The sequence below is a fragment of the Rhea americana genome, unplaced genomic scaffold (genome assembly GCF_003343005.1).
Source record: "Rhea americana isolate MKP2758 unplaced genomic scaffold, rheAme1 scaffold_2, whole genome shotgun sequence".
NCBI lineage: Eukaryota > Metazoa > Chordata > Aves > Rheiformes > Rheidae > Rhea > Rhea americana.
Window position 1 is genome coordinate 16,755,041 of NW_028186149.1, and position 53,293 is coordinate 16,808,333.

Here is a 53,293-nt window from a genome sequence, read left to right on the forward strand (position 1 = left end):
GGGGGGAGAAAAGAAAAGAGTGTGGACATAGTTTCTGCATCTATCACTCTTGCAAAAGTTGTCCAAGGAGTTTAGTAACATAATCATCCAGTCTAGCTAGATCAGATCATTCAGCATTACATCAGTCAGGACTAAGTGTCTGGCACCAATACAGTCATGTAAATACTTATTATCATTTTAGCCCAGCAACTGCCTTGTATTGGTTGTTTCAGGGGAACAGGAAAGACTCTATCAGTCTGCTAGCACCACTGGATAAATTAAGCCAGGCAGAACATATCCAGAGCGTAGCCAGGATACAAAATATACCATAGATTTTCTCATCAAAAGTGGCTAAGACCTTGGACTACACTCAGATTAAACTCCATTTAGAAAAGGAAAAAAGACCTTGCCATAACCTTCTTATCTGCACCAAAGGCAATCTTTACAGCACCAGTTTTGAAGAACAGGGAAGAGAACAACAAGCTCAGCTCTTATTTTTACATTTGCCTGAAACATGCTGTTTTTCAGTAACTGAGACATGAAGACCAAAAGAATAGAGAAACAGATTAAAACAATACTCACTTCTAACAATAGCTTCTTTACTGCTGAAAAGAACAAGTTTCCTGAGAAGTGGAGTCCCTAGGGCAACGATCAGTATTTAATTAGAATCAAGGGAAGACTGGCAACTGACCAGGCCTTTTCTATCAAAACTAATGAACAGGAATCAAGTTGATTGTTTGGGCTGAAAAGCAAGCCAAACTGCAATATGTTCTAATTACTTGGGTGACTTCATTGGTCAATATCCAACAAGCCAAGATCACCTGCTGTTTCCATAAATCTCTTAAAGTATCTTACAGACAAGCAAATATTTTTTTCTTTATTGCTTTTCTTCCTGCATTTTGATTTCTTTTTACCTCAGGCAATCCTAACAATAGCTATTAAGGGATATTTTTGTTTCAAGCAAATGTATTTTTAAATGTTTACTCTACATTTAGTCTTTTGCCACAGGAGAGCCTAGTGAATGAACAGAAAGGAGAAACATATTTTAAAGTTCCAAGAAACATCAGTGGGACTCTAGTACTTGTCTCCTGTCTCCGAAGAGTACACCAAGTTATGACCTTGTGTGTTTGCTTTTCTACAAGTTCAGTAGCTCGCAATCAGTACACTGATTGTGTACTGTGATTCCTGTGTGTTACAGGAATCAGTACACTGAGACATGGGTCTTAGCCCAGTGATTACAGGGACTCCAAGCAGTTTACAGGCATAAGACTTTACAGTGACGGGGAGCAGGCTGCAAAGTTTGATTTGGAAATGCAGGTGGGCAATCAATATAAACACTTGTAGGTACATCAGTYAACCTGTGTGACTGGTTATACTAGATAAACAGTTCTCACTAGGAGGTATGGTGAGCTGCCTGTGGAAACAGGGCTGCAGCAAGAGTATGGACCTAATTCCATGTTATCTGGCTGTGGCATATGAATAATCTTATCCCTCACTGGTACACCACTGTGATATTGTGAGTCACAATATCTCTGGTCACAACAGAGGTAAGATGCAGGGGATGGGAATGTATCATTCAAAAGTCTGTTGATTTTTCAGCTCTCCAAGCACACAGGCCTCAGGCCAGCCACAGGCTGGCTGTTGCCTTCCATCTCTTATTTCTTGAGGGTTTATCTATCTGCCAGCTTAAGCCAGCATCTTTTGTGGGCAGGGTCTTGCACCTCCAGCCCCCAAGCTTTGGTTCATTAGGCTTACTCTTAGGTGAAATACTAAAAGATGTATTACCGCAACTATTATAGAAGAAAAATAAAAAGAAAAGTTCCTCAGTTCTCTCCAGCAGAACTTTCCCTTCCAAGTCTTTCCGCTTCAGAAGTATCTGTGGGCTGGGGGAGGGGGTACCAAGGAGTGCATGACTATACCAAGATGGAAAAATATCTTTTCCCATTGATTTTCCTTTTTAGATACCACAGTGACTAATGGCTTTAATACATCAGCAGTATGAACCCTCCTATAAGACCTTCTCATACTTAAGAGCCTGTAAAGCAAAGCACCTTATGTGATAAATGGGGTCATATATTGTTACTTGAAATGCAGTGCCAGCATTAGCAAAGGTGTAGTGCTACTTTCCTAATGTCCCTTCAGCCTGTGCCTGTAACATCCTTCTCCTAGACCCTCTGGAAAGAAAAGTGCAGTGAGAAACATCCAGACCAGATACTGACAGTCAAACTGCATTTAAATTGCCTGTCAGTTTATCTAAAAGCCTCTCAATTGCTATAATCAGAAACTCTAATAAAATTACCAACAGTGGCGGTTTCTATTGCTAAGATAGCAAATTGAGCTCTTTGGTAATAATCTCTCTTTGCTGCAGCATGTTTGCGTAATAGAGGAATCAGTGAATGATGGATTCACTAGTCATCACCTCCAGCTCCTAAGCTACTTTTTATCTAGCTGATGTCAGAGCTCCCTGCTTCACAGCCTTATCCACTGAAATTCAACTTGATTACACTTAGTGATCATAATGAGCTCCAGTCAGGGAACAGCAGGTCAGAAAACAAATTCCTGTTATGTAAATACAGTCTGACAATTTATACTTTTGTACACAGATCATAAGCTGCAAAATTCTGTGTAGGATGGCATAGCAAAAGGCTTAGTCTCAGGAAAATGGCAGAAATCCATTTGCACTTCTTGATATTTACATGGTTTTTAACAAAGTATTTGGAAAGCTACTTTTGGGGTGAATAATTTTGTAGTTTTTCATGTGTTTTGCTTAACAACTTCCCCCCTTCATAATCTTGCCTTAATATCTGAATAGCTCTTAATATTTTTGCTATATTTCCTATCTTTTCCTTTTTTGTTTTCACGCCTTCTGTCTCTCAGAGTAATGTCCATTTTAAGCCATCGGTAGCACAATTTATTAGCATGAAAAGATGCTCACACACCCTGCCCTTGTTTCACGTTCACAGGCTGGCTGGAGCATCTCAGTGCTATGGCTTTATAGTATAGTCTCCAGGTCTGCAGATACTGGGCACAGCAGTGAGATCCTGAATGTTGATTACACAGATAAAAGTGCCCACAGAAAGCTATGGTTAACATTTAAGGATCCCATTCAGGATGAAAGCTCTATCTGATGAAGTGCCTTGCAGACTCATATACAGACAGTTCATAACGCAAAGAATCTACAGTCTAACATATACAATCACATCAGCACTTCTAGCCAGATACGCAGTAAGAAGACAAACAAATATAGTCATAACTGTACTACTTCTTTTGTATACTGATTTTTATTAAAATAGAACCAAAGACAAAGAGTCTAGAGGAAGGGAGTAAAAAGACGGAAGAGAGTCTTATTTTGTTACCTCTTTGCTAGAAATACGGTCATATTTGAGGGATAGTTGTGAAAACAGATAAGGCAATAATTGCACTCATTATATTGGAATGTTTCCTGCTTGCATGAAGAGGTAGATAGCTGAAATGAAAAGGTGCTGGGGTGGAGGGAAAGGGGTGACAGGTGCCTGCATGTCCGGCATTACTTAATTTACTTTGAGTCCTGTTGGTAACAGAATCATGAGTGTTCAGACAATATGGCAGACTACAGCTTATTGTGACAGTAGTACAGAACATGAGTACAGGGCTCCAACAAGGACCACCCCTCCCACATGACAGCTTTCTCAGTCTCACAGATGACTGTGCCAGAAAAACTATGCAAGACCACTACATGGATAGATAGGTCTTTCCCTGCTTCTGCTAAGTCTCACAGTTCTCCTTGCCTGTACTCCTGCTCTAAAACCAGCAGTTACATCCAATAATGCACAAACCAAGCAGAGCTTCTCAGTTCTGCTGCTGCCACAGGGAGATGAGAGCCTGGACGGAAAAAGCAGAATAGTGCCAAGGTAAACCTAACTATTTGTCTATGATATATTCTAAGACAAATGGTAACCTGAAAACCAAGACCAAAAAATGAGGAAAACAACACATTTAAACACTGCTGAAGTGTAAAACTCAGTGGAGAGGAATGGTACTGAAGGAAAACAGAAAATTTTTAAAGCTAGATTAATGTACACTGAAAAGCTCTTTATGCCATCTGGTATATAAGAGCAATAAAAGATCAATATGGAAGAGTGAATAAGTTCAAAAAGTAATCAAGAAAAAGAAACTGGCATATAAAGAAAAGACAGCATCTGGTACAGAGAATGAATGAAAATCACATTTATCTCATATTCAAGGAATAAGAAATGACAGACTGAAAGCCTCTACTGATAACACACTGTCCTGGAAACAGGCTACGTCAGAATGTCTTAAAGCTTCTGCAGACAAAGTTGATAAAATCACATGATAGTTCTAGCCTCCATCTGGTAGGTGAAAGAGCATTTCCCTGTTCCAGGGCTAACCAGTGATCATTGCACCATGTAAGCCTGCAGCCTCCTGTCACAATGAGGTCTAYCAGGAAAAGCAAAACTAGCATAGCAGTACAAACGTGCAAATGCTCACCAGTGACTGAAACCGTAGCCTGGTGTCCTACAATAATCTGTCATTCTGAAAATATTTGGCATCATTTTTTCCCCCAGTAAGAGGGAGAATGGCTGCGTACCTCAGTTCTGGACTGCAGAACAGGGAGTTTCAGCTCTCCTGAGTCCGCTCAGCTAATGCAGAAAACATGTTTGCAGCCTTGCTAATGGTCCTTGAGTGCAGGCTGAAGTGGGGGCGAGAGAATAGGAGAGGAGGTGCTGCATTTGTATCTGCTGGCCTATATTTGAAGCCTAATTCAAAGCTTGGTCAGCGTGGAGTATGGGTTTCAAAAGGATGGTATCTCAAAGCAGGAGGACACAACGAAGCTCAAGGAGACTAACGATGTTCTGGGGTTTGTCCGTTATCTCCTACATATCTTTGGTGGTCTGGTGATTTTCTGCAAACAATTCCACACAAGGATCTTGCTTCCGATATGGCCATTTGTTATATATGGGGTGCTGCTCCCAAACATTGCATGTATTTGAAAGAATTAACAAAGATAAAGTCAAATTTGTCAGAAATGAAAAAGATATAAAACCAACACCCTCCCCTCTGAGTCTCCTATTTAAATCTGGAGCAAGTTCCCTGACTGCCCCCAGAAGTTGCATAAATTAGTCTTTTCTTGACCAATTTTCCTTTTTGCTATATTGCAGAAGGCCTAACACACACAGCCCTGCACAACTTGGCCTTCCCATTAGTTTGTGATTCACCACAAATCCAGGCCGTATTTGTGCCTGTATGTGACAATTTGCTCACTCATCCATGATACTGTAACATGACTGCTGAAACACTACCTATAGGGTATACAGTGTCATGAATTAATCTCACATGATCTGTTTGCTTTACCAGCTGTGTATGAAATTCTCATCCACTGTCTACAAAGTCACTGATGTAACATCCTCTGAAATTTCCTTTGTATTCAGATTCAGCTTTTAGCTTAGGTTATCTCACTCAAGTTTATTACAAAACTTTAGCTTTGGATTTTTTTTACCTTGAACAATACCACTTTCTGCTGCTGCTTTACTCCCACTGAAATAAATGACACTTCACCACATCTCTACATTATCATATTCAGAAACTGAGATATACTTCTAAAATGCATTTTGATGTTGATAAAGTCCAAAGTCCTACTGCACTTGCTGTTTATTAAACAGTATGACACAGCAACATGTAACATCTGATGAGAAAGACAGATGTCAGAAGCAGAAAGATGTGAAGACATAACAAAGACATAAAGCAAATATACTGAAGGCCAGTGAGGATGGAGAGGGAAGTTTTAGTACTATTTTCTTTTGTGTTGACATGTATGTGACTCAGAAGTTCTCATTTCACTGAAATCACAACCCTAGCGAAGTGAGTAGCTGTTCAGAAATCAAACCACTCACTTGAGACTAAGCATGCCACACAGAGCCAAACCCTGTGGGATCTACTACCACCATGCTAGACTAGCGAGATTTGTAGGAGCTAGCTCTTCCTCTGGGCCTGTGGAGATGACACTTTCCCCCAACTATTAGAAGTGTTTAGTTTCAGGGTTATAGCAATATATGGATAGAAGCAAGTTTTGTAATCCTCTTTTTCAAAATAAATTACAGCCATTAAAGAGATTTTTTAAAAACCCTTACACAGAGACTATTGGTTTCCCGAAGAACAATTCTATTTTAATAATTTAAAAATGCAAAATACAGCCTTTTACTTTAAGTATGCAGGGAAGACAGGTCACCAGGCAGTAAATTAAAAGTGCTAATACATAGTGTCCAGTGTGAGAGGTGCACCTCTTAAACTGACAAAGAACTGCAGATCAAACATCTTGTAATTACGTGTTCTTCTAAGCAAAATGTCAATTGACTGTGTGAAACATATACACTATAAGAAGGCAACTTTCCCATAGAATAATATTTACCTAAGATGATAGAATTCTGTCACATAATCAGCTAATATTAACTCCTTACTCATTTTGTTTCTTTCTTAAAGACTCCTAAAGTGGGAATGCTCTTATTTCCTAAAACAGGAAAGCCCTCACCCTTCATCGACAATATACAGTTTGTTTAGAGTCTTTCTATTCCCCCTCTCCTGCACTTGGGTTACTGTCTTTGAGTGTGACTTTCTAGAACAAATGTATCACAAACAATGATATCCTCTCTTTCTCTCTGGAAGACTATATGCTCCAAAACCACATGCTTATAATGTTTTCTCTAATTGCTCAGAAAAATAGGATAATAATCTTAAAAAAGATCTATCACTTAGTCTTGCCAGCAATACAAAGTATTGACTAAGTACTAAAGTATTGATAAGGATCTTGTTTTATTCCTGATGTTTCCTACCAGGATTAGTTTCACGCCTTCTGTCTCAAACAAGAGCCAAAATGACTGTTCTTGTTTTCCGAAATGGGCACTTCACTCTCATTGCATTAGACTTACTTTCACAGTTTTGAATAGAGTATCTTCAAGCTGTCAGTTACCATCGTGTAAATAGAGGTTGCCAAGGAAGGTACAGTAGCTGCTTCTTTAAGCAACAGTAGCAAAAGAGGATGAAACAGCAGACTAATAGCAACAGCTCTCATCTAGCGCAGTAATTCGAGAGTGCAGAAATGCCATCTACTACAATGCTGGTATTTTAAGATAGAAAACTCAGCAAATCTACTTGAAATTAATACATACGTTACTGAATATAAGCAGGCATTTTCCCTGTCTCTGAAATTCACACTCCTTTCTCATTTTGTAATGATTTTATAGCTCCTCTGTTTTTCTTTTACAATTACAGGAATCTTTACTCTGTTTTTTAAGAGTATTTCTCTACCTCAGAGCCATCCTAGGAATCCTCTACCCAAGATCCTTACATTTAGAACCACATTAAAAATTGTAAGCAATGCCACAAATTCTCTGTGGTTGGAAGGAGTACAATAACAGACCAAGAGCAGAAGACATGGAAGGATATCTAAAATGGCCTGGCTATGAACACAGCCACTCTCCCCATATGCATCATGAATTTCATACTTCACAGTAAAATGTAGTATGAATAGCTGAAAACTGGAATAGAAGAAACTCAGTTCAAGACTACGATAAGCAAAGGACTGGATGCCACTGTCCTCTTCAAAAAAAAAAAAAAGAAAAAAAAATAGTTGGAGCCTAGGCACTAGCCAGTTGTATCATTTACAGCCAGAGTGATCCTCACACCTGCTAAGATCATGATACCCTTTCAGGCAACTGGGAACAAATCGTCTTTGAAGCCAGCCTTAACAACTAGCTGTCTTATCGTGGAGTTGTCTGGGACAGTGTTCCTCAAGCACTGGTGACAGGTTTCATAAATGACACATTGGACTTACTAGAATTCTTTAAGGACTTTCCTTCAGATGCCCAGAGCAAGCTGCAGTATTGAGCAGGGACCTAAGTACAAAATCTCTGTGCTGGCAGTGGACTCAAGCTTCAAGATGAGGTAAATATATGGAGTTTAGTGTCAAAAGCAAACCTGTTGTAGCTACACGTTGCCATGGCAAGTCTGAGACTCAGAGTGCTGAGGAACAATGAGGCTTAAGGCACAAGTCATGTTATGGCTGCCACCTTCTCTCACACCAGTTTCTGCCCTGACAGGGCCATATATATTTCTGAGGTGCTCACAGTTCCCTCTCCCAGACCATCAGATCAAGGCTGGAAATCCTACAGAGTTTTCCCAGCCATCCTCACAACGGCGTAGAATGACAAAGAGGCAAGGAACAGTGCATTTTAGTAGTTCCACTGGAAAATCCCTGGTGGCCGAAAACAAGAGTAGATCCCATCACAACCCAAGGCATGCACTGGAGATCACAGAGTAGGCAGAGAGCTGTAAAGTTTTCCTTTGTGAAAGTCTCTGAAAGCCATGATTGAAGTCATGATAGATCCCCCTTCATTCGACTTTCCACTTGTCTAACAGAGGACCAGGCAGACTCTGGCTCCAACTGCAGACATGTTCATAATGAACCTCAGGGTGAGGGGGTGGTATCTTGCTTAATCTGCCCAGTGTCTGAAAGGCAGCTGGAGGGTGATGAAAGATGCTGGGGTACAGCAGGAAAGTCAGGTGCATTAGCCTCAAGTCCGCTGTCAGAGGCACACCTGCCGAAAATACTCCTGCTTGTGGTTCATCCAGGCTGCCTGAAGGAAGGTACTGCAGGGCATTGAAGGGGCTCAGCGGGCTGAAGCTCTGTTCCCCTCCCCTCAATCCTTTGCCCTTCTGCCTGCAAGATGCTCCTGAGCATCCCCAAGGCCCAGGTAATGCGGAGGATCATGGATAGATTTTGTCAAGTCAAAGCAGACTCAGCTTCTCTGTTCTTAAAATGTAATACACTCTGCCTTCTGCACGGTAAGGCTCAAAAATACCAAAATTAGACTTGGGAAAAGTATAAAAAGCTCTCTGCCAACATAATGTGCAAATGGACTGTCACACTCACTGTGGTCTTGGACAGCAACAAGACTAGAAGGCAACAGCAAATAGCAAAGAAAATTGCAGCTGAAAAATAGCAGCATTATTCTCTTTTAATACATACTGTTAAAATGAAAATTTTTAAAAGCTGAAGAGATGTGAGCCCAGATGCTATCGCCGTATGTCTTATGCAGTTCATGATTATGAACAAACAGCAGAATACATATAAGTAAATCTAAAATGGTAAGGATATGAGCCCAGCTGGTGTCCCCATATGCCTTATGAATTCCACTTTTAGGAACACAGCAGCATATAGCATTAGTGATGCTTCTTAAGCATCTCATTTATATAGAATGGAGTTGTTTCACTGAAGTACATACAGAAAAGATCCATGAGGAGATCATAAGAACAGCTGCATTCAAAGCCACTAAAATGCTACCTTCTACCTACTGGGAAGCACTCTGAGCCAGAATATTTTCCAGATGAGTGATGATGCTTGGCTTGTCAGAGAACCCTCTTTGGGTTCTTTTCTGAAGAGCAACCACCAAAGCCATTTTAGTGAGAAAATGCCAACTTATTTTTGTTTTGGCAAATTTTTCCTACTGAAAGCTTTTTCAGGTTCAGAATGGAACTGCGAATGCCCACACTCCAGGGCAGCGAGAGTTGATTTCTAGCCTCTTCTCCAAATCAAGTAATGCACAATCTGGGGCACAACTGGCCCACATCCTGGCAGGGAGTCAATCACCAACAAACTGTGGATTCTTCTGCAATACAGCTCTTCCTCTCTTCCTTTTCAGTTGCACCAGAATCACCTCTAGGGGAAAGTGGTTAACTGTGGGGATTCCTGACTGTGAAAAGTCATCATCAAATGCAATTGAATTCTAAAATCATCATTTCACTATATGTAGACTATCAACCAATATGCAACTAGAGCAGATATCTAAAAAAATACAGTACATATGAATGAAAAATTATTTTATTTAAAAATACATTATACAGCAGAGTATATCTCTTTTTGTTTTCTCACTGCTGGTTCACAGAGATAACATGATAAATTTAACCCAAATATTTGACTGGGAAAGATCCTGAGAGAGAGAGAGACCAGTTACAAGCTGATTATATACAGTACACTGAAAAAGAGTAATCTCTTTTAACATAAAAGAATCTGTTGGTAATCTTATAAATCAGATATAAAAAACGCAGGTTTGCTACCATGCAAAAATGAGTGAAGATTTCATTTAAATCTGCACACAGAGGAATCATTAGTATCTTGGACACTAAACAACTAGACTAAAGGAAGAATAAGTGTGCCTAACACGATGAAACAAATTTTAGGCCTACTACAATTTTGTAAACACAGCTGATAGTCTAATAAAGGTGGATTTTCAATCATCTAAGTAACCTTCTTTTAGCTAAGGGCTCTATTCTAAGACTTTCTTCCAAACTGATGTATTTCTTTATTCTCTAATTCTCAGCTTAGTACAATGCGTTTGTAAGATATGCTCTACTGCACTCAAAGGAGACTTGGCCTCACTTTTTGCTTCCCAGGCAGTAGTTAGGTAGTGGTAAGCAAGTATTTTAGTGAAAGCAGAGATTAAAATAAAAAGTATATATTCCCTGGATGACTAYGTGGGAATGCATTAAAATTCAACATATAAAATATATACCTGATTCTACAGTCATGTGTTTCAAACAACTTCTACCAATGATTAATGCAAAGGGAATACAGTATATTAGGAAAAACTTAAGGCCTAAAATATTATGGATGTTTCAACATATCACTGAACATTACTACTTCTGATGTGTTTATAGTGGTAGTGTTGCACCCACTGCTGCCAAAGGAAAACTTTCCAGCAGATGCTACAAGTATCTTCAGTATCTACAATATTCAAATCCATTTGGCTCTCAATTTTTATAGGACAACTTCGCTATGAATAGACAGCAAGGCTGTCTTTGGAAGGGGAGACTCGATTTGATTATTCACAGTGATAAATGAGATACCAATGCCTCATGCTGAAAAAAATCAATTCCTGTCAACACTGCACAGACTGACAGAGAATATTCTTTCTGCAAGAATATGGCCCTGAAATACAGAGATAGAAAGCTTCCTAGAGATTAATTCCACCTCTTTTGGTTGCTTTATGCAGACATTTTGTTTTTTGCATGAGTGTTCCGAGGTGAAAAYGAAGAGTGGAAACACATATGTATTCTTCTCACTGAGCCAGTGAGAAATAACTCGTATATTCTCAGATCTTAGCACCCATTCTCCCAGCATCTTATTGGGGTGTACAATAAACATGTGAGAAGATGATGCAGGCTTCCTCGAATGATTTAGATGTTTTATGATTAGCACTACTTCCCGTCAGATATGCTGGGTTGAGAATGGAGCCCTTAACCTACCATGGGATATCATCAGTAATAAAGAATATCAATGATCAAAATTTCTATATTATTTTCATCTCTTTTAACCTAGATACATATATATCATCAAAGACATTCAAGAACTACCAAACAACAATTCAACTACAATTATGTCAGGAAAATATTCAAATAAATAAACCTTTAATTATGATACAATACTTATTACAGTAAAAATTGGCATTTTTTCTCTTCAAAAGCAGAAGCACCAGTCTTACATATAACATACAGTTTGAATGATATCTTACATGGAATACAGTGTAATACAATGTGCAAACAGCATTTTCATACAGAACATAAATCTTTTTCTAGTTTTTATACACTGAAACTGCCTCAAATGGAAACATGTTCATGCTGAATTAAAAATGTAGATTTTAAAAATCAAATTCAAATCAAAGTATGAAGTACTGCTGGAAAAGGTACATGAACCATTAAAACCAATGAGAAGCCAAAATAAAGGGTATTTTAGGATAAATGTAATTAGTGCTCAGTTCATCCCATTCCTCCAAAACGTAAACAGTTTAATATTTTTGTTGGAAAGCAAAGTGCCATTTTAATATTTAAGAATTCTTCAAAATGTTGGTATCATTTTAACCATGTAAAAATCAAGTCAGAAATAGGAGTTTTAAAAATTTCTTATTTTTGATAAACTGCAATTATCATGAGTGGGCTGTGAAAAGAGATGAAGTCCAATGGAGTGAATAAACATCAGCATCAACATCATGTGACTTCTGCAAAGGCCGTGATGTGGTTCTACAAGTTAAAGGAAAAATAAACAAATAAAACCCCAGAAACCAGTTAGATATCAATCGCCATTGTGAAAACTGTTGCATTTTCTGCTTTAGGAACAGCTTTTCACCTGGAGAGTTTTGCATTAAATAAAATTGTTCTTCATTGCAGTGCTCTCCACTCACTCCCACAGCAAATCTTTGATAAATGCTGAAAGACTATATATGTAAATACACTGAACAAAGCAATTAGGTAGATGGTTCTACAATATCTTAACTTTGTTATTTAATAAAAATACATTTAAGGGGAATAATCAAATTAGTTTCATCTTATTTATAATTTAATGCAAAACTCTTAAAAATGAAAAATACAGTTTCTGACAGATTCTACTACGCTATTTCAGTGTTAATACAATTTTGATGCTGCATTTTTTAAAGATTAATTGTTCCCCATGTGCTAGATACATAGAATCAAGAAGTGAAATGCTACAACAAAATGGCATTCACAGTTGAAAAGAAGCCATATTCAAAACTTCTTCCTCAGAAGCATTGCAATGTCCTCTTTATGTCCAGTGTTATTTTCCCAGTTCCTTCAACATGAGGATTCTAACAAATGTGAAGATGTGTCTCAGGGTATGACTAATTCTACTTGTGCCTCTATACAGTAGAAGTGCAATATGTCAAAGTCTTCCTACTTTTCCATGCTCTAGCCTAAGCAACTGCCTCTGCAAACATTATGCCAGAGGAAACTTAGTTGTACAGATATCTGCAGAATCCAGCGGACTGGATTCTGCAAGCAACTGTATGTCTCCTTTATGTGCAGAGTATTCTTTACTGCTATCATTTTTTTTAAAACATACAATTCGTAAAATGAATAAAAGGAGTCGTGATGTAAAGCCACATGTTTCTCCCTCAGCACAAAAATGTATAGAGAGAAATAGTATCATATAAAGCACTTCGTATTTCTCATCACTTCACTTTCTCTCTGGAAGCAGATCAAAGTCATGAGAAGAGGGCAAGCAGGTATAAGCTGAAGAGGAGGAGAGAATTTAGGCAACTCATGGCAAGTAGGACAATTCCAACTTTTTGCTTCAAGGAAGGTTGTTCTCAGTCTTCAAAATTCCCTTATGCTCCGCAGAAAGAGCTGGCCTGACTTCTACTGCTGCTTAGAGCAGTGCTCACCAGGCATTTTTCAATGCTCTCCCTCCGCTGTTGACCCTGCTTCTAGCAGCCTTCAGGGTGGAGGACTGCTTTATGATTCAAATTCTGGAAATTAAAACTTCACAGAGGGGCAGGCAATTTTTACTACATTCTGCTTAGTTTTCTTTTGCTTTTTTCTTTTCTTTTTTTTTTTTTTAACTCTATGTAGGAAAACAATGAAAACTACTGCACAACTTTAGCTTTCTTAGTTCTTAAACTGTTTGGACACTTGTGCATCAGTCTGCAGGGAAAGGAGGAGAAGGCAGACTAGAATCTTTGATTTCTACATTACAGGAAGGGATTAGGGCACCCTGAATCGGTGCAAGCGAGAACTGCCTCTTATTCCCCCTCTCCAAACAATGCTGGTAGCCTTGCTCCTTTTCTCACTGTGTCATATCTCTACTGTGCCCAGGAGGAAAAGTTTTTTCTTTTTTTTCTTTTCTTTTTTTTCCACCAAAGTATGCATTTTAGGTCTAGCAATGTTCCTGCTGTATCTTCTGACAGTTTTGAAAACCTGAAATTTCCATAAGCATGTACGAATATTTTTCTCCAAAACAGAATTAACATATTTTAAATAAATGACAGTGATTACACCATAGCAAATAACTATTCAAAAGGATAAAAAAAGTGTGCAAGTTTCTGCAAAAAAGTTTACAGTTTAAAAACATTAGCAAATGTCAGTGATTCTAAGTTTTGATTCCACAGAAGAAAAGTAAAATTCAATTTTCTAATTAGAAAACAAAACATAAACATTTCAAGGCACTTTAATTGGTTGGTCATCTACCTTCAGTAGGGGATAGAGGATACACTGAATTATCTCACTGAATCTGGAGCTGCTATTGTGAAATTTTCACCACAGTACTTCTTTATAATCATTTGCTATTTATATATGTTATATATTTATATTTAATATTTACAACTACTTGCTAATGGTAAGAACTACTAATATCGATTCATGCAGGGTTTTTTCATAGGTCATCTTCTAAGGCAAAATTACCAATAAGCCTTGTTGAGACTTCTTTTACAGAAAAAAAAGCATCCTTCTGATATAACTGCATTTCAAACTCCTTTAATATGCCCTTTTACTTCTGCTTAGATTTACTGTGACAAATTTCAGTGTGAAATATTAACCACAAACAGCAAAGATTCATGCAGACGTAGGAGACAAGCAAAAAACATGCACAAGACCCCAGCTCCTAAAACTTTGCGGAAAATGATTTCACCTACAGCAGTCAGAAGAATTAGAATATGCTGAGGATCTGCTCAGCTTTATCAGTTTTACAGATACGGACCTCAGATTCTGTATTATTCATTCCAAACTAACAGTATGAAGTTGGTGTCAGCACAATGTAAACAAAGCATGCTTCATAACCATGCTCTCACACCACTAACAGAAAGCAAATGGCTAACGGCTAAGCCTTGAGTGCAGGTTTCTGGGGCAAAATTATCCATATCTTTATATCTCAATTTAAGATTGTAACTAATTCATGTTTATAAGCTGTTACATAATGTGAAAGCATTGAAGAAGTCCATGTCAGCTTTTTGTGGTTTGTAGTTTTCATTATACAAATTTAATAGTTTAAACCAGAAATTTTTTGTTCTACTCTCATTAATAAAGCTACAAATACTCAGAAATAATCATAAACCTATAAAGTTTTTTCCATTCTTGAGAACACAAATCTTACAATTGTCTGTACTCCTTCAGACAGCGGAGTTTGTTAAAAGGAAAAATATCACTACAGCAACCGAGAAAAAAAAATAACTGTTTTAGTTACCATAACATCTTTCTGGCCAACAAGTAAGTATATTTTATGATTTTCTGGATGAATCACATTTTTAGAGAAAAGATTAAGTTCAGGTGAAATTCACCCATTTTAAAAATTTGCAGACCTGCACAGAACGCTGCTAGCACACTACATCTGCCTTTGCTTTAACTCTATACAAACACACAAGTGCGCTGTTGCGCAGATACGTTTATTGCCTTATGCGAAGATGTTCAAAACGGTTCATTCCTGTTATCCAGGAGAAGAACCCAATGATGCGTGCTTTGAAGGAGTTTCGTTGTAAAGGTTCGTCTTGATTATTACTAATACCTTGATCCTGTGACACCTATAGCATGTATATTTGAGGAGGTCACACTGAATTTATTGTTCCATTTCCACTTTACATGTCATTTTATTTGAAAATTAGATGTGATCACAGCTGGCATTCAAATAAAAATACTTCCTGAACCATCCCCTTGAAGCAGATTTAAGCAGAAGAGCAGGACACAAGCGCAAATTCAAATACTTGACTTTGGAACAAGACTGCTTATGGTCTTTCATGAGCTGCCTCACCTGGGTATGCGTTTCTGTGTGTGAAAGAGTGTTGTATTATAGGCCTTGTAACATGCTATGTTATCAAGAGAACACCACTATGACAACAGGAATCTGAAAAACGGATCATAAGCTAATGTGAGCACATGCAATCTAGTCAAACCCTCATGGAGATACATATTCATGTACTAAAACATTGCCTATGAGGTTACCCAAGTACTCTTCCGGACTTCAAACACAACAGTATTTGCACTTCTCTCAGTTAAAATAGTTCTAAGCAACAGAAATAAAGACACAGCCCCACTCATCCATTTGCACGTAGCATGATGAGCTAAAACATTTTTGCCTTTAGCCTGCAAACTCAGTGACAAGTGATCACTCTCACCAGAGAGGTCAAGGGACCAAACAGGACTCCCTGTGCTGCTGTATGTGTACACAAGAGCACACACCAATGAAAGATTCCCCAATACTAAAAAGCTCAAACCAAGGAAAAAGCAGTAACTCCAAGAATTGAAAATAAAAACACTCTTTTCGACACTTTCAAGAAGCTATCCTACGTGTCTTGTAAATAACCAAGACAGAGTAGCACACTTGAACAACAGAAGAGGAAAAGCTTCTCCATTCTTAAAATCCTATCAGAAATACAAGAGGGATCTATGCTATTACATATACTGAGCATTATCAGAATATCACAGTTCTTTCTAAGGTTTTGTCTCCACTATCACCTTTGGCACATATGCATTAGGACAGGAACTATAGTCAAACTTGACAAGATTTCTGAGGCAGGGACAATTAACTCTGGTAATAACCAGTAATCGGTATGCTAGGAAACAAGAATGTCATATACTCTGAGAAGAATGCCAAATCCTTATTACCATTAACACTTAGGAATGACTGTTTCAAAAGAAAACATGACTGGGCAATCTATGAAGGCAAAGACCCTAAACTATCTGTTTCTAGCTCAGTCATGCTGGAGAGTCAGGTAGAGTATAAGAAGGCTCAATGAAACAGAGGACAGTGACTGTGTTTGGGTACACGGGCATTGTCGACAGAAGTAACGCCATGAAGGATTTCCAAGCAGAGATTATGGGGACAGATTCAACTCAGCGGTCAGAGTACTTCAGAGAAATCACTGTGCAAATAAATAATATTGAGGAGATGCAGAAGGCACTGACGATCAGCGATAGTGCAGTAATCATCTCATCCCCTAGGAGACAAATCACAGTGCCTATCTTAACCCAACATTTCTTACCTCAGCATTTTATCTACCACCTGAATTAGCTTTATGTTATTTTTCCTAAAATGTTCCATATTTCCTTTGCATTTGATTTTTCAAAGCTAGAATACCGATAAGAAAAGGCTAATAGAATCAATAGCTACTATAAGACTTTTACTAGCCCTCTGTAAGCCCTGCCTGATTTCAGGTGACTTTGTGATGAAATAAATGGCCAGTCTCTCCCAAAACAGCAAACAGGAAGAATGGTTTGTGACTGCAATGGATGAAGCTGAACTTTAAATTCTATTCCAAGGGCCAACTGTAATATTCGTATTTTCCAAGAACTCTTGCAAGAAAAGAACAAAAGTCTTTAGTCTCGACGGTAGTGGGGAAAAGGCACTCCACTCCTCTGTAGGAGAGGGTCGCCCAACTGAAACAGGAATTGTCTTGTAAGAGATGAAGAAGGTCAGACAAAGGAGAAAGAAAGAAGTAGGTGGGTGAGTGATGAGTTTTTTTGGCTTTCATTATTTTCATTAATTCTGAGGATAAATGCAGTTAAGCTGAAAGCAGTAAGTCTGCATTGCTGAGCCAGCTCTGGCAAGGATTCTTCAAGGAGACACTCTGCAACTATAGCTTATTGAAGTGTACAAAAACTGGGTACCTGTGCAGAACAGCTTCATTATTTGCATGCATCACAATTAATTAAACAGAAGTGACCTGCCCTTGTCATTAACCAGCAGAGGCTCAGTTCAGAATATTCCAAGTACGTATATTCCTCTTTAAGTGCACTTCATATGTAGCAGCACAGAGAGCATGCCAAGCATGGCAAAAGCATTATTCTTCCAGCAGGCAAAAGCACTGGTATCAGAGGTATCAGAGCTGGAAAAAGAAGAATGAGGTGTTCCCAGGTCTGTGTGATGCATCACATGCTTGTTTATATATGGATGAAGTTTATAATAAAACTGTGATGCAAAATGAGTGAGCTCCTACCTGATGGGATTTTCTAATGAAATCATTCCTTATGACAGCATCTTTGAATTGCTTGCTCTGAGATATCCATGTGATTATTATTTTTAAATATAAATAATGGAGTTGTATTGTTTCATCCTAGTGCTGCCTTAGCCCATGATAACTTCAGTCAGTCAGGATCTGTGCTACTCTTAATGACTAATTTCTGTCAGTAAATAGTCTTTAATTGCACAGGAGCTTGCAGCTTGAGAATAAAGCAAAACAGATTTGAAATAAGCCAAATATGAATATATGAGAATTCAGAATGCAAAACTAGCAAAGCCTATTCACTATCTGGAATATAGTGAAAAGTAATTTGCACATAGCTAAAGTAGGCAAAAGGCAAGCTGCACACCAATTACCTAGCATGTCTCCTTTTCCAGAGAAGAACAGAGGATGTAAAGTAAGAAGAGAGTTAAGAAGCAAATCATTCTTGTGGTGTTAGTAAACTCAGACATATTTAAACCCTACTTCTGCATAAGTATTATTCCTAGTGCCCTTTATTTAGAAGAATCTGCCTCCTATACAAAAGCATTAGACTAAACATTTAAAAATTACAAAAGCTCACCATCTAAAGCACTCAGAAAAAATTAATTATTTGCTAATCTAAATTCAAATTTTCTAGGAGATGGAAATGGAAGAAAGTGTTCCCCAAAATAACTAATTCTCTCCATAGTCATCCTCCCATTTCATCCTCTCTGTCTGGAAAGAAGAAAGGCTTTGCAACAGAGAGAAAGAAGGATCCATAAGCTGAGATCATATCAAGTGTAACACCTTGCTGGTAGTTCTCTACTTAACTGAGAGATGTCTCATAACAGCAAAGAGCTACTCTCCATTGCAGTGTGAATGTGAGTTCAGAAGGAAAAGTCTTTCATATAGGAGTTCTGGGCAATTCACAAATGGTAGAGGACATCTCAGTCTTGCCTAGATCAAGTCTCAGAAAGATAATATCATTCCTCATGAACAATAGGGGCTCAAATTGGATAGATCCACCAAGATAAGATGAAGTCTTTATTCTCTGAAGAAATGAAAAATTTCAGCAGCCAAACTGCAATTCGGGCAAGCAGAATTTGCAGAAAATCTACATTTATGACCTATGATGACGGCACAAATGCCTTTTATCCTAGGACAGMCTACCACATAAATAAGAGGTGTTCTTAATAACATGGCATGTTCTACGCCAAGCAATATCTTGCTTTGTTTTGAGGTTTCACAGAGCTTACTGAATGGGTTATTTTAAAGATGCAAATTTATCATCTAACTGCCTGTTCAAGCAATTGAGATTGTGACCTCCTCAATACAAAATATCAGAAGTAACTTAGAAACATTTGGTTCAAAAAGGCTTGTTAGATCATTTTCAAAATAATTCTCCTTTCCCTTCCAAAGAAATGAATAGCAAATCTAGTACTAGTAGCAATTCTTAATAAAGGACAATTTCTATCAATTTTGAGTGACGAACATACACTGGGAAGTGGCTAAAAACATTTCTTCTTACATTTAATACAAAAATGAAGTAGTAGCAGTAATTTGGATTAAAAAGAATGCTGTTAAACATCATTTTGGTGCCTACACAATGTAGAATTGTTTACAATCTTCAAATATGGGCATAATTGAAGAAATTTTAACAAATAATGACAGATAAGTTCATTAGAAAAATTAGAATTTTAAAATTTGCCTGATAGCTCGAACTTTCCTCAAGGTGAAAACATTTAAAACACTCTCTTTATTTGGTTATGCTATTTATTTCAGTGCTTATTTGCTCACAGAATTGTTCTGACATAACCTTACCTAATGCTGACAGAGTACAACAACATCTTTGCAAAATCAGAACTTTTCATCACAGAAAACTAAAATTTTAAACATATTGCAATACTTACGCAAAATGTCTTGACATACTTAGGAGACTATTCCTAGTATGTTCTAATCCAAAATCACATTTGCTTTGGCAAACATCACAGCTTTTGTGCAGTTAATGTAAGGCCTATTTTATTATTTATTATTATCACATTCATTTAATTGTTTGGCCTGATGGTGCAGGCCCCACTATAGCAACATTGCTAGTGAAAATACACGATCTTCAGCCTTTCTATGTGGGGAGTTGCCCGGTACTGGGGCTGTAAAGGTGCCTGATGATAAAAGGCCCATAACTGATCCATAGGCGACTGCATTCCATCCTGAACACTACTGTCAGGACCTACCCCAAAAACAGGGTAAATAACACAAATAGGATAAATCCACTGCATAATCCCACACATGGCTGTGGGCTCAGAGTTAGATTTCATTTTTCTAAGCACTCCAGGCTCTGTGGACTCTAAGCCAATATGTCAAATTCACTGATGGAACTCAAGGAAAGAGGGCCTCAGATCTACTCAGCCCAGTTCCATGGACTTAGCAGTGACTGTTTTAAGGAGCAGCCAAACCAGTAAACTAGACTGATTGGTAGAGCTTGTTTCGGAAGAAACACAAAGAGTTTCCCAGCAGGAGTCTCTCTGAATTAATTCTTCCTTTCTTTCTTCTTCACTGCTACATCTCCTTTCTTTACATCTTATGACCTTGGCACTCTTGTCAAGGTAGTTTGGAATCACCTTTCCAGCAAAGCTACATTGTATTTCAAMATTTGAAAAAAACATTAGACATTACCTTTTCTAAAGGGCTTTCTACTCTGGGGATGCTCATCATTGGCATCTGGGCCAGATTATCCATATGAGAATGTTCATGCTCTGGCTGACGTCCTCTGAAGTTATTTACCACACAAACAACCTAAAAGGGTTTAGAAGATAAACAGAATAGCTGAAGAACAACTCTATTTTTGGAGTTTGGATCCTAACATTCTTAACTAAGCAGAACTGATACCACCTTTGGTCGCAGCTTACAGTAGAAACAGATACATGAAGTTCACATTTTACAGAAAAGCTCTAATTACAAGACAAAAGAATTTCAAGCAATTTATTGTTACATGCATCATCCTAGTACAAAAAATCCTCTTATCTAAAAGCAGATCTAGTACTGAAGCTAAGTAATACAATACCAATTGTAATAAAATACCAAATATAATGAGCAGATGTCCAGAGCACATGTAGAAAAATTTGACAATAATCTTAAATACCTACAAAGGACCAGTACAATCTAAACTGAGACTAATAATGAACTTCTCAAAAGGAGAGTGCAAAAGAGATTAAAAGAAGGTAAGGATGGTCCCCAGACAGGGAAATACAGTGCTAGAGAACTGCCAGAAGCAGGGCTATCATGGGGCATGGAGATGGCATAGCACTGAAAGTTCCCATCAGGGGAGGCCCTGGGAAGCATATGGCACAGCCAGGAGGAGCAGCATGAGCGGTCTATCAAGGCAGCCCTGAAGGCAATCACAGTCAGCACAGCCAGTGCTGCCTGTCTGGCCATAGATCTGCACAGGTAAAGCCTGGCAGCAGGACAGGACATTATGATACTACAGTTAAGCTGAGGCATGGTGCCTACCCCAGGGCAGAACCTAAACTCCAAGCCTGCTCAGGACAGCAGCAAGTATAGCAGTGACTCTCGCACAAGAGTTTAGGAAGGCGATACATGCCAAAACATGTCCTGGATAAGGTAGAGAACACTTATCTATCTAAATAGCACAGTTTAAATGATTATCACCCAGTGCCATCTGACAGCATCACAACCAAGTGATAATGGCTATTAATGAGATTGTGAGGGTACAGGATATCAGTATCAGACAATCACTTCTAATTAATCAGATTTTTTGCATATACTGGACYTTGAGCAGAAATTTTAATGGTTCATGCAAAGCACACAGAATCACAGAACAGTTGAGGTTGGAAGGGACCACTGGAGATCATCTAGTCCAACCCCYGTGCTCAAGTAGGGTCAGCTAGATCATGTTGCACAGGATTGCATCCAGGCAGGTTTTGAATATCTCCAGAGAAGGAGATGCCACAGCCTCTCCGGTAACTTGTTCCAGTGCTCTGTCACTCTCACAGTGAAGAAGTTCTTCCTTATATTCAGATAGAACTTCCTGTGTTTCAGTTCGTGCCCACTGCTTCTTGTCCTGTTGATGGGCACCACTGAGAAGAGTCTGGCCCCTCCCTTAACAGCCTCTCTTAAAGTACTTGTACACATTGATAAGATCCCCTGTCAGACTTCTCTTCTCCAGGCTAAACATGCCCAGCTCTCGCAGCCTTTCCTTATAGGGGAGATGCCCGAGCCCTCTGATCATCTTTGTAGCCCTACGCTGGGCTCATTCCAGTAGCTCCATGTCTCTCTTGTACTGGGGAGCCCAGAATTGGACACAGTACTCCAGATGCCACCTCATGATGGCTGAGTAGAAGGGGAGGATCGCCCTCCTCGACCTGCTGCCAACACYGTTCCTAATGCATCCCAGGATACCATCGGCCTTCTTGGCTATGAGGGCACATTGCTGGCTCACGACCAAGCACAAATTTATGTGGGTAATAACTGATAAGTTTGAAATATACATCCCTGAACTAAGTAAATATTTCCTGCAGCTGACAGGTAAGAACCCAAAAAATCCTAATTTTCAGTGCTTTGTAATTCTTTCTTTTCAATAGCTAGTTAGTCTATTGCAAATTTTCTTGAACAAAAAATTGTCATCAGTGTGATTTATTTTTTAGCTTGCTTCCTTAAAATATCTGTTCAAATGGAAATACTTCTGCAACCATTTTGTGAATTTAATGATGCTATTCACAAAATACACAGTTTTCCCAGGAATACCTAATGAATAACCAGTTTGTTAGTGTTTTCTGCTGATTCAGATGTTCAGCTGAGCAGCAAATTTGCCAACTCTATTTTATTCAAAAAACAAGTAAATTTGATGTTGTGCTAGTTAAAGGAGATTATGCAGTATATAGCACAAAATATAAGAAAAAATATGGGAACAGACATCTGTTCTATTCCCTTTTATAGTTCAAGGGGCACAAACAGAATGGGAAACTTCTTAAAAACAAACAATCAAATACAAATACAGGACACCTTGTGTGGAAGGGAATGTTGGAAATGCCAGCAGGTATATTTTAAGGAGACCCAGAACTGCCCACATATTTGCCAGAAGGGTGAAAACACCCACCTCAGACATTCCTGTGAGTGTTCTCAGGCAAGTAAAGTTCAATGAGATCCAAGAATCAAGTTCAAAAATGTTTTTATGGGGAAAAAAAATCAAAGGTGCATTTAGTACTAATACTAGGTGCCAGGCAGACAAACTTGCAAGCAGTAAACAGTTGTGACTTCTCTATGTTACAGTCTTGTACCGAAGTTATCAGCAAAGGTGATTAATAGATATAGGTGGTAGCTTGCTGACACAGACACTGCTCACTGTGAACTTTGACTAAAGATCTAATATCAGAACACAGTTCCAAAAAAGAAAAGGCCAAATGAGAATCTTTTACTTCAGAGTAACAAAATTTCAATTTAAATATAAATGAACATTTAAAGAAATTCAATAGGCCTTCTTGAAAGCTAGAAGAGAGATGCTACTTACTCTCTAATCAGTATAGGCACCATTATACCAAACTTTATAAACAAAATCTAGACTAGATGTTATTCTGAAAGATATACACCTGCTCAAATTAGCAAAAATTATTGAGTGAAATTCTACAGTCAGGGTTATAAGTCAAAAAAGATAAATATCAGTCATTTCTTGATTTGACATTTCTGAGTCTATGAAAATATAGCTAAGGAAACTGATATTAAAGAATAGAAACACCTCTTTCACATTTAATTGCCTGAAAACTCTAGTCTACCAGTACTTGTTACGAGAGACAAAATTATATAGTGATATTTTTCAAGAAATAGTGAAACAAATATACACTTACCAAAAACACAGCTATAGATATTCCAATTAGAAATCCTGCTATTACATCTGACCAGTGATTTCGGTATTCTGCTACTCTGTTGATTCCAGTAAGGAAAGCCAAGCACATTAAGCTCAGACACAGAACAGGTTTTGCAAGTCTTGTTCCTCTGGCTTTTACTGTCTTGGTGATATACATCTGAAAATTAGAAAAGAGGAAAGTATAAGACTGATCAATAATATCTCTCACTAATTGCTGAATAAAATCTCTGTAATTTGGGTTTGAACAGACTGTGCCTATTTGTTTTTTTGGGATGAAGAAACCAGAATGCTGAACCCTAGATGAAGTCTTCACACCCTTTACCTAAATATAGAAACTCTAGGTACATAGATCATATAGCAACTTCAAATCTTACATGAACCCAAACCCCTACCTCCCCCAAAGAAAAATTAGACAATCCTATTGTATTATTCTCAATGTATGTATTTGTTTACAGAAAGAGGTAAAGAAAGAGACTAAATTTTCACTGCCTAGTGTTGGCAATAACAGAAAAAGATGTTGACTTGGCAGGGACTAGATGAAGAGCTTGTTTTCATCAGCAAATGCCTTTCTTCTTCACACACTGAACAAGCTAATTGTAAGCAGACATTGTCAAAAAATAGTGAGAACTGAAAGAAATGTCAGCATACACTTTTACAAATAAAATTGAATAGTTTCAGCTAGTGCTGGACCAACACATCTCTATTTCATAGATGCTGACAGCATTTCGTACCTATCCTCCACAGCACACAGACCAATCTAGAAGCAGAGAAACTTCTATGCTGTCAATTCCAAGAAACCAAGATCTCCATCTCTGCCCAGCTTTCAGTCGAACTGTTCWTGTTGAATAGTACTGAATTCAAAGCACTATCTGGTAACAGAGCAGCTCTTCTGCCCAAAGGATAGGTTCACTAGTGATTACAGGGCTAATGCCACCACTTTCCAAGCTCTAAAGGGTTGACTGGAGAAATGAATTCCAAAGCTGAAGGCTTTGAATTTCCACTCTCCAGTGGCTATTTAAATCTTGGCATTAAGGCTGCTTGAAAGTTTCTGACTGAAATATTATACTTCAACTAACTAAATTTTGTCACTTTTTAGACCAATTTTAGAGCCTATCACTGCAATAATACACTGGAAGCCTCTCTGCAGGAAACAAAATCAAAAGCCCAAAATACATACTGCCACTTGTTTTTGATGGACTTCTAAAGAGACTTCTGTGGCTAAATTATCTGAAGTGTCCTTTTTTAAAAAAATGTATATGGCATCAAAGAATAGAAGCTTTTAATCAACTTTCTGCCCTGGAGACTATTTTGCCCTGAGTAATTATATTCATCCATTCTCTCTTATGGGCACAGCAGTGGTGAAAAATTCAAAGTCATAGGAAACCTACCCCTTGTAAATTTTTACAGCCTTTCTGTGCTCAAATTATGCCTAAAAATGCTTTTAAAAAAGCCCCAACCTACATTTTACGAATTATGTAATGATACCACAATTCAATGCTACTACCATTAGGAGTCAGAATCACTGCCATCACCATCATCTTCATCACAGACAAAGCAACCTGTGAGGTTTCTGACATGACTGTCTCAGATCATAATATAAAGAATAATCATAATGCTGGCACTAAGATTATAATTGAAAAGCTTCCAGAAAAAAAAGTGATGTTGCAAGCCTGACTCATGTGAAATATGTCCTAAGTCTAGTATAAACAAAATGATTCCAAAACATGTAAGAGAAGAATAAGAGTCATATGCCAAGTGCAGGGCAAAATGACTTCCCAGGTTACAATGCAAACTCTTCCTCGTCTTTTTCTTCCAGCTGCCTTTAGACCCACCCATACAAACACCTACATGCACAATCAAACAAACATATAACAGGTCCCAGAGTACCATTTTGGTTAGAGTGGAGTTAGTTGAGGGCTGGGCACATCAAGCAGGAGTAAGGTTACTTTTCTCAGCTGATTTCTTCAGTCTGGGGCTCAGGGATGCTGGGAGGAAGATGGCCTTTATGCTTGACTGTTTCAGTCCCTCCCCAAGCAGATGGTCAGCGAGGACTGACAAAGGGACAGAGTAAGTTCTTTAGTGGGTAGAACATACTAGTTTATGGAGTGACAAGTGAAAACGGTAGGGAAGCAGTGTGCAGGCACTCTGCCAGTGCTCCAAGTATAAATTATCTCATGTTTTGCTTTGTTACTATGCAAGTAAAGGTAGCTATATATGTTACACCTCAGGAATGCACAACTTGCTCTATTCATCACAGCTACAAGAAAAGAGACACTGAAAGATCAAAGACCTAAAGAAATACAGTAATGCACTACATTCTGTAGCCAGGTTCAGTGTTTAGTCAGAATCCTGTTTTGTTCTGACATAACTTAAAAGCTCTTCGATTTGCTTGGTTAAAAGTTTTGGGGTTAAATTATTACTAGAGCAAACCTACAGCTGTATTCTTCAATCTTCTGGGCGTCACTGCAAACAAAGCCATTCACTTTTAGTTCTTCTGAAGCCTTCTCCACGTTTCTCCATAAGTTTTGCAATAATTATTGATGATCCTAGGCAAAAATTGTCTTTCAAAATAGGGGCCTGGGTTGGCCAAAGGAAGAAAAAGCTCTAGAAATGTGTGACCTTTCTAGTAAGTGACCTGCTGTGAGCTCCTGGCAGTTGCAACTCTAAACAGCTGGAGAAGGAAAGACATATCCTCCAACGTACCAGGACCACAAGATATATCAAAATATTAATTAAAGCTGATTCTGACTACAGAGGTCATTCTCTTCAGCAATTGAGTTGTAATGAAGAACCGACTGACACGAAATCTCCAGAGGTCTTTAGATAAATCCCTGGATCAAATTGAAATGTTAGTCTACTATCCAGCCTGAAAGTAACTAATAAACCTAATATATGAAGTAAGAATATGATGCATACTGTAAGATCAGCATCAAAGGAGACTTTTGCTTGCTGTGCCAGATGCTGAAAAGAAATCCCGCTTTGTTAACACTGCCCCTAAAAGCAGCTAAAGGAATCCTTTCATTGTTCAAGATATTAACAAAAAAACCCCAGACAACGATGAAGTAAAGCGATCCTACTACCACTGCTTCTCTTGAACATGCTCTATAGTCTGTCAAATAAACAAGCACTTCAGGAAAATGCAGATCTTCACAGGCGAGATGAGACGACACCTAAAAACCAGATCAAGGAGTAACACTGAGCAGAGTACCATTATCATGCTGACAGCACTGTGACCCAGACTGCCTTGCTGTCCTTCCCAGTGACCAATGAACACATTAAGCAGCCAGGATGACATAACAGAATGTTGTTAGAAGGATCCTTGTGGAACAGCAGATCAAGAACTCAATGGACATAATGAGCTCTGCAGAGAGGAAAGAACGGTCAGCTTTATCTGCTAGGACAGCCTGAGGCCACAGGTGTGGCTAGGAGTCCACAGCAAAAGGTAACAACAGCAGTCAGTCTACTGACCCAAGCACTTCCTCAGTCATCAAGATTTAGACCTGCTCCTCTGTCATTACAAATTCAAAGCAAGTTTGAAAAGGATCTGATAACACCAAGTTCAAACACTATCCTATCCCACGATAAGGTGTCCACTGCTTTTGCCTGATGCAGTAAGAATAAAACAAAAAGAAAGCAAAATTTTATAAAAAGAAATAAAATTTGTCCTTAACCTTCATCTAGCAATGATCAATTCTCTAGTTTTGCAGCACCAAAGGACAACTGTTAGTCACAAAGCTCCTGTGTAAGCTCATGGAAAACAGACTGAGTAAAGCGTCATATATCACTTTGAAATCCTACCAAAAATAGACTTTTGACTTTTCATTCCTGTGTCTCAGTTGTGTGTACGTGGGGAAATGTATGTGCACAGCTGACTACTTCAAAATATACCTCTAACTGTACACGTAGTGTTAGTTTATGCATATCAAAATGCTGCTGATGCAATTATATTTTATTTAATAAATTTGGAGTGTTTGCCTTAAAAACCTGACTATCTTAACAGATATTGCTCCAGCTGAGAAAGGGTTAAGTGAATTGCAAGGCTGATAATAAGTGAATACTGATGCAGTCAACTCATCATCCCAGCTCTAGCAAAGAAAGATAGAAGAGGAGTTGATCAGACTGCTAAGGTGAAATCCAGGTAGCAGCAGAGATTTTGAAATAGATTTATGGTGGTTCATTTTGAAGATTCTACTTACACTAGAGACAAATAAACCTAAAAGCCTTAGGAAGATGCAACTGTTGCAATCCTTGCAACAGTCCATGTTTGGAGCAGGGTAACCATAGTGCTGCCATTCAACATTTCAGTTGCAAAGTTTTTCTTGATAGATATTGAGAGGAAGCAGTGGAGGCAAGTAACTACAGAGAGGTCCAAATATTAGCAATACAATTGTTTGAAAAAGACTGTGCTTTCAGCAGGAGGGAAATTCAGAGTTACCATAGCAGCCACCCACTCTCAAGAGAAGGGAGAAAAAAAGTGAAGAAAGACTAAAGAATTTAGACAGAAAAAAAAGATGCTATTGTTAACAAGACAATATGTGCCAATGTTAGGTGATTGGGGCATGGCTGCACTGAAACAGCAAGCACAGGGGAACCATTCGCTAAAGGATGGTTCTGTTTTTAAGTGGGCTGATTGGCGAAATCACACAAGTCTGACTTTGTTTACTTCGCCCACTCACAGACCAAGGATTCTGAATCAGCTTGTGGCTTGTTTATATCTTTAAGCTTTTCTATTTTTCCTTTCTTTCCTTTTTTTTTTTTTTTTTTTTTTTTTTTTTTTTTTTTTTTTTTTTTTTTTTTTNNNNGTGCACAGCTGGCTGAAATGTTCAGGGAAGATTCTGTAACAATCCTTCCCTCTGTCCCAAATATTTCTGTTTAACAAAAAGAAAGCACACTTTGCATCAGAGATGATATGCTCATGAACTCAGCCACTGAAGGCCACTGTTCAAACACGATATGCTCATACTAGCTGGGTAATATATGCAGCTCATTATGTCCATGCTCTCAATAACTTTTGTATTATGGCTCACACAAGACTAGGCTACTGTTTAAATCTTCTACTCCAGTGAACTGCCATGAGAAAATTGTTACTCGGGGCCAACTTTCCTGACAAACATCATGACAATGTAAGGACATGACCCYAAATATTGGAACACTGCATTTCTCTCCTCAGTGTGTAGTAAACGGCATTTTTAGCTTCAACAATGCAACAGGATTTTCAAAAAGGACTCAGACAATATTGTGCCAAGGGTGTAAATTTGCAGGCTAGAATCTAAATTGATACATCATAGCAATTCATTTTCATATCATGCAGCCTACAACAAAAGGTCAGAAATCCTGTCGGCAGTCTACAGTGCTTTAGGTAAACGATGATACTGTTCTCACGTAATGATACAGTTAAAAATTATAAAGTCATGAAATACATCACATTGGTTTTCATCTTTGATGTTGCTAACTGTATAATGACCACAGATGATTTGCTTAACGCACTCTTAACCATATCAAAAGCCACTAATATTAGRTATTAGAACTTCATAATGTTTACTCTTTTGTTTTAAAAGTATATTAGTACTGTTTTCCAATCTGCTCTGCAGTGGCTGAACAGCTTGTTTCCTTCAGTTACTGTGACTCATGCTAACAGTGAAAATACAACTTTACAGATGGATGAGAAAAATAGGAGCAATTAAAATGAAGAAAGCTGAATATTTTCTAAAATAGCTTGGGCCAAATTTAGAGGTATGTTTCAGTGAAGCAAAGCCTTAGATATTTCCCCCCCAAAAGACGGTACTATCAAGAATCTTACACTTGCCTGAAGTTAGTATAGAATTTTATTGCTCATCTCTTATTTGCAGATAACACTTTTCTGTACTATTTGATGATCCACATGTCTTAAGCAGACATTGCTCAAAGGAGCTTTTGGTAAATGTTACTGTCAGTGCTGCTGATTTTAAGCAACTGGTGCTAAAATCTTATCTAGAGGCATGGAGCTGGCACACTGGAAGTGACACATTGGTGGATGGGCTTGGGATCTTTGCCAGCAGAGAATTAAGAATTCTTTAATTCTTTAATTAAAAGAATTAAAAGTCAGCTTATTAAATACATACGCTCAAAGCATATACACATACACAAGCACACATATACATACATAAATACATGTGTATATATGTATGTATCTCTCTATATATGAAAGCTACTACTCAAATAGTACTCAAATAGTACTCAAATACTGAGGAGATCTAAGGGATGACACCAGTAATGGTCACAGAGATACACATTTGCCTTGTTTCCCACAGATACTATGAGGGAAACCTTGGCCCCATCCAGTGGTCTACATGGAATCCAAATCACAAACAGAACTAATATAGGAGGTTCCCCACAGGGGTGTCCCTGGGGACAACTTTACTAGAACAAAATGTGTTGCTGCTTAAGAATGGAAAAATGTGTGCTCCGAACTAAGCCAGGGAATATTACACTGAGTTACTTAAGTGACTACTCTCCTGTCACCTGCCTTCCAGTACTTCTGAATAGCCTCAGAAACAGATTCGATGCCGGCTAGTAAACATCAGTTTTTATCTCAGCCCTTCTCATCTCCTCGTATCAGAGAGGAGAAAAGGAAGAAGGGTTATGCTGTCATGTTGCCCACTTCCTTGCAAAAGGAGAGCCAAGCTGATTTTGCACGAGGACTGAGGTAGCCTATAGATAGCAACTCTGGTATTTATCGATATGCACAGATGCTCAGGAAACATATGGAGATGAAACAGTTACATACACATTCTCTTCTGCTTCACCCCACCAAACAGAGCCATTTGCAATTCTACTAATTTGTACTACACTAAAACACTGAAAGGGATGACTCGCCATCACGGACAGTCCCCATCCTTACTCCCTACTACCCAACACACACTCCTCTTTCATTCTCTGAAAATCAAGAAGTAAATCAAGAACCTGGTTATACTAAATTTGTAAGCCTCTTTGGAAAAACTGTCCTCTCTCAATATTGCCCTAAAAGCCTCCTTAGCTTTCAAGATTCAGAAGACCATTACATTTGTATTTGGCAGAATAATTTAGTGCAATGAATCAAATTCTCAAAGGCCTCACAATAACCCATAAAAGATTCACATGGATATAACCAATTAACAGTTGTCTTACCTTCCCCACGTTCCTTCCTCCCCCCATATTCTAAGCAATGTGCACTCAAAAAAAGTGTGATGTTAAATAGAACAACATACTTACAGCCAGATACATAGCTGCATATACGCTTAGTGCTGCTTCTTTGGATGGGAATGTCTTTCTTGCTTTCAAGATAAGATCTGGGTTTCCAGTACAGGCATGTATGCTACTGATGAACTGTGTATACTGTTTACATCCAAGTGCTGTGTAGTTGGGTTTACAAAGTGCAAGAAAATGTGGTGCGAGATTCCCTGTTACTACTTGTCCAGCATTTACAAAGATGTCCGTAGCAAACAGTCCAAATGCATAAATTCCTAAAGAAAGGGGGAAAAAAAAGAGTTAAAATTCCTGACACTGTATAATAATATATTTCAGTATTTATCACAGTAATAAAACAGCTCCATCCATTTAAGAACATAACCATGAGGGCAAGATGGGACCCTGAAGATTCTAGCTCATGTTAGAGATGGTACACTCCTACACAATCCCACTAGCAATACTGCAACATGCCCACAGAGCTGATCTTTCTCCGTCATTAGTAGGAGCATGCTCATGTCCTGTGCAAGTAGCCCATTCTCCTAGGTCCCCTTGGATCTAGCTCTGTACCATACATCCAGCCATGTATCTACCCAACTTTTTAGGGTAGCTAGCCAAACTGGCACCAAACCTTTGCCCATGTTTGCTAAACAGAGAAATGACAGAGGCAGCTTCTTCACCGCACAAATCTGCTTAAGTACCAAAGAAGTCAGGCCTTGACAGATAAGTAACTTGGAAAGCTATTACACATACTGGACAAACATTTTCTTTTTCCTCTCAGCTGTAAGGAGGCTGAAGTGATGAATAATTTAATAAAGCCATGCACGAATTGTCTTCACTTGCCTATCACTGGGCACATCTCTATGCATGGTATGTTAACCACAATATCAACACAGTGAGGTAAAGATGTATATATTTGAGGACTGCTTATGTTAAAAGTTTTTTTTTTTTTTTTAATCAGACATATCAGAAAAGCATTAGGCATGTGTACTCATTCATTACCATGGAAATACATGTATCTGCTTACTGAAAGGAAAATACATAAGTCTACTATTCTGAGGTATCTGTTTATCCTTTTGGGAGTGGAAAGCCAGCACTGGAAGGAAATGCAAACACTTCGGGGGCAAATACTTAGCCCCCTGACTGGGAGGCTAAGCCAGCAGACGTGTGTTCAAATTCCAGGTGAGCTGCAGATTCCTTGCATTTCCACAGAGAAATCATTTTAGTCTTCCCATACTTCAATTCACTGCRAATATAGTGCAGGTTCTGACAGCTTCCAATTCTATGGGCACCACAGCAGAGAAGACTGCCACAGAACCATGTGTGTTTCTAAAGGTCAGTTTTTTTCCTCAGCAAAGCTAGATGACCCAGAGTGATTTCTGGGATTCTAACCGGTCAGCAGAGTCACCCTAATGTTAATTCATCTTGAACTGCTAGACACTAGTGAGCAATGGATTGTGCCAAGCCAAGTCACTGCACAGGAGCGCCCTTTCAGCAAACCCTGGGGCTGTGCACTGCCCTAAAATACATGGTCACATCAGCTTCTGTGAGCATAATGCATAGTGATGCCTCATCTGGTCGACCAGTGTAGAGACTGTTGTTCAGCCCTTCCCTCCTTCCCAATTTGTATTTCCTTCTGTGAGCAAGGAGGGTTCACTAAGTGGGAAGTAAATGCAGGGAGTGATTATAAACAGGCCCTGCACGGACTAATCAGAGCAGTAGGAGCTTCTCAGCATCGTCCCTCACCTCCGCGAGATCCYTGCAAGACACAGTCTCGCTCTTTGTGACTTTCAGCACTCCCATGTAACAGCAGCCATAAATTCACTAACYGGTTACAATCGCACTCTCAGAAGGCAAACACAATTGTCTCACAAATACTCAGGCTGTAAATACAGATACAGGTGTATGCTCTCTCCCTTTCTCTGCTCCAGGAGCACTCAGCAAGATTAGCTGCCCCAAGCCTTCATTCCTCCAGCTGTTTCTCTTAGATACAACCAAGACTGAGAAGCAAACAGTGGATAAATTTTAGCCCTTCTCTGGCAACCCTATTAAAAAGAAGCACTTGAGAATAAATCAATAGACCTTGGGGTATTTCTCCCTCCAAAATGTATTTATAATGAGCTACGCAGAAAGGATGACATCTGAGATCTACTAAAGTCAGTGGGGAGTTCACAGTTGACTTCAGTAAAGCAAAGATATACAGTTACCTATTACAGATCATAACACAAGCTCTAGGTTAGGAAAATGCTTAAATGGGACTTGGCTTAAAATACGCATTTAAGTCCCAATGTGTTCAACTTTGGCTATTAGCTGAGTGCATAATTAACAAAATATATTGACCACTGACATGGCATAAGGATATTTCTTTCTCCATTTCATCCTACTCCAGCCCTGCTGACCTTGTTTCCCCATTGTGGTCCCAGTTATTCCTATTTTTACTCGTTTCCGCAGCTAATTAGATCTGCAATCTGCAATTTCCCAGAAGCTTAATCCGCTACCCAAAAGGAGAGAAATCACGGCATCTGAGTTAGGATTACACAAGAAATGCCATATGGGTATCTGAATATTTTCCTCAGGTCAAACTTAACACAGAATTAATTGTTCATGTTGTTCAAAAAATGGAAGCATTAACTTTACTCATACCAAGGAATCTGATGGTTCTGCGAACTAGTGGATTTATATAACAACAGTCTCCAGTTAATATTGTTTTTTCTTGGTTTTCAAAGTCCTTTGTAGCCAACTGTAGACAAAACACTGCAGTTTCTCCAACGATAATCTTAGGGAGATAAAAAAAAAGGAGGGAAGAGAAAAGGTTTATCAGATTACTGTAAGTAAAATATACCAATAATATAGARATGGTTACCTTGTCTTAAGGAAGTAAAATCAAATCAACACAAAAGCCAATATAAGTGAACCAAGTTCTGTATTTTAATCTTCTCATGAGGGAAATGTGTCATATGGCTTGTTTTACTTTATTTGAATTAAAATAGAACAAATTTTGACAGCCAGGACTTGGGATCAATAGAACATAACATAGTTTTCAGCATGAAGGAAAAAAGTGAGCATTCTGTTAACTCAAGAACAATGAATTACATAGCACACAGGATGTGGACCAAAGCACCAAAACTAAAGGCCCCAGCCTGTAATGTGCTGAACAGTCTTTTACTGGCTTTCACTGATACTCAACAACTCACAGGGATGTGTTCTAAATTTTGGGCCACAGAAGAAATATTTGCAGCACAGCTCCTATTCATATCAAAGGATTGGTTTGCCAGTCCCCTCATGCAGGTCATTGATGAAAAAGTTGAACAGGATGGGACCCAGTACTGAGCCCTGGGGACACCACTAGCCACAGGCCTCCAACTGGACTCCACACCACTGATGACGACCCTCTGGGCTCTGCCTTTCAGCCAGTTCTCAATCCACCTCACTGTCCATTCATCTAACCCACACTTCCTGAGCTTGTCTAGGAGGATGTTATAGCAGACAGCATCAGAAGCCTTGCTGAACTCAAGGTACACAATGTCCACTGCTCTCCCCTCATCTACCCAGCCAGTCATGCCATCAAAGAAGGCTATCAGATTGGTTAAGCAGGATCTCCCCTTGGCGAGTCCATGCTGGCTACTCCTGATCACCTTCTTTTCCTCCATATGCCTGGAGATGACATTCAGAATGAGCTGTTCCATCCCCTTTCCAGGGATGGAGGTGAGGCTGACCGGCCTATAGTTGCCTGGGTCCTCCTTCTTGCCCTTTTTGAAGACTGGAGTGACACTGGCTTTCTTCCAGTCCTCAGGCACCTCTCCAGTTCTCCATTACTTTTCAAAGATGATGGAGAGCAGCCTGGCAACAACATCCGCCAGCTCCCTCAGTACTGCAGGTATAATAACTATGATCAAAAAGAGTAGAGTAGAAGGGTCAAATTTTTATTCACTGTGGGACTGATGGCAAGGTGCTTCCTCTCTTCTGTTTGAAGAGCAATAACACTTATTCACAGGTACACCACACTTTCATAAACAGTAAAGAYGACGAGCAAACTAAAGTCTTAATACTACCTCCTAATACAATAAACAAAGCTGTCAAGTCTGATTCATTGCCTAAGTTTTTCTAAATTTTTGACATAACAGAATAAGCCTTTTCATATATCACAATAGATCTGAACAATTTTACACACAGCACTGTTTGCAAAAAAACTGATTAAACAAAACTTTGTGGCAACGACTCATAAACACAGTTTCTTTGTCAACAGGAAGAATGCAATTAATGACTTTACTTAGTTATTCTTAGATCTACACAGATGACTCTGTGACACACACAGAGGCAAGGGCTTTCATAARTATTGTGAGACAAATAACAAAAATAACTCGGAGGTGGCAAGTGTGTAACAAGCAAAATTCAGTTTGTCACAGAAACAATCATCCATTACTTTAACCTGGCTTCAGACCCTTGTGGCTTTTCTAGATGAAACTGAAATTTCAGTACCTGAGCTAACAAGTATCTTCTCTTTCTACTTTGTTGTAAGGCAAATTTCCAGCATCCAGAAGTACAATTCCTTCATTTATAATTAACAAATGACCAGTACGTATATAAAATGTAACTCAACCTTGAATCCAAGTTCATCAAAATTATGAAAATGATAAGGAGAACTCAAAGCAATAACTCCTACAGCTCTCATAAAAGAAAAAAAAATCTAGTAWGATTCATAAAGGTGAGAATTGAAACACTAAAATCTTTACTGTGAGTCATAGYAACTCCCTTCTTTCCTTTGGAATAATGAAATGTCTAGGACTAGGCAATTTGAACAYAGTCAGATTCTGCTTTTAACTGCTTTGTTGCCAAATCCAATAGATTTCAGCAGAATTACTGTAGATTTCCAAACTACAGGACAGAGCAGCATCCAGCCCCAGGAAAGCATCTGTGAGATACACTGCCTAACTCCTTCCAAGAACACAAACAGAAAATGTCCCTGCAAGCTGAACTCTCCAGCTTTGAGCAGAGTATCTGAATATGTTGATCGCATGAATACAGGTTCTTCCTTTTAGTTTGCAGGGAGCTGGGTTAGCAAATGGGAGAAATGTTTAATTATCCCAAATCTCAATATAGGACAGAAGATCTTCTCTTTAACCACCTGGTCTTCACCAGCGGTATGTGGACCCTGGCTCCTGGCAACAATTTTTCCTTCCTACATTTCCCATCTCCAGTGATGACCTGGATGAAGAAAACTCACTGCTTCCAGACTAGCAAGGAGCAGTATTCAAGCTCTTAACAGACCTAAAACACTCCGATAGCAGGTATTTATAAGCAAGGGTCAAAACGATGCAGAACTCAGCTAAACATTTGAAACACTAGGCCTAGTACTCTACCCTTGGAAGCAATGTGAGCGGGACAGCCATTGCGCACAACAGGCACTCATTTCTATGCTTCTGTCGCTTAACAGAATCCTGCTGCAATTTGGCAATACATACAGATTCTGTATTTTTCTGTACTGCTCAGTATAGCTAAGATAAGCTGTTCTCCCCTTCTCTATCTTTCTGCACAAGCATGTATCATCTCACAAATCATCCTATTGATGTTTCAAAAGAGGAAGAAAAAATATTCCTTTTCTATCTCAGTAGGTCTCAGGAGAGATTCTGTTTCCCTAAGCAAGCAATTACTTCTCCTTCTTCTTTCCAGCATCTTTCCAGCAATCTTCTGCTCTACAGTGAATGGCAGCAAATGGAAAGGAATGGCAACCTCCCTCCTGCCCTTTGCTATGATTTGCGTGCCCAGAGGTAACAATTTCTGTATTCCTTATACCACAAGGACTGTCATTGCACCTTGCAGAGCATATGTGAGCTGCAACCAGTCATCAAATGACATTTAAAGCAACAGATTTATTTGTGAATTTCTTGGATTATCTCAGAAAAAAAAATTAATACTTCAAAATTAAGAGTGAAGGATTCCAATGCAGAACCTGAAAGCTCTGAGAACATAACCTTTTGGTCAAAGTACATGAACAGAAGCTCCTGTACAGAAATGTACTTTGCTATGAAAAATAAGTGAGGCTATTAAGTGTTAGCTTATTCTGCCTAATAGGTCAATACTACCTTAGATCACCACATAGATCTCCTGGAGAATAATACGTATTAAAATTCCCAGCTCATAGATATTTTAACAGTTGTTAAACACAGAGACCATCCTCCCCAAAGGCTAAGAAAACCTTTCAGCATGGAATTAGAGCATGGGAAGTACAAGGAAAAGAACAAATGATTTTCACCTGAACAGTAACGTACAGAGTGCAGGCTTTTAAGTGTACCAAAGAACACAAATGTAATAATTTTCACGGTCCTTAGATGAAAATGCAATGTATATAACCATTACAATAAGGAGCAAGAGAAGAATGACTGTCCTACAAGCATCAGCCTAAGATCTGACAGGCAATGTTCATGTTACAGCTTTTCTTTGCAGCTGCAAAGAAGGCCCTTAGTCTCTTAATCAAAACAATACAAATTGCCCTTGACACAGATACTATATGTAATATTACATGCTTCATAAGTAGCATTCAGACTATCTTTTCTTTTTATGGAAGTATGGAAAATAAGAATCAAGTAGAAAAGTAGCAGCAAAATAAAAATCACAGGAAAAGTTCACGTAACTATCTCCATGGCAATCATATCCGTTCTGTGATGTGACAGTCCATACAACAGACAGRTATCCAGTTTGGGAGGGGTGAGATCTCAAATTATTCTTTCTTCCTGTTTCACCTCCTAGCTCCTGTATAACTTATTAGTTGATTTATTCTCATGTGGGTTTTGTATTAGTAATATATTTACTAAAGACACAGTGCAAGTCTCCTTTTTTACTTATTGCCCGGAATACTTAAAATACACATTCCCTACGCTGACTCTCTCCCCCCAAATTATATCAGATTTTTGCTACATTAGTCATCTACTGAAGCAATCTTTAGTCTTTTTAAATCCAGGTAAACCATTCCTAGTTTCAGCACTGCATGTCAATCTAGAAATCTCAGCTAACTTGTCCTTCCCAAAATCATTCATCCAGGATATTCTTAACATGGTTCTAAATTCTGAGCTCTTTTTCAACTTGAAATGTCAAACCTGACTCATTCAAAATATTGGAGCTAGAGCAGCTCTGACCTTGTTGATTTTCCAGTATATTGACTCCATAMACTTCCTCTAGTGTCACACATGGTTTACAGCAGCCAGCACCTATTTAAATGAATGATCTTAGATCAGCACCTCTGAAATACTAATAAGATTTATTTTATGGACTACCTCTAATAGATGACATAACTTCCTTAAAAATCCCACGACTCAATTTGGGATTAAACATTCATTTAAATGACAAGATTTCTAGGGGTGTATTAATATATTTAAATACAAAGCAATAAAGTCCTGAAACTTAAGGTTGATAATCTCTACTTTGGATTAGGTAAGAAATTTCTATGTACGCATTCATAGTTCTTTCCTATTAACTTTACATTAGATTGTATAAACTTTCATGGAGTATTTCATAGAGGCCAGGACACATGGCAGGATACATGATTACCACTCTGCCGTTTCTCAAGGTTATGCTGTAGCTACAGCAACTGCTCAGATAGATGAGTAATATCAAAAAGCAGCCAGTGCATTAGAAAGACTGCTAAATTTTCATGTTAAACTCTTTATACTGTACATTGAAATTTCTCTTCTCATTTCTCTTTGTCATTCACTGCATTTCTCTCTAATCCAAATCCTAACCAAGACTTCAGTGAGACCACCTCCAAGAAATTACATGACAAGGGATCCTCCATTTGGAGAATGAATGTCTCTCTCAGTCCACAGCTCTTGTTTTTTCGTCTTCAGAATGAACTTGCTCATACTTCCTTATGAGACAGAAAAGGAAGCTGCCAACCTAAGCCAAAAAATCTTGGCAAAGACTTCTGTAATAGGCATATAGATGATAAGCAGTTTTAAGTCTTGTGCTGCATTCTCCCCCCCCCCCCCAACACACACACACACTGGTTTCCATTGTAAGTTTCCCACTTTACAATGTGAGGTACATTTCTTCCAAAAGCACGGCTTCCACATGCTTTGTTGTTTCAGTTCTTTATCTTTTTAATAGAAGGCAAGACTATGGGCTATTTCTGGCCTATTTCCTCTTTAAAGTCTCATCAATATACCATAGAGCATAGCGATATTAGAGGTTAGAAGCAGAGTGATCACAGAGGTTAGAAAATCTAGCAGCATAAACCTTGGTCCTTAGTGATGCTGTAGACAAGCTCCACTGTSTCCTTTAAACTAAAATTGCTGTGTGAGGTGACAGCTCAGGCAGGAAAAGCAGTAACAGTATATCCAGCAGTAGCAATTTCAAGTTCATTATGCAGAACTTTCCCTTGAGGCCATTTTCTTTGTGTTTTTCTTGTACTCATTGCTTCTTGCTTGCTTAAACCGACAGCAAATGCCCTGCTTTATTTCCAAGCACTTCTTCTGTAGTAAAAAATGACCAGAAGTTTTGAGGGGAAAAAAACCCAAAACCTTAGATAAATCTGTCTGCTATTGATTAAATACAAAACAGCCCACTCATTCAGCATGAAGAAATAGGACCATACTGCACAGTAGCTTGTGAAAGTGAAAAGATGTGTGTGTGTGGGGGGGGGAACTCAGTAGGGTTTTGGGTTCTTCTTTTTCAGAAAATGTTGTTTTTGAAAATATATACTCTTTCTCTTATTTTTTTTGAGAAAATTAATATCAAAATTTTAATATGATTCTTGATATTTATTTGRTCATGACCACTTCTAAAAGAAAAATACTGGTACAAAATTTTATATCTAATAGTCAAATATTATCTGCACTAAACACTGATGTTACTTCTGATTGGGACAAATATTCTTTACTGCTCTTTATGACACATTGTACACATAATCACCATGTAATAACAGCAAAAGTTGCTCATTTTATAGAAATTTGACTGCTACTTGGAAGTGAGAAGTGCATATTAACCAAGCATTTACAACCAGAGAGCTTTAAGGGAACCTTGTTAGTACACAACAGAATAGAACTGACCAGCTTTGTCACTCACTCTCAGCCACCGAATTATTTTCATTCATTACTTTATCATATGACAGACAAAAGTGAAATATTTTTAAATAAAGTGTCTAAAAACCTTTTTTTTTAGGCTGGGCTATTGATCAGGCATGTAAATAGCTTCTCCTCTACAGAATGCTTGCACAATCTAACAGATAAAGTCTCTGCATAGCACACTGCTACCAATACTGGAACCATACAACAGATAAGCAAAGTTCAGTTACATGGAAGATCATTTTAAGATGCAGTTACCAGAACTCTGTTCTTCTGAGCATAATAAAAGCAACTGCCTTGTGCCCGCACTGCAAAGGGCCAGAAGGCAACTCCTAGCTTCCAGCATACGTGGTCGTGCTCAGCTACAGAAGCAGAGGGGACTAGCCAGCCCTGGAAAGGTTCTTTTTTACAGGAACACTTGCTCTGCCTTCAGCCCCCTTTACCCAGCGTGGCTGGCATTATATTCCCTCCTTGTGTCTGCTAAACCTTTCAGATCACTGTGAGATGAAGTGTCCTGCAGCTCTGTAGTGCAGCTCTCTAGAGGATTAGAAATGGCCAGGACACTAGGAGGGCTAGTTCAGCTATGCTCACGTGGCAGCCTGGGGGCCAAACAGGTGTCTGGCACCTGTCTCCAAAATTACCTAACTCCTCACCAAGTTTCATATTACTGCGACAAATTTTATTCATGGACATATTCCAAGAGGTAAAAAGATAACAGACTTAGGTGAAAATGGGTCTTCCCATGTAACAAAGCTTTTCTAATTAAAAAAATATCCCCCCAAAGAAAGAAAACAGGCTAATTCATAAAAAATCATCAAAATCCAAAAAACCTAATAATTTTGAACTGAAAATAGTAAGATGGAGAAAAAAAGAATCAATTCAGAATTGATTTATAAAAGTAAGTAAAAGAAGAAATCAATCTGCATTTCAAAAGGTAAAGTTACTTCAAACCGAAAATCTTCAAGGATTATCTAAATAGGACATTCATAAAGGTTTTTAATTCTTCATTTTCTTTTTGCAAGAATGAGGCTGCCACTGAAATTTACATGTGAAAGTGAAAGTTTAGGATGACAAAATGGTATTTTCCAATAAAAAAAACGTATCATGCAAAGTTTCTAAGCCTCACACTTCCTTCCACAAACAGACCCGGGAAGGAAGAAGGGTTCTATTACGATCATGAATCAGTTAATTTTAGTCTGTAGACCTTTGAATGATACTTGAAAAAGCTAGAGCTGTTGTTATATGTAATTACTTCACTAAGAATTTTGAAAAACAACTTTACATAAAAGTTTTCCTTTTTTCAGGTGTATAGCATAGAACTTTAAAATATTCACAAATTTGAGAAGGAGAACCAAGTATGTTCAAAGCCCTACCATTTATATTCTTTGTTAGAAGATGAATTTCATACAGTATCATTGCAATGTGATGATATTAAACCCTACACCTGGCTGTATCAATTAAGTCTTACATTTGACACAAGTAATACATGTGATTAAGATTGTGATTCCTTATGTTCTGGCCTTGGTAAGCACCTTTGCACATTTTTTTAACTGATCTAGAAAACACAGTATTTTGTTCTGTATATTGACGAAGATTAGTTTCTTAAGCCTTCTATGCATATCAAAAACATTATTCCTTGATAAGCTCAACACCAGTGTTTAAGATACCCATACCAAGAATTATTTTGAATGGCTATTATTTACTTTACTGCTTTATACTTTAAACCCTAAGTGAGCTGTACAGCTACACTCTCCTACTCAGGATGAAGGTTTAATTGCAAAATTCAAAGTAGGCTATCATTCATCACTGTTTGAACAAAAACTGGTCACACAATAGACATCTCAAAGAACCTGATCACAGACTAGTAGTACTACAGTCAGTACATGTCCAAAGCCAACTGTTCTTAGACGCTCAGAGGAAGCAGAATATCTGAATTTCCTGGTTTTCACACAGTCTTGCTTATACTTCATTTCTACTCAAGGTCAGCTATATTTTGCAGACATGTTATTCCTTGGATTAGTTCAAGAAAACCCACTTCTACTGAAAAACCACAGTCACCAAACAACTGAAACTGAAGGACCAAATATTTTATCATTATAAGTACACTGACAGTTTGTTACTGTCAATTACTGTTTGATCTACAAAGATTAAATGTTTAAGCATGTAGCTCAATAAAACAACCCCCTACACTTTTTTTTTTTTTTTTACCTTTACAGTAAAAGTTTTCCTTGAAAGTGCACAACTAGCCTCACTCTAACTATAATGGCCTCTTTATATATGTCTGTTCCTTCACAAGTATCTTAAGGCTACAGTGTAGTTGCTCGCCAATCAAGCATATTAAGACCATTATCTTTTTTCCAGTTGAAATCAAAGGTAAAGAGGGCTAGATTGGTTGTGTAAAACTACAACATTCTAGATCAAGAGCAATACTTTAGACAAGGTGAGGAGATGGACGTTAGCTATGAATGCTCTCCCAAAAAGATGATAAAATAAAGGTAGGAAGCTATGCCAATTTTACAGGGGACTAGTATGAGATGTTTTGAAAGGAAGTTTAACAGGTTAAATAAACTAGAAAGAACAGTCCAAAATTATAAAGGCCACCTTTGAGTATATTACCTTAAAGTTGTTCTTCTTAAGTAATACTTTATATGCTTTACACTGTCAGAAATTAATGCAAAGAATCCATATGTCATTAAAAATGACTTAAAGACACACTTTAAAAGCCACTGTATGGGAAGTATTTGCTCAAGAACCATGACTTTATTCTGAGCTGTCTCACATCCTATTTACTTGTGCATATTTACTCTTCTGCACATTACCTATGTTCAGGATAAAACTACTACAACTACTGCAGTAAACCATTACAGTAAAACTAGTAAGCAAAAAACCCCAACAGTATTAATACACATTTGTAATGTATGAGGAAGCTTTGAAGGAAAAACAGGGACTGGAACTCTTATTGACACTTTGGTGACACACAGTTAAAACAAACGAAATTGTGGTTCTAGCAAAGATAATTTCTGCAGCTTCACTGACTTCAAGTAGAGCCATGCCATGCCATTACTCCAAAAACAGTCACAAGAGATGCTGACCACTGAGAAAGAATCACGAAGAAAAAGAAATCAGACGTCTCTCATTCAGGCATCCCCAAAGCAACAACTAATAAGCACAGACACAGAACGATGCGTGACTATTCACCTACATGTCTTTCCTCAGTCTTTCAAGTTGTAACTTGAGAACATTAATATAATAAATGAATACACTGAAGTGATGTTTATTAGAAACAGAATTTTAATGAAGGCATAGAAATGGGAACTGAGAATTGTTTATAACATGAGTATCAGAGGTTTTAATGATTACTTTTCGCTTGTTATAAGTTAATGGTAGTGAATTAGCAGTGAGCTTTTCTACAGAACAGTACATAGCACTAGCATATCACATTTGTCTTTATTTGCTATATATGTGTGCAAAAAACACTTCATGATTCTATATACTGTATAACAAATATGGAGATTTTTTTTTTTTTTTACAAATATGATTTGCAGCACTCTTGCCACTCTTTCAATTCTGCTACACAATGTCTATTTTAGTGCTCCTGCCACAAATCCAGATGGCTGCAGATGTGCAGCTGGCAACACTATGTTGTCTGACCCTGTTTAGGAATTCACACAATGTAGTGCTTGAATAAAGAGGAAGTCCCAAGTGCCCTCATTAGCACAGCAGCCAATGAGCTGAGATGGGAGCAGAAAGAGTGGGAAATTTTAGCAAAAAATTCCTAGTACAGGAAATGCCTATGAGACAGAGGGGAGATTGTATACTTTGTCGTGAAGACAGCAGAGCACAAAAACAGCTCTTTTAGGCATGCAACAGTACTCTGAAAACTAATTGTAAAGTCTATAGGCCTAAACAAGCATAACTACTTTTCCTCGATATGTGCCTATACCTCCTTATACAGTAGAGCACACTGGTTTACCTTAACATGGATTACCTCCTTCGTATACAACTGTAAGGTAATAGTAAGCAGATGTTGCTGGCTTCATCAAACATCCTCAGAAAAGCTCAACTGGTGAGAAAAGTGTTTTAATGAAGACATGAATGAATCTATTTAAGAATGTCAGATTTTGTTAAGTTTTGACATTGACTATCTTCAAGGCAAACTTTATATGAGCTTGCATTTGGTCTTCTCTGTGAAGACAATAAAGGGGTATTAGATAAAATATATAATTGTTATGTAAATTTATGTACATGTATTGTGGTTTTAATCTGTATTGGACCTATTCTCTCATTATTTGAGCAACTTAAGTTCTTGCTAGAAAGAGAAGTTCGAAGTATGCTGTGTTGAAAGGTGCTTTCATACATTGAATGATATGATAACTTTTTCAGGGAGTTTGGTGTCGTAAACTAATTCTTTCAGGCATTACTTTTTTGTCTATCTTCATTCAAGGTTAAACATCCATGTGAACTAAACTATGGACACAAATCAATCATCTAAAAGTGACTATCTTCTGGCTGCATGTTGTGCATACACACTCACATATGTAAATATCTTTTTAAAAGAAATAGTCTCTGCTTTATCATTTCTTCTACAGTGGATCTTATCATGTAACAAATGGTCAAGTCATAAACAAAAGAAATACTGAATAAAACTGCAATATTGAGTCTAAAAATGAATGTGGTTCCACAAAATGATACCATCAGCAACACATTCATTCACATATATTGCTCCTCAAGAAAGTTCTGCTACTACAGATAGCACTAAAGCATGTGATCAAATCTCATCAATATCAAGAGAATTAATACATACATACCTAGCTCTTGGATAATTCTTTTCATGCATAGATTCCAGAGTGCTTTACAAAGAAGTCTAGTTTCCTTATTAGCAATTGACAGCTACGAAGTAGAGGCTAGATCTCCCTCCAGCTTTGAGGGCCAGATCCCTTTATCAAGACAAAGGCTGATACAGCTCGCACCCTAGCTCCGTACACTCCTTCTGTCAGCTGCAGGTGTCCCTGTACTACCCACATAGCCCAAGGTCAGTCTGTCTACATCTGCCTTTGCTAAATGCTGTGAAAAGTATCCCTATGACTGACTGAACCGCTGACTTCAGCCACAGGGGCAAATAGGACCACGAGAACAGACAGGCTGTCCTCATCACAGTTCACCTAAGCTTGCCTGTGGCCTACATGGTGACGCATCACAAGCTCCCCTCAGGGCCTCTCGGCCACCCAGACTCACATCCGTGCAATTTAAATGCACAGTGGCCGCAGCCTTGATCCCAGCCTCACAGCAGAATACAGATACACCCTGATGGGTCCAAGGGCATCCACAACAGCAGTGGGAGAGGCAGAAACAGGAGATGCTCTACACACTAAGCTTTATTTACCTATGATCAAACTACTATGTATTCGCTGAAACTTGGGCATGTCCAAATGTTGCTCTACATAAAGATGAACTTAAGTGCAGAGATATGGTCTTCTGTGAAGTAGGAGGTCAGACTTCAGACATTAGCTGGTAGCAATTTGACTGAATTCCCATTTGTTAGCAAAGCCGATATAACGGACAGCTTATGTAGCCCCTCCATAAAACTTAGAAAAGTAGCATATATTAGTCTAAGTCTTCATTAAAGGAGATTAAGCTAAAATAGTTTACCTTGTGTTCTCTACATGCTCCACGTTGGCATGTGGTCAGTTACTGCAGCTCAGCTGGCCTGTGATTAACAATTCTTTAAGCAGAACTAATTCAGTCATGTCTGAATGCCCTAAATTACTATGGACAAGTCACCCTATTACTATCCAAAATAACTATATTTGGAAGCTGAGTTCCAGTTACTGATTCTGATATTTAATTCTTGATTTAAAAGGAGACAAACTACAAACTGACAAAAAAAACGCTCATAATATTATTCAGAGTTTGAGTGACAGAATATATGACTCAGATGCCTTTTAGAGACAGCACGAAACCTACCAGCCTAAAACAACTTAAAGAGTGTTTCAGAATGTTATGTAGAGAAAAAAAAAAAAAAAGGAGAGTCAGAACAGCAGGACACTGTTGGGCTGACTTTTGTTCTTGCCAGCTTTTTACAAAACTAATTAGTTTAGGAATTAATATTTTCATTCATACTTCTTAACCCTATATGGGTGAGAGGCAAGAAATAATACCCACAGAATCCAATAAAAGAAAAAATACTATTCATAAAGAAGAAAATCCTTAAAAGAGAGAATTATATTGCATTTATAAATAATTGTACAGTAATTATTATACATATATGTGCATTAATTAAAATGACTAGCTATAACACATAATTATAAAATGTATAATTATGCTGTAYTAACACAATACATACAAAATTACAGGGGATGTTGTCCAGAACAGTAAGTAGAAATGGAATTCACAGCCAACTGAGTTTGTGTCCAGTATAAGCATAGTTTTATAGATATATGGTGTATCCTACCCACAAAATAGCATCCAGGATCAAGACTTAATTTTGAAATAGTATTGAACAAGTTATTAGATTAGTAGATAGCAGATTTTAGAAAATCTTAATATAGCAGGTAATTTTTCTATTGCAGCTTTCCTAGTGTTTTACATAGAAAATATATTCCCACCTGCAGATGAGGTGAAGTGATCTGAACAAAGCCACGCTGGAGATTAGAGATAGCAAGTGTTATAACTTCAGTCTTCTTACTCCCTCTCCAATGCCACATTCACTATGTTACATGTGAATAAAAAGGACCAGCATATTCACAGGGGATATTCTGAGTACTGGAGTTTTCTGAATAACGGATATGTGTGGGGTATATCCATCTCAGCTAGGCTTTTTATTTGTAACCTATGAGGTATTACACCTTAGCTAAATAAGAATCATTTATGATGAAAGCTGGGATGTCACCCACTTCAATGCATCTGAGAGAAGCTGTAAGAGCATTGCAAAGGTTTTTAAACATCATACTGCTTTTAAGGCTGAAAACATAGCTAAAACTACTTACAATTCTATTTTTGCTGTTATTTATTATGCATCATATGAACACCCATCTTCTCAATCCTGTATGATGCACAGTGACCAAGAATTGCTTCATGTAGAAACAGATTATTACTTCAAGCTTACTATTTTAGATTACAAACAATGCATTCAAATTCCCTAATCATATGGTACAGGATCAGTTGGATTAACAATCTCTCACTTGAACGTAAGTGCATCATTTATAGGACAAACAGATATTCAGCTGCTGCAAACAAAATCCTGTCCACCTTGTTCACATCTGCTTGCCACTTTACATCCAGATAGCCCATCAAGTGATGAAACATATGGTCCCAAGATTTTTTTGTACTTGTAAGTAGCATGCATAGCAAGCACAGTCAAAACTATAAATTCTATTGGTAGTAAAAATACAGCTTTGAAAGCATTTTTTTGTTAATGTAAACTATCATCGCACAGCAGGAGAGAGRACAGACACCAAAGAAGGATTTCAAAAAAAATGCACTACAATGGTTCTGAATCTTTATTATTTCTCCTGGTTACAGCTCTGTTGGATTAGTGGTTTTATGCTGGGATAAAAACAGCATCAGACTATCAAACCATGTATTTGTCTTGGTATGTGTCCTAACAGGCCAATACTGACATCTGGTACATAAAGCTACTGCAGACTTTAGCAGTGAGATTTATGTTTTATTCTTAAGTCAAATTGCAATGCAATGCAATTATCCCTTCACAAAGGAAAAACATGATATAAACCGCCCCTTAGCTTATCAGCTACTGTCAACATCCCCCAACCTAAAAAAAAGTGACTTTATGAAGCCCCAAACATTTGTGCTAAAAAAAAAAAAAAAAAAAAAAAAGCTTGTTTTACACATCATTTTTTTAACGTGCTCTCCCCATCTCCACGAATATAAGAATGGAAGAAAACTGATAGAGAAAACAGTGCATGCAGGCTGAAACAAAACTATGAAGACTGAGAATGAAAGGACCCTTCAGAAACAATATGATCACAGAATAAATAAAGTGTTGTAGCAATTGCTTCTTCATGCAAAGTCTTAACAACTGTCAAACACGCCAACAAAAAAAGGACATTTATAATTAGCTTTCGCTAATCAAAGACATTCCAGGACCACTGAATGAGGTCATACATCAAGAAGGAAAAAGCTGTTCCTTGGGCAAGTAAAATCATTTCCATTTGATTTCAGGGGGACAGACTTGGTCTGCCCCATTCATATAGGGCTGAATGTATAATTCTAATCTTTTGTTGCATTATCCTTATTACTTCCAATAATAAAGATACAGCATTGGAGATGTTCAAATACTGCAGCTAAAAAAATAATAAAAGAGCTGATTTCTGGCACAGTACTTTCACAGAGGACAGTTCCAAAAATAGTTCATTTTCAGAATCTGAATTCTAAACTGTGTTCTTTCTTAAATTCTAACAAATAGCTGACAGGGAATATTTTCATGCATCACAAACGGATGGCACTCCAGCACCTCATGTATAACACTAAGTTATACCACAGTAAAATGGTTTCTAAGTGAACTACAGACAAACTAAAGCTACTCTGATGAGAACATTTTAAAAACTAGCCTGATCTGTAGTCAGGTCAGTCCTGATGCAACAAAACATGGACTCACAGGTGGCAGAAGAAAAATAGGGACTGCTAGCTCCAAAAAGGAAAATAATGAGATAGGAACATGCTCAAACATATCAGCTATACCTATGTGCTAGAAACAAGCAGTGCATTTACTTCAGGTCTTTGCACATTCTACAATTACTCTACAGTGCTCAGACCTGGAACTACTTAGAGAGGAGCAAAATCACTGAAGATGGACAGACTTATGAAATCTGTGCTGATTCATCAAAAGGTAGCTTTCCTTTCTTGTTATTCACTGATCTCAGTTCTTCGTAAAACATGAGGTTTACGAAGCAGTAAATTCACAAAAAAATGTTATGTTTGCCACTTAATTTTTTGCCAGATTCCAGAATTTCTTCCTCAAAAGATCCGTAAGGAAAAAAATTATTGAGTATAGCTAAGTTGGAGGCTAAATGCCTTTTTTTTTTACACCCATTTCTTATTTGGGACAAGCCAGCAAAAAGACCCATCCAGACTACTAAAAACAATAAAATACAATCCGTAATGTCTGAACGACTTTTTTTTTTTTTCAATTACGATATTAAGAAGATTATGCTAAAACACAAATTAGTCTTTAATTGGTTTACAGAGAAATACGAATATGCTAGGAATTTGCCTAGGCAAATAGAACAGTGTATGTTCTATGAATAAGTACTGTAATCATCTGCTTGCTACTTGGAAATAAAAAAAACAAACAATATTAGCATAATAAGACTGTTTATACTTCTTAATGAAAATATGTCATTATCTCCTCCTAGCTTTTATAAAGAAGTCAGTGTACATCATAGGTCCAATAATCATTGAGTTTTACATAGATTATTTGCTTAAAACAGTTCTGTCACTTTAAACAATCTATATGAGTGTGCGGACTCATTAAAAGAATCCTTTAGCTCAGTTAATAGTATTTTACAGAGGACAAAATTATTAAGATCTACCAAAAAGAAATAATGCAGAACAGGTCATTTTATAGATTCTGAAAACATGAGAAACTAGCCTCACAGTTCTACAAATCATTTCTACTGGAAGCTAAACGATTAGACTGACGTATATTTCCCGAGCTACATCTGTCATAACAAGTCTAAAAAAGCAATCAGCCCACTGAGCAAAAACTGGCATTTTGAAAAATGGCTTAAATAGCACTGAGCTCTAAAATATCACTTTTATGCTTCTTTTCATATATTTGAATAGACTCAAATCAAGAGCATATTTCTTGTTACCTTCACATCTGACTTAAAGATTAAAGAAAGGTATCAAGAGTTCTTCAATATACAAGGAGATTCTGGATATTATTGCTTCAACAGTAAAAGCAAGGGATTGCACAGCTAGCACTACTCTTTCAGCCCTGAGTCATGAAGGCGAAGAACCAAGCACATGGAGAATACTCCATCTGTGGGAGTCTCATTCTTTCTTCTCGTAACTGCATACTTAAGCCCTTTACATTCTTCTAACTGCAATTTCAATCTCATCTGCATTTTGCAAAACACTTCACTGTTAGTCTGCCTAACACTCCTGATGCAAATACATCTACTCACTCAAGACATTACTTTATCCATGCCTACAGGCATGACTTCAGAGACCTCCCACAAATAATAATGTAACATGTAACAATGTAACATTGGATTGAGCTGATTGAGCTGAAGGGTTAAAAAAAAATAAAAAAAAATAAAAAACACGTGCAGRACCTCTACAAATCCTGCAGTGGGTTTAACAGATCAGGAATATTGCATATTCCCTTTAGAGGTAACGCACAGAACATAGATTGAAAACCAGTGCTGTAAACTTGCATAAAAATAGGAAACCAGCTGGTGAGAAGGATAGGAATAAGCTCTTTTCTTCACCCTACAGAAACAGTTGAATTCCTCTACACGCTGTTTTCTACAGTTGTTGTTTCACCTATGAAGTTAGAGACTTCAAACAGACATGTTTATCTATGGACAATAAATTGCTCACCATTAAAGTGAACAGGGCACAAACTTAAGTTCTTACTAGCTGCTATATGACCTATAAGATATCTGAAATACTTGATAAAAGACTGCAGATATACAAACCCACCAAGTTCCAGTGCAGAGTATGAAACTTCTTCCTTCAGCTCCAGTCGCACCTTGCCTACCAAAGCACCTGCTAGTCAAGCATTTATAGTACAGTAACCAACCTCTGCTCCTGCCCTGGGACTCCATTTGCTAGATCCAACTCCTGAGGACCTATAATCTGACAAGTCAGCTGTATCTGTCCTGGAGGCAGATGTGAAGCAGAAAGGGAAGGACTCAAAAATGGGAAAGTAGCAGCAATGTTGCACTACAGCTGCTGGATGYATTATTAGAAAGTACCATTTCCAAGGAAACTTTTGGGTTAATCAGTATAGTGCCACAGGTTCTACACATAGGTACCTCCCTGTCAAATGACCCAGTTCATCGTTTAACTCTCAGCACATGTGTGTTTCTACCCTGTGACCAGACCCTCAGCTCTATCACATGGCTTAACACCCAAGCCTGTTACTAGAGTTCTGATGCAACACAAGAGTTTTGGATGGGATAGCTGTGTGACTGCCGCACACCAGCAAAACACCCATCACGGATTACACACTCATCAAGATGGATCCAGCTACAGGTGCTTTACTTTTTCAGCTTTGGAATAGCAGGCACGTGGGAAGAGAAAAGTCACTGAGAAAACCTATTTATTCTCTCCTTTTAGGGCAACTTCAACAAAATTGAATGCAATGGAGCTGCTCTCTCAGTCATATTAAGAGAACCTGGGTTATCTTGAAACAGGTACGGAGAATACAACAAGGCTCACGTGTCCAAAGAGGTTAGCCTGAACACTAAGAAAAATTATCTAATGTTCCATCTCAAAAATCCATAATGAACATCAACCTCGCTTGCCAAGCTAAAAGAAAGCAAAAATCAAACAGTATTATACAAAACTGCAGCTATTTGGAAACTTTGGACTAACATAATACTACAGCAAAAAAAGAGAGAGGTAAATTGGGAAAAAAAACTCTTAAAATCATAGTATGTAATAAACTATTTTCCATGACAACAGAAATTTTGAAAAAGAAGAACATATTCATTCATAGAAATCCATTTTCTGCACAGGCCTACATTTGTACATTTATACAGATAGAGCTGTTACACAAATCATCTTTATATTTCATTTATACAAAATACAAAGATTACAAAGAGTATCTATATTCAAAATTTCATAGACAAAATAAGACAACAGAAAGAGTACAATAGACTTAAATTCATTCCTGTGAAGTTTTGGGAATGGAGTTACACTACTGTTGAAGGCAATACAAGCAGCTTTAATTAAGAAAATATTACCTTTATTGCTTTCACTGAAAAGAATCAAGTGAAGTCAACTTCCATATCATGCATAACCGGGCAAGAGATACCTCATGTACCCCATGCTAAGTTCAGGAGGATTGTCCAAGAAGAATCAGAACAGAATTTTGTCTAAAGCCTGAAAAACGTTGCCTTTATTTAATAATGCTAATGATCAGATGAATCCAGTGCTGTTGAAATCACTAGATTGACATTCCCAGAGGCTGAAGCCTTCCATTTAATCCAAAAAAACTGCAATGCTCTAACCAACCAATGCACCTCATTTTCCTCAGACACTGGTGATTGCGGGAGGAAGGACAGTTAAATAGTCATCAAATTCCATCATTAGCTTTTTGCCAAGGCTAATTACAAGACTGCCAAGACAATCAAAAATGTGTTGGTGATGTCTCTGATATAAATATCCAGCACCCAGGAAACGAACGGAAACTACCAAACCATTCTGCTGACATACATTAGGAAAAGAGATGCTGATTTTTATGCAGACTGCATCTTCACCTTTATAACTTCCTAAGCAAACAAAAAATACATAACTAAAAGCAAAACAAACACGACACAAAGAATGGAAAACCATCAAAAAAAAAACTTCAAAATTTCAAAGGCTTTTGAAGGTTCAAATGAGCAAATAAACAGATAAATCTAGATAAGTCAACTAATTGATATTAAAATAAAAAAGAAAAACAAACCAAAAGCCTATACAACATGTTTTGACAAAGGATGTAGTTCAATCCCCAGAAAAACAGATCAAATCTACTATAATTATCTCAATATAGCACAGTGTCTTAAATACTAACACTAAGTCTGACCATGAGGTTTTGTGCTGAATACCATCTGAACCTCATGGTGCTACAATGCACAAGGGAATTATGTCTTGGATTAACACAGTATCAGCTTGATGAATCTCTCTATGCTCATACTTTTTATAATTTCCTGAAGAGGAATGAATCTGTGGAATTAATAATTACTATCTTAAGACATTTCTTCTTAAAGACCTTTTTTATTTTAATGCTGACAGCTGATTAACAGAAAATTCTTTATAAATAGATTCTGTATATATAACTATGTGTGTACCTAGTGTGCCTATATATAATCCATCCCTAATGGTTAAATACTCCTGTCTCATGTCCTCTTAGTCTTTCCTGCACAATATGGTCAGGGATTATTAAATTATGCTAATGACCTTGTTATCTGATATTACAAGTAATGCATTCAGTGACTTGAATGGCAGATGCTTCATTGCTTTTCCTTCATATTTTTTTTCCCCAAAACAAGGAAAACCAATGAAATAAATCTCATTTTAGACACATCTATTTTAACCTGATTGATAGAAGATCATAGTAATTACAGACACACAGGTTTAGTTTGCACACACATCAATAACTGTGACATATGGAGACGACTAAGCCAAGCACAATTGCTCCTTATTCCTTTCATTTGAATCAGTTTACTTTCAAAAAAAAAAAAAAAAGTGGC

General features: G+C 37.9%; 1 protein-coding gene across 1 annotated transcript; it reads right to left on the reverse strand.

Moving 5' to 3' along the window:
- Positions 1-9,835: 9,835 nt before the first annotated feature.
- PLPPR5 (phospholipid phosphatase related 5) lies at positions 9,836-36,200 on the reverse strand. Its single transcript, XM_085303685.1, has 6 exons — positions 36,171-36,200; positions 33,454-33,586; positions 30,838-31,088; positions 23,588-23,764; positions 20,403-20,522; positions 9,836-12,048 (listed from the first exon to the last, which is right to left on the reverse strand). The coding sequence occupies exons 1-6, from the start codon at positions 36,198-36,200 to the stop codon at positions 12,016-12,018; spliced, it is 744 nt and encodes a 247-aa protein (XP_085159811.1). The 3' UTR covers positions 9,836-12,015.
- Positions 36,201-53,293: the final 17,093 nt, after the last annotated feature.

Coding starts and splice junctions, on each gene's coding strand:
- PLPPR5 (XM_085303685.1), bottom strand. CDS start 36,200: ATGGCTGTCCCGCTCACATTGCTTCCAAGG. Junction 33,587..36,170: donor CGCTCACATTGCTTCCAAGG/GTAGAGTACTAG, acceptor TATCTCCCTAAG/ATTATCGTTGGAGAAACTGC. Junction 12,049..20,402: donor TAGAAAGCCCTTTAGAAAAG/GTAATGTCTAAT, acceptor TTTAACTTGTAG/AACCACATCACGGCCTTTGC.